This window comes from Eucalyptus grandis, chromosome 8 (genome assembly GCF_016545825.1).
Source record: "Eucalyptus grandis isolate ANBG69807.140 chromosome 8, ASM1654582v1, whole genome shotgun sequence".
Lineage (NCBI taxonomy): Eukaryota > Viridiplantae > Streptophyta > Magnoliopsida > Myrtales > Myrtaceae > Eucalyptus > Eucalyptus grandis.
Window position 1 is genome coordinate 541713 of NC_052619.1, and position 68144 is coordinate 609856.

Here is a 68144-nt window from a genome sequence, read left to right on the forward strand (position 1 = left end):
GAGCCTCGCCGGTGGCTAGGCGAGCTTGGCCTCGCCGGGACCGGCGACACTCCGGCAAGGTCGTTGGCCCTCGATGGCGTCGCCGGCCTTTGATGGCCGATCACCAATCATGGCTGAGGCCGGCGACCGGCCAAAAAAAAAAGAAGAAGAAAAGAAAAAGAAAAGAAAGAGAAGAAAAGAAAGAAGAGAGAGAGAATTTGTTTCTCCAAATTGTTTTAAACAAGAAATAAGTTTTTTTTTTTTTTTTTTTTTTTTGTTTTCTCCAAATTTGTTCTTAACAAAAAAATAGATTTAAAAAAACGCAAACAAACACCTTTTTTTTTCTTTTTTTGTTCGAGGAACAAAAAATAAAAAATTATGTTCATGAACAAAAAAATAAGAACACAAACAAACACTACCTAATTGACCAGGTCTGAGTCTGTGTGGGATTGGCATGTGCGCGTGCTTTTTATGTCTTGACAATTCAGGAATAGAAACGGGAAGAAGACCGGTCCACATGAAGGCCATGGACCACGTTACAAGTTTCGGGAACTGATTTAGTACATGCTATTTAGCTTGTGCACGTTTCTCAGACCAAGACCAATCAGTGGCATAATTGGTGGGATTCAAACGGTTGCCCTGTGGTTTTGATAGAAATCCTCCAACACACAGCCAACCACAATCATAAACATGACTAGATGATATGCCGGATAATCGATCATGAGGTGGCTATATACACAAACTCTGCCATGGTGTTGAAAGCATTTGGAGAGGTTTTGGAAAACCTTTTTTCTTCAATTTTTGTTACCATAAGTGGCCACCAAAATAGCGCCATTTTGGCCCCCATGGTGACACTAATGCTGCTATTTGGCTTGTCAACATCTCTATTCTTCTTATTTTTGAAATCTCTTAACTTTTGAAAGGGTTGGTGTTGCACAACAGTAACATCGGAGGCTGAATGAAGTACAAAGGACGTGAGAGGAGGAATGAACAATTATAGTTGACCCTCGAATGCCAGCTGATAGGTGTGGAGTTTCTCTCCCAAGTCGGAGTTATTCGAATAGTTGACACTCGAATGCCAGCTGATAGGTGTGAAATTGGAGTTACTCGACACAAATGTCATTTCTGGAGACTCTCAATGATTTGAAAGTTGAAGTCCCAAAATTCGAAAATACTAAAGTTGAGGAGTCCACTGTCTACAAGTAAAGAAGAGACAACGACCAGAAGTACCTTCAATAAATGAATTCATAGATATTTATGGTGAGAGATCTAAGATGGTTAGCAAACAATGAGTGTTGCAGCGTGTTAAGAGGGCTAGGACTAACAACAGATTATCGCGTGATACAAGTTGATGTCAAAAATGTTAGAAAAATGTTAGGGAACAAGATGAGTCATCCCTAACAAATGATGCTTCGAGGCCATCAAATCAAAACTCTCCAAGCCATCTTTTTTTTTTGGTCAATCTCCAAGCCATCTTAATTGGATGGAAATAACTTAGGATTTCACCACTAAGTACATAGAGCTTTGCTTTGTGAAGCAAGCCTAGAACAAATCCACAAGCAAGGTCATTTGTTAGTAAATCTAAGAAATTTTAACGAGCATCTAATTTCCATAAATATAAGACCAAATTACGCATCTACATACGATCTATTATTTCGCTCTCTTGATCTTCTTATTTAATTTATAGGAGAAAAATTATCCAACCCTTCATATGGGATAAAAGTATTTAGGTAACAAATAAGCAATATCTTATTCGGGCTAACATATGCTGCTTCGCAGTAGGACTCAATGGAGAGGAAGGAGGGAATTGACATGAATCTCCTTCTTTCGAGCAAATGACAATGCTGGACCATGCATCGATTGATGTGTATTTGAAAATTTTATCAAAAGGGGATAAAGAAAAGGAAAAGGAAAGATATGAGACATAACAAATGTAATGGATGCGACATCAAAGTTTATAAAATTTTGAAATAATCATGCGTATCACGTCATTTCTTAAAAAGGATATTAAACATGTTTAACCTTTTCCGTTAATCGATATATTTAATACTTTTTGGTCGCAATTGTGTCTAAGATGGCGTGGCCATCCTGCCTCTTTTCTTTGCTCTCTCGATCACCCTTTATTCAATTATTTGTAATCTTTTGGGTCAATTCAATCATTGCAATCGAATTGTGGAATAAAATAGAGAGTTCTTTTTGGGGTAGAAAAGTTTCCGAATGGGCTCATCCGACTTAAAGTATGGATACTATTGTCCGGTTCATATATGGGCTTATGTGGACAACGGACTCATCTTATTTAAGAGATGTGCTAAATATCGTAAAGGATAATTTATATCATATCTTATATTGTCATTGAGTAGTTATATTCGATTAATGAACACAGTCTCAAATTGTTTTTCTTTTCCTTAGCAAAGCCCTAGTTGTGCCCGGCCCTCAAAGTACTATCTATTATCCTTGCTAAACAATTGCAAGTACTAGTAGGTTGTGGCTTACTGCCTCAACTCAAGCACTAGAAAGGTCACGGCATTGAGCGAGAATTTGAATGCATGAGCGCACGACACATTAAAACCTCGGATAAATTAAGCTCCACTTGAGTTCCATCGAATCTATTAGGCTCATACAAGTCTCGCCGGTACAAGTTATAGGCCGTCGTAACGGAAGAGATTGCGAGGAGGAGGTGTGTACTGGGCAATCGAAAATTCTTTGCGAGAATTGACACTGAAAATTTTGTCGGATGACTATTCACTCGACTGATTTACTGGCTTCCCTTTCTCCCTTAGCTTGGCGATGGATTCTTTCATGGCTTCTTTCCTCTTTTTGCTGGCTAATACTTTCGCCTGAACCCCACTCACATTGGGGTCCTTTTTCTCCTCCGGTGGAGGTGCAGGCGGCCTTCTCGCGGCAGCGGTGGCACTTTGCTCGCCGAAGCCCAAGCTCAATGAACCAATCACTAACCCAAGCGCAACGCTCCTGTGGTTAAAATATTTTTTTGTTGAAGACGAAGCAAGAATGAAATGAAAATGTGCATTGGGATGATTTCAAGTGGCATTCCTAATTCTGGCAATAAAATGGCATTGTTAAGTCCTCACCACTGGGGGGGCAAAGAGTTATCATTCGTGATAGTGTAAGAAAATAAAATTTGAAAGGCTCTTTGCCAAGTCCCAAAGTCTCTAAAACACATTAAAGTGATGTATATAGTAAATCGTATAGCAGCAGTAGTTATATGCAGATATCTCTTCAGATTTAAGTCGAACATGCAAAAGCGAACATGAAAACAAACCTGCGGTGGATTCCGATTAGTTTGTCATCGAGGGACTTGCTGGCGTGCTCTATGGATTCCTGCAATTGATGGAGGCAATGTCTTCTGACTCGATTTGCTTGAGGTAGCGGCAGTGGCGGCGAGAGGCGAAGATGCTGGGTTCAACGAATGACTCATGGTTTGGAGGCTACTCAAAAAAAATTTCTCCTTTTTTGTTATCTTTTGGTCCAGAAGAGGGCGGCCGAGTCTTTTGAAGTTAAAAAAGGGTAATGTGGAGAGGAACTGATGAGCAATCGAAATGGATAGTGTTTTGAGCTTGGATGTCAACGAAAGCAAGAAATTCATTGGTTGAAACTAGATAGCTTTCTCACTTGTGGGTCCCCAAGACTGGCTATGTTCGTGCTGTCTCTTCGGGCTTTTACTTGGAATATGTTCTTTTGATTCTCTCGCATTTGATCCAGACCACCAATTTCTTGACCCCATCACTACACTAAATACAAGATACGATCACGTTTCAACTTCTAGTGCTTTCAACTCGTGCTATACTGGAGCTTCTTTGTGCTTTCTTGGGTAGATACACTAGTTTTCAACACTAGCATGAGTATGGACTCCCACAAACATCTCACTTTTATGCCATCTGAGACTCTGGACACAGAACCCATGAGTAAGCGTAAGCAAAACAAAGGAGGGCAACAATATGATCAGCAATTATTGGAAAACCTGAAGCCAAAATCAAAACTTCCACTCATTCTAAAGTTCAAATATGAGATCGTCAACAACAAACAAAATATTGGGCAAAACCAATAAGGGTTACAAAGTGCTAAAAGTATGAAGTTCTGAAATCAAAGTTACAAATATTTAATTTCACTCATCATCATCCTCCTCCTCGTCTTCTCCGGCAGCTGAGTTGAGGGCATTCAGGCGCTCTATCAACTTCTGTTTCCTTTCCTCATAGGTTAGCTTCTTCAAGTTAAACCTATTCAAAGATGAAAGGAAAGTGTCATGCGGCCAGTCAGAAACAAACAAATGACCCATTCAAATGTCCAATTCCCATGGGCGTGCAAATAATGCGGGGGAAAATCGGTCGTAGAATGCATTTCTAGGACATGGCAGACAAAACATCCAGGTTATCTCATTATAACCAATATCAGACAAATAAATAATACAGTAATAAAAATATGGCAGTCATAAGTAACATGCAGTTTCTAACCTCTTGTGTTCCTTGGGCACTGGCTTGTCAGACTTCTTCAATGTGGGGTCAGCACGAATGGCAGCATGAACTTTCTTGTATAAAGCTTCAAAATCATCTGGCTCTATTCCTTTCTTAATATATTCACTGAAGTGAGACTGATACTTTTCTGGCTCATCTTCCATCAGGGACTGAAAAAAGGAAGAGGCAAACTACTGATTCTGGTTTATAAGTGAGAACAGGAAAGTAAAAGAAATAGTAAACCAAGCCTTACCGACATATACGCAGAAACATGGCCACCATAGATATATTTGCGATGAACTTCAGCATCAAGCTGCTTGCTGTCCTTTGAGAAACCAGCGAATCGCTTTTCGCTGTGGGGAATATCAAGACCTCCATCCAATGCTCCCTGCCGAATAATTTAACACAAACGATATGTATCCTTAGTTCATGTAAACACTTTATCAAGCAAGTTATATGCGTAATCGCCAATAAGACAGACTTCTTTTGTGGAAAAATGGACTGAGGAAATACCACTCTAGAGGTCAATAAGAAATCTAATCAACAGATGTTCTTCTCAAAAGGATGTAGCTTGTGTCAAATTTAAATAACTCACAAGTCAATTCAAAAGTACCCATGATAATCACAGAAGACACAATGAAACGCCAATTAAAATTTTCTGCGGAAATACAGAATGCACAGGTTGGTGAAAAGTATTTCCCATTATATTGGTAAGAAAAACCTGCATTGCATTTTTCCGTCAACTTATGAGGAAACTCATCAAGAATTATTCAATCAATCCACTCAAGTTCCAGGTAAATTTGATGGATCATCATTTTTTGGTATAGAGGAATCTCATTCAAATATATTAGGATCTTAACATGGTTTTTTCTCGATATTTTACTGACACATATCTTGAAGTCCAATCCAGTGTTAATAACTGAAAACAAATAAGAAAAGGTAATAAATGCACAAAAAATACCTTAAGAGCACCAAACACACGGTTGCCAGTAGTTGTTCTCAAAAGGCCGACATCAAGGAGAGCACGGAAGGGCCTCCTGGTCTCAGCAGGTTCAATGGAGAAATCCTCCCCAGTAGCCTAGAACAAAAAATGTTTTCATTGGATCTTATGCACAAGAGCAGACATAGAAGAGGGTTCCACAAGATAGTCGGGCATCAGAAAAGCATACCTCCACATTTCCCTTGTATTCACTATCCATTTCAAGCGATTTCAAAACTCTGCGAGCCAACAAGAGGCCGGTGCAGTATGCTGAGAACAGACACAAGGTTAAAAGTATTATCAGAGGAGTGTAAACTAGGCCCATGCATGTTCAACCAAAATTTCCAGAAGGGAGGAAAAGAATAAGAAACAAACCAGCTGCATAATTAGTCAGACCAGCTTCCAGCCCATAGTGAGGCAGCTCATGAGAATACGCTGAAGCAAGCACCATATCACCAGTGATAGTAGCTGATATGATTTGGGCAGTGATATCTTTATTGGTCTAAAAACAAGGGTCAAGGTACAAAGACTGACCACTTTAAGATGAATAAAACTTAACATCTCATCAATTCACAAGTCCAAACCAAAGCCCTAATAGCCCAAATTCATGGAGAGGTACCTCGACAAAAAATCAAATAAGAGGTCTACTCCAATAGGTCATTAAGCTATTTCAATAATCCTTTCACAAAATAAAACGTACCATATCAAAGTAACATGAAAGCACCAAGAGTTCACCCCATTCTCTTTTTATCTCTTTCACCTCTCTAGTAACGACTAGAATAAAAGTACGAGTAATTTCTTCTGGTCCAAATGTAAAATATCAGAAATATGGAATAAAAAGATGACAAATTGGCAAATGTCATATGAAAAACACCATTTGGGACAGATAAAATTCAGGATACAAATCGGACCACGAAGCGATATTTTGGAGTGTTGTACTTGTTCTTGTCCTGATTAATCAGGCGAATCCTGGCCCGGTAGTCAGTCTTCCCCTCTGTTAATGAATTCCAGAGAACAGAGCGATGAGAAACTAAAAAATCGCAACGCAACATCAGCATATAACGTAACAGCGTGAAGCATCGCATACCTCTCCTTCTCTTATACTTGACCTGGAACCGCTTAGAATAGGCCCTCGACTTCTGTGCCTTGACGAACACCTGTTTCAAACCGGACACGAGAAAATACCTCAAACAAACAGACAAACCAACCCGGCATGAAAACACGAAATAGCAGGAACGCAAACATGCAAATGCAAGAACAGGCGAGCTCCAAAGTTCGGTATTCACAAAGCCCGGAAAAGCTGGAAACCATACGAGATATCTGAAGTTGCAGGGTAGAACAGAAAAGTACATAAAAGTCGAAACTTCGGCTTCATCTTACATCGTTATGCAAAATACACGAGACCACTCCATAGCTAGATGCATCTCCGATGTTGCCTAGACGCACTAGACTAACAGATCAACAACAACTAAGGCACGTTTCCCAAGACAAAGCGCACGGTGACAGTAAATCTCAAGAGCAAACGTCTGGCCCAAACTCACGAAACATCGACACCCACGAACTCCCAGAGAAAACAAGAAACAAACCCATCTCCATCCAAACGAATTATCACATCTACAAGGGTCAGAAGCTAAGCAGGAGGATCATTGCCGAGGGAGGCGAAAGCAGCGAGAGTTCTAACCATTGCGGGCGGCGGCGGAGGCTCTGAGAGAGAGAGAGAGAGAATGGAGGGTTCCTTCTCCAGCAGCAGCAGCAGAAGCAGGAGCGAGAAAAACCTAGTCGGCGCGGGTTTTCTAGCTGAAGCTGACGCGATTAAAATGGGGTGGGGGGATGTATTTGTAATTTGGACCGGTGGGAATGGGATGGTCTATTACTGAGTAAAGTCCACACGCACGACGGGCCCACAACATCAGCGACTGAAGTCTAGCCCATTTTCTTTTTTCGGGCCGGAGAAGTCGAGCCCATTTGCAATGTCACATATGTGATCATTCAAGACGCGAATAATAACCATTTTATTTATTTATTTGTCTATTTTTCTGTGCCTCGGAAAAAATTTGGAATAGAAATAACTGTTTGGTAACGTAATTTCATTTTTCTTATTTCTGTAACAGATTTTTACTCCATAAATTAGCTTTTCTATTTTTAGAACAAAAGTGAAAAATGAAAATTATTTTCATTGTATATTATTGTCATCATCTGCCACCTGTGGGACATTGAACGATCGCCGCCCACCTCCCGTCAGCCCCCACCACCAGCCTTTAGTCATCGGATGCCATCTGCCCACCTCTTATCGTCGGTCACCAAACGTCGGATGCCTCCCGCTATCACATGAGAGGAAGAATTTTGATCGTTATCAAACAAATTTATATTTTATTAACATAAATTATAAAAGCGTATTTTTGCTCAGAAACTTGTCTGGGGAATAGAAATTGATTTTTAAAACAGCATGGTTATCACTCGTACCCCTAGAGATTCGCTTTCCACTGTCAAGAAAACTTGTTCAAGTCATGATGTCGGTGTGGTGTTCTATTGAGATGAGGAAAATTCGCCCAAATACACTTTAGCACACATCGCAAGCATCTCTGGCACGTTGATGATGTGATGGTTGTTCAGATGTCATGTGTCCTAGATCATCCAGGTTTGGAAATTTGATTGCCCAATTCACCCTACCGATGATTAGATTCAACTCGATCATGCAAGGCTTGATACTTGACCCGACCTTGATTTTTCAAGCTCCAAATCGATACCAACTAAGATTTTCATTTAAGTTTTAGCAAGAGTCGAGCAGCTCAAGTATCAAATGGTAGTCTTTCCTCCAGGCACTCTGACTTGAAATTTGAGTATTTTAATGGAAAACAACTTTCGAGAAATCCATGGTGTGATGTGCTTCTGGGTAGGGACGAGCTACTCGAGCAAGCATTGACAAATTCGAGCTCCACTCAATTCAATGATCAAACCAAACTGAGCCACTCAAACTTGAAAAGGGAACTGATCCGAGTTCCGATAATCTTCTAGTGAAGATTCACTTAGAGTAGCATCTCATCTGCAGTCCTACACACAGATATCAGTCAAGCGAAGCATTGCCATTCTGAAATGGACTGGATTTCTCCTGTTCCTAAACACAAGTTGGTGATAGCAATCAAAGGCTGTTTGGTTTAAGGTGACCACTGATCGGACAGAAGATGCGCGGGGAAGGCAAGCTATCCCTTCAGCTAGAAGCAGTGTTGGGAGATAAGGGATCATCATACAGCTTGATGAAGTTCATTTTCGCCCTAGTGATTGACTCTACCTCAAAAAGCTGAGAGCTTTCCATCAAAACTGACCATGATTAGAGGGCAAGATCAATGCATTGGCCCTTCTGAAGATAAACTTTTTACAAACACCAACGAGGAAATTATTCTCGCATTTGCTCAAGTATTTGAATGTCCTGTCAACGAGCAAGTCGCTCCAAAGAAAGATGAAACTTCTAATTACAATTTACAACTCATCACTGCTTTCTGGAAAATCTAGAGTCTATCACAGAATAATACCTCGTGTACTATCCGTATTCTGATACTATCCACCATTCTTCAATCACAACAATTGGATTCCCATCGGTTATTCTGGACATCTATACAATCCTTCTCTCTACCAACCAACTGCTCATCAGAACAGTAAATATTCATTTCCTGTCCATCATGTCCATCTCTGAGGCCAAATTCCTCAGTTATGCAATGATTTCTGTCAACCGACTATAACATAACCCATAACATTCTTTTAAGCAGGTGTCTCTGTGCCCATTGCAATCATTTCGTGGGTGCCGACATGCTGTCCGGGAGATTCAGGCAGAGTCATTCTAGACAACACAGTATAGACTCTACCTTTGAGTATCCCATGCTGACATCTGTTATCACACATCAATAAGAGAGACATGATCAGTTTTGATGGCATAAGCATCACTTTAACAAAGTATATAGAGAATGATACGAGTACTTGCCTAGTTGAGAATTTTGCTTCTGATGAAAATATCTTCCGGCCTTACAATATGAACCTATCATTCTTTCTCAGTAATAACAACAAAAACATCTCTCAATGACCATGTCCGGCGCTCATCTTTTGCAGGGGGATTTATGACAGCTTTCTCTGCGTTGGCTAAACGATAGCCTATCATGATTTCCCTCCTCAGTCGGGTGCGTAAGAGTAGTTCATAGAAACTCAACTCTTCACCTTCACAAAGGTAGAGATCTGCCGGTCTAATGTGCAACTCATTTCCCTGGTAGTGGCCATTAAAACCCACCGTTTAGCTAACAATAATCTCCAGAACTATACACGCAAAACTGATATATGTACTAAAAGAACACTAAGTTTCTCAGCTGAAGATTAGCAAAGTCATGAAACATAAGAAACAAGCAAGAATGAAACCATATGACTCGACACAGTGCAGACTTCAAAGGGAATAATGACGATAGTAAATGAGTTCGAGTGAAATTTGTCTATAAAAATTCATATTTTGTACTACCTTTCTGAAGTGCATATTGCCTATAAAATTCACTTTTGTTAGATTTACATTGTACCTCCTCTGCGAAGAGCTCTTCCAAAACATCATTTATCTGGCAATCCTCAGCAACCATTGCCAAAGCCATGCTGACAAGCTCACTTGACAAAACGTAATCACCAATTTTGGACATAGTTAATAGATTTTTAGTCCTGGGATCCAGTATTTCAGATATGATTACTGATTTATCTGAAGCCTGCTGCATTTCCCCCATCCAAGAGCTTTGTGAAAAATTTCCTCTGCGAGATGGGGCCATGCCGAGAGGGAGGCGCTTTGCCTGACAAACAAAAGAGAGGAAAATGGATGTCAACAAGTGTAAGGAAATAGTTTTGACCAAGACAAGCATCAAGAATGGTAAGGGCAACTGAGATTTTCCCACTGCGCAAGACTGCTACGTAGAACCAACTATGCCCTTGGCTCTTTTATGACAACATCCTCGACAAATTCCTTTTAAGTGACGACAATGTGGTATTATCCATAGGGAACTAAGGTCAATGTGAGAGGCTTTTTCCCCCCTCTCAAGCTGAGTTAATGCTTATATTCAATTATCTGCATAATCATGTAAGAGTTATCGAAAGTTGAAAATCCTCAATCAAGCCAGGCTATTGGCAACCTTTCCCCATGGACCCAAAAACCACCCTATAAGAACCTCACAAGCATGACCATTGCAGTGAATATTACACAAAATTCAACCCCCCACCCTCCCTCCTTCCCAAAGAAAAAAGTCTGGCATGATGGAAGAGCAGTAGTATTTGTTCCAGTTAAGTGATGGTCAAATGCTCCTGTCGATTAGGGTGTTAAAAAATCCGACTTATAAAGAGTAATGAAAGCAAGACATCCCCCAATGAATTAAATGAAACTCGGACTTTAGAGTACCTGTATATCACGAATTAACAGCAACGTGGCAAGAGATCTTGAATCAGCTTGAACGGCTGATTCTTCCACTGATTCATCAGCAAGAATTAGTATCTGTAAAATCAGCATCCAATGAGAGCATTCCACAGGGTTATGGTATTAACATAAGAAACTGACAGGTCAAAGTTGTAACTGTCTTCTCAATTATCAAAATGATGACAGAAATTATCAGATCTTCTGGACATTAGACAAATTAAAGAAGAGTTCCACAAAATGTGCATATATTTTCAGAAAGTGAACTTCTTGACTGATTGCTGTAGCAGTAATAGAGAGTTTCATTCACTTACTGAATCAAAAGATTCCAGAGGGAGACTCTCCAGGTGACGCCGTATAACTGCATTTCCTTCTCGATTTTCTATTTTTATGTTTGCAAGCATACTAATTTCAAGACCACCATCAATAAGCTTCTTTTCCCTCTCCCTTTCTGGAACCTCATTGAACATCCAGAGCTCTGACTCAGGTGCTAGAGATGCATCCAATACCTAAACGACAGATGGGCAAACCATAATCAATAGATATGAATTGAGTCCTTTTTCATGGCACTAGAACCAATAAAGAGGTAAGAGTCCTGGCACGTGAGATCATATTTGTAAGCCCATATTAAATTATTGCCAAATTAACTGAGTAAACCAGAGTCCTTTCGCAGACTTCCAGAGAGATGCAAAGATGAAGAAATGGCAGAGCCAACTCTCTGGCAGGGGGATGGTGTGGATTTTCTCCTGTATTTTAACTAAACTAAGGAAGTTTCACTGTTACCTTCTCTGTATGGAAAACATGCAAAAATATTCTGACACATCACCTGCTAATTCTAGGTTTGCTTATAATTACCATAATCATATCTTCCATATCTCGCCGCCAACCACAAAAAAGTATCTTTTCTGGAGACTGGTCAATACTAAATTCTTTGGGTAGATGTCCCCTCCATACCTGCAGCATTAGGTGAAAAAAAAATTTCGGGCTTCATGGAAAGAACTTACCACAATCATATCATCAATGTCTCTCCTCCATCCACAAAGTAGAATCTTCTGTGGTTTTCTTGCTGGAAGGGGAATGTGTGTGAATGATGCTTCTTTGACCCAAATGATTAGATTAAGGGTTAATATCATGAAATTCCCAAATTGATACACTTCTGACAAATTTACCCTAAACTAATTTTTTGATCACCAACAACCCTAAACTAATATACCTTTCACAAATTTACCCAAAACCAGTACATTTGTGACAAATTTACCCACGTGTTGACTTCCGTTAAATTTTACTATCAAATTATTGAGTTAGATGACACATAATAGTTGACTGGTGTACCAATTTGAAATTTTACTTTTCACTTGTCACAGTTGTACCAGTTTTGTGGTTTTTTGTAGTATTAATCCAATTTAAGGAATCGTATATTTGTCATAAATATACCAATTTAGGGTGTTTGACGATCAAAAAATAAATTATGATAAATTTGTAAAAAATGTACTAGTTTTGGGTTTTTTGTGATCATTTGGGGTAAATATGTCATGATGTACCAATTTGGGATTTTTTTGTGGTAATAACCCTTAAATTAATTATTTTTTTATTAAAGTTTTAACTCTGGTATGCCACTCAGTTACTAGATTAAGTATCATTCTGATTGAATAAGAAACCAGCTAAGTTTCATGGCAAGAAGCAATACAGTCTATCTTTTCAGTTATTACACCGGTCATTGTCATACTTGTGCAATCTTTCCAAAATAAATAACCTCATCAACAAGGTGTTATGGTCACATCATGGTCTTCTCAAAGCATTGGTATAGAGCAGAAACAATGACAGTTGCTCCTGCTGGTGATTGCGTACCATAACACCCTTTCTTATTTTTCCTCCCAATGAGTGTGCTTGATATAGGTATCCTTAATTTTTTCTAATCCTATGCCGACATTTCTTGAGTCATTATGCTGAAAATCACAAACAAAAGCTCATCAAGACCATTTCTAGAAGAGAAAAAAGCACCATCGGTAATGCTGCTGGAGCGTATGTATCATCATCTTCTGCTATGACAAGAACTTCATCGCCCTCTTGTAGAACATAGGAGTCGTCAGGATTCAGGATAATCTTACCACCGCAAGATGCAACCTTGATTCCACAAGGTATTGCATCAGGAAAACTTATAAGCACATCCTCGAATTGCATGCCATCCAACTGGGGCCATCTTTTGATGTAAAACTCACAGTTTTCAAACCCAAGGATGTCTTCCCAAATCTGCCATGACATCACAAAGCCATCAGATGATTAGAAGAGGGCAAAAAATCAACTAAAGGAACAATTTGCTTCCTATTTTGTATGACAGGTAGGATAGTGCATCTGCGAGCCAGGGGATGAATAATTAACGGAATACTGGGACATAAACATCATGAAGAACAATGGCCAGTTTAGTTACAAAAGTTCAACACATTTCATGAAACTGACCTGTGCCAATCCAGGCTGCCGGGCACATTGAATCATCAAGCGACCAATCACATCATGCGCCACAAAAATTTTGACAAGGTCTCCGCCAACACTTTTAACGAGAATTTCATTGTTGAGATCGCTTAATTCAACCACAATGTGCCCTCTTAACCCTTCTTTAACTCCAGTTAAACTTAGGACCGTCTTGAATGCACGAGCATCACTCTACATCCAACAATGCAATTGAATCAGCTCCTAGCAACTACCAAAAAGGGATATAACTTATTTCTGATGATTAATCAAACCCGTTCAGCAAAACCATCTACAGCAAGGACGATTATTGCTCTGGCTTTGGAGACAGAGACCTGCATAAGAAAAGTAAAAGGTTAATGGATCCTGCACATTCAATACGAAGAATGAAAGGTAATGAAATTTTTAGCCAGAGATCAAGCACACAGTAGGGGTTCTTGAGTAAGAAAGTTGCGAGAAACAAGACAAGATGACAAAATTATTTACGAAAAAAAATAAGACGGAAAAGTTAAGCATAATGAGGGGTTTTGGGCTCGTGGTGGAGTTTATGGGGATTTAGAGAAATCTAAAAGATTGAAGCACCACGAGTCGGAGGGGGATTTCCATAAAGCAGGCATGTGCCGATATATGTGCATCAGATGAAGATCAACAATATGGACCTCACTTACGAAAGAAGTGTCGTCAAGAATAGGTCTGTTAACACATAAGGGCGCGACAGAACATATGTACACAAGGCAAGGGAACTGGATGATGCATGAACTAGCATTGTCTACATTTAAAATGTTTTTATCACCCGGTCCACCTGAAAGAAAAAGATGCGGTGTGCGCACGCGAGAGAGAGATAGAGAGAGAGAGAGAGAGAGAGAGAGAGAGTGTGTGTGTGTGTCTAGTGTCTCGTTGAAGAAGATCAGAATTGAAGAAAATGAGTTGTTCTCGGGGAAATATGTGGTTGTACATATCTCATTGGTCTATCAATTTGCATCAAGTGAGGTAACAACAAACAACAAACCGATCACTGAAAACAAAATACCAAGCGAACATCACTATATAAGTGGATCAAGAAGAGAGATTTTAATTAAAGATTTCGCCTCAGAACTTTCAAATGACTTCATTCTCAACACAGAGTAAAAAACTTAACAAAATAGATCATGTTATCTTCCCTAAACCTTCACACATTTCCTAATCACTAGTACAGTTGAGATCTGCAATGTATGTCAAAGCAACAATCAGAGAATTAAGTTGGCTAAATAATGAACTCCCTCCCCACATATTTGTATCAAAATCTGGACAGCCATTTCTGGTTAAATCAATCATTAATATTTCAAAATCATTACTTTCACCATTGACCATTAATGACCTTTTCAAGTCAGCCAAGATTAGAGGGCTGCCACTTCTGCATATAACAGATGTTCCCCTGAAATCAAACTCCATCTTAGCAATGTCAAGTTCCATTTCCTCTTTATCTCTTTCAGCCATCACCACAATGGTGCCTCCACCCAAACTCTCATTTGCTAGCGCCAGCTGATTCAACAACGATCCCTGCATTTGCCATGAATTATGTGTTATCACTAGGACAGACATAGCAAATAACAAGCACATATTTTTTTATGAAACTTTTACCAAAAAAGTATGTCAGTGAATATAACCCGGTGCTCAAGGCCAAAAAGAAAATAATAATAAAATTCAGCACAATTGATATTAAATAGAGTAGACATTCCCTTGATAGGGTAAATTGGATGGTACCAGCTACCAACAACCAGCAATTTTGCATAGTCTTTAGGGGAAATGAACCAAACTGTTGCAGTTTCATAAATGATTTCAGTATGGTGATCTTATTCATGTTAGGACAACCATTTCATGAACTAACTAATGTCTGGCTGTAATATAAGTGCAAGAAACACAAAAAGGTAAAGTAAAGAGGAGAAATTGAATAACCCAAAGTTTCTGATGTAAATTCTTAGTCTGTTTTGTTAAAGTGAAAGACATTGAGTCTTTTTCAAATATCTTAAATATTTTCTATCTTCTACGATGAGAATGGGAGGCACCCCCTTGGTGCTCTTCAATACACTTCTTATTACAAAAAAGAAGGTAAATTGTCAAAATCAAAAGTTTATGAAGTCAATCCTGCAAACCATAGCATGATTATCTCGCAATAAACACATTTTCCTTTTCTTCTTCTTTGTTTTTTTGTAAGAGGGGGGTGGGTGTCCACAGGAGTTAGATTTAAAAACAGGAGAATCGGGATATTACCAATTTATCACTCCACCCAAGAATTAAGGTGTGATTCTGCTCAACTACTTCACTTCTGCCTTTCCTCAAGGAGTCAAACTTCTCGGAGATTGCATCAGAAACAAGTCCAAGCAGCATTGCGAATATAAGCATTCCTCCAAAGCTAATCAAAAGTGAAACCAACCTTGGACCAAAACCTTCTGAATCTGCATGATTGCCTGCACTAGCGACATATGTCCATGATAACCAAAGACAATCTGCCACGCCATCATCTGTGACACCAAAAAGTGCAAGTCCTCCCAGAAAGATGAGGAGTAATGTTGCAACCAACAATGCCAATGGCTTAGCATATGGATGAACCGAGAAAAATACATCTAGTCGATATGCTAGCTGCTTGTTCAAAGATACTTCTTCCAAAATACAGTCTGATGATCTTAACCTTGGGACTTTGTCAATGCACTTGAACAAGAGAATAGGAATACATAATATGGAGAGCGAACTCATCAGAGCAATGTTCTTAAATCTTTTATTTGGTCCATCTTGATTCTGCTCATCTACAGAACCTTCAAATTCTGCTAAATCCAATAAACTGCAGGCTTGCAGTGTAATCCTAAGTTGAGAAATTTGCCCCTGAAATTTAAACCAAACTCCTTTAAAGAGGCAATTCGATGGTAATTACTACAGATAACAAAACTAGTACTTATAAAATCATTATCCTAAGATAAAAAAAAAAAATTTGGATGAGAAGTTAGCTAAAATTTGCTTCCTTACATAAGATGCCAAGCTGGGGAGGTTTATATACAAGTAGCCATATTATGCTGCAGCCTCTGGTAACAAAAGAACTGCACGTTCAGTTTGCAGTGTGCTAGCTATTTCATTCCCAATTTAATCCTCACGAAGACAGTTATTCCTTTGTTTGGTCCTAAAAGTAAATCAATAATAGGTATTCATTACCTCAAAATCAGGATTAGTTACTCCTTGAGAGAGAGAGAGAGAGGGAGAGAGAGAGAGAGAGAGAGAGAGAGGGAGGGGGAGGAATGACTTTCATGCAGACAAAAATAACTTTTTTTTTTTATATTTCTAACACAACCTTGCATTTTTCAATATATAATCATATTTGTAATAAATTTGTATTAATCATATTTAAATTATAGACCACGATTTAGTATTTAATCTAAATGAATCGATAAATTGTAGGGAATATGAATGCAATCAATAATACAGAAATTAATTTATCATCTATTTTATCTATAGCCTAGCTTTACTCATAATTAAAGCTTAATTCATAGTTATTAGTCTGATTTACATATCATCCCAGCAAATGGTATTTGATAATGACAATTTAAAATTAAATTAGAGTAATGGTTTGTGTTTATTATTTATTGAGAAGATGATAATAAGTTATCTTATATAACCAATTAAATATTTAACTAGATACAACATTTCCTTGCAATAACTATATATTCCAACTTATAGTTATAAATTATTGTCTACAGCCAATTGTTTATTTGAGATAATCATATATTCTGAGTACAATTATGTAATTTAAAAAAATCTAACGATCATTTAGTTTTTTTTTTTTTTTTTTTTTTTGTCGATACGATCACTTAGTTTAGAAAGTATGTACAATATCTACTGTTGTATAATAATTCTCTTATGAATATTCATATCTCATCAAAGGGTATTAGGGGTAAGTTTTCATTCTTAACTTATACCCCATATGAAAATAGTCTATAAAATAAAAACTAGGAATAACGATTCAATCTTGCAAACAAACTAGAAAGTAGCTATTGCATTCCTATTGCTGCTCTATCCCCCATCATGGAATTAGGTATCCAATTCTGCAAAGCAAAATTTGCGCCACTATGAAGATTCATTCTTCACCGGTTTAACCAGCTCGAGTCCTAGAGTAAAAAAAGTTCATTTACCCAAGAGAGTAAGCCTACTGTGCATGATTCTTTTTTTTCCCCTGAAACTGCAAGAGTGAGGTAACTAGACCACAGATTGCTAGCTAGACCGGTAGAGTTCTCGAATCCCTTGAGAATAACATTTTTCAACTCCATTGATATAACCAGAATTGCTCAATAATCTCATTCCATGAATTACGGAAGATTACGTGGAGTTGCAGATTCTTGGATGAACAGTATCCATCCCTCAAACCTGAATACTTTCCTAGTCAACTGTTTGGTCAGAAGAAAAGCCGGCAGGCAAAAATATAAAAATGGAATCTTTCGCATCATCAAGCGGAACTAGCCGGCAAGAACAGGGACCGCGATTTGACTAATTCTCTAGGATTAGGAGCCGCGAGATCCATCTTCGAACTTCAGAACCAACCATGGACTATACGTGAAATGCAAAGGATTGGTTGTTTCAGAGATTTTACCTGCAAATCCTCGACCTGGCTACGTAAACTGAAGTTCTTGTGCACCACCGAACTGAAAGCCGTCAACACAACCTGCAACACCACATCGTCCTTCGATTAAAACGGAGAGAACCAGAGAAAGCTAAACTACTCCGCATCATCAGAGGAGACGCACCGCCACTAGAAACGCCATCCGCCACCGAAGCCCGAGCCTCCTCCGCAAATCCCCGACACCTTCGCATCGCGACGGGACCTTCTCCGCGAGCGCCTCCGGCTTCCGATCGGCGCCGCCACCGCTCGAGACGGCCTTCTTCTCGCCGGCCGCCGGCGGCCTCTCCGATCGGTGCGAGGGGCCGAGCCTCCGGCGGGGTCCGGCATACCTGGCCTCGCGGTACGGAGGAGGAGGGCTGACCGGAGGTGCGGAGCGGAAAGACAGCGGGCGGGGAGGCTTGGGGTCGAGGGAGGCGGCGGCGGAGGAGGAGGAGGAGAAGGGCCTCGGGTTGGTGGAGAAGCGGTGGGGGTACTTCGGGGTCTTGGCGGCGGCGGAGGAGTGGGCGCAGTCCGGGGAAGGGGAAGGGAAGAACCAGTCCCGGCTGAAGGAAGGGGACGACGGCGGCGAGGAGTCGGCGTCGACGTGGGACATTTTCGGGATTTCGAGGATTTCGGAGGGGCTTTTTCGGGAGCAAAACTGAAATTGAATCGAAGATTAAAACGGGAGAGCGTTTTGATAGTGCGCTCGTTAGAGATGGGGGAGGGGGAATTTGAATTAAAAGGGAGCAGGAGAGAAGTGAATAGCATAATCAGCAAATTAAATTAATCAGGTTTTGATGGAGACATTGTTAGTTGACCTTGGCCTTCTCAAAGGATCGAAAAACATCGTATGTACTACTACCCATCGTGTATATTGCCTACCGAGATTAACAAATGAATTGAATGTCCGTATTCCAAATTCATCTCAAACAATGAATTTAGTATTTCGATTATGGAAACAACTCGTCGCTCTATTTGGAATCGTAAATACATTTGATCCACCCAATAATGAGTTACTAAGGAAAGAAAATTGCTTTGAAAATGAGGTTTTTGTGTTTCTTCGTAAGCGAGTACGTAAATACACCCAAACTAGTCAATATATGTTGGTTAAACATTTGCTAGTAAATTTTTCATCTTTGTATTCGAAATTGGTAACCGATTACTTTTTTTTACCTCTACCTTATATCATGAACAACAATTGAAGAACTTCAAACATTTGAGTTCATAATTCTATTGTTCCATATCAAAATATACACTTATCTTTTTCTGTGTCGGTTAATTTTAATAAAATTTACTGTGTTGACCAACAACTTTTTCTTCCTTTCAAAATTTGTTGGTAGCTTAGCAGGACTATACAATTATTAACCTTAGGTGAAGTTTGCAAATTACAAATTCTTATACTAACTAACCGATTTTTATTTATGTAACTTACTAACCTTTTGAATTATTAGCTCTTATATGAAATCACCAATCTATATTAGAATAGCTTAAATATTTTTGTTTGATTATATTACCAACTGAAATTTTAATTATATACCAACTCTCGTCTCATATGTTTACATGCGTTTATGATATCTTTTATTTTACCAAATTTTCTTAGAGTTCTTGACTTTTATTTGCCTTAAGTAGCAACCCCTCAAATTTATTAATTTCTTTTTTAGAGATTACCAACCCAAATTATCGTGACTCATCAACTTTTCTTCCATTAAACTACCACCTAGTATTGGATTACTGACTCCCCCAGACCTTTCATTTCCCCGAACCACGCCCGCGTGTTTCAGCGAGGAAGGCTTCACGGGGATCCGGGCTGGTTCCCCTACTCCCTGTAAGGGGGGTGTGGACGGGAGAACCAATGGGGCCGGTATATTTTTATCGAGATCCCGGACCCGGGCCTCCATCCAGACTTTTCTAGTGGTCAGAGCCTTTTAGGACTGTTCGGGTAAGTTAGCAATAATATATCAGGAAAAGATGTCACCACCAACATATTTCACTAATAATATTTTGACACTTACCAACAATTTTAGAAGTCTACCAACACGAAAGAAAAATCCTCTTCTATGGAGAACGTAATGGTAGAGTCATCTTAGTTTAAAAGTATCCCAATCCTACAATTTCTTGGTGACTTCCGCTGAGCCACCAAAAAAAAAAATAATAATAATAATAATAATAATAATCATAATAATCATAATAATCATTGTCTTGATGCAAGCACTATGGCATAACGAAGACGACTAGAAAAAGAGGGCGAAAAATAGTTATTTATAGAGGAGTTAGTTAGCTCTTGTCAGCTTGTTTGTGCTTCTGTACAAAGAAGATGATTTAAGCAATTCCATTATTCGCTCTGTGTTGACTCCGACCATGCAAACCATAATCCCTGTTTAGTCTTAAAGATATATATTTTTTTTTTGGGTAAAAAAAAAAAGCAATATCGAAAGCGTTACTTTCAGTTTCAGGTCTTCGACTGACTTCATCTACCTCCAAATTTCCATCGAGGAATTATTTATCTAAGAAAAAGAAGGAGAAGATGATATTATTAATTAGATAAGCCGGTAAAAGGGTCATCTGCTTGTGGGTACTCATTAGGTATAGTTTGTCAATGGGTTGAATAAAAAATTTCCACATGCATTCCGAACGCTGGACAATGTAGCTTGTCATTATTGGCTGTATATGCATCTATACTCTGATTTGTGATAGTTTTTGAGAATCTTATGAATTTCACAAGCCTAACATTGTAAGTCGATTCGACTAAGTTATTGGATAGTAGACAAAGTTTGAGCCATGTCATTTACACATCAGATCTAGCTAGCTACGTAAAACTTTTTGAACCTTGTGAAAGATTCAATCCAATTCCCATGTACCAATCATATGTCCCCAGAAAAATGATCGTGGCCCAATCACATTTTACATATCGTGATGGGGATGATGTAAAATATATTGTCTAATGAATTAGGGTTTTTGGATCGCATGTTAATTATTAAAATCATGCAAGGCTGATTGATTGAATCAATAATCATTTAGATCTTATAACTACGGGATTTTTGAAAACTTGGGTCTAAGCAAAAGGACTTTAGGATATATATGTGTGTGTTGGTAGTGGAATTGATATGTATGTAATGAGAAACAAAAATAGAATTTAGTGGGGAGTCTTTGAAGTCTTTCATTGACCCCTCCTTTTGGTCATGGTACGCCTACCTTTTCCTTTATGAATTTTAATAAACAACATGTAATTATTTTGAGATATCTAGGGTCTATGCCTAGAGCTAGTGAGTACAAATTAAGAATAGTGGCTATGTTCACACTGATCCACTATTATCTAATGGAGCAATAATGGACAGTGTGACGACCCTAGCACGTTACAACTATTGTGACGTTCTATTATTATTATTATTATTATTATTATTATGCGGAAACGTATAATGACAACTCAATTATAACTTAAATTGTTGCACATGAAAATATAGAACTAGGCACTTTTATTTATTTATAAATTGTGAACAACCTAGGTCGGTACATTAAGGCCAAAAGTCCCTTTTTTTTTTGGCTATATTCAAAATACTACCCTGATCATTCTACTGCCTATTTACACGGCCATCTGCGTAACATGCCCTAGTCTCGCCAAATATGCCACCCTTGTCCCCCAGGCCCTCCTTCTATTCGACCTTCTATTCGACCTTGTTGTCGCCATCGTCATCATCGTCTAGAAGTGGGAGTGGTCCCACCGTACACCCATTGACCCAGGCGTAAAGTGCGACAAACCCCATTAGTACGGGGCCTGATGGAAGACCAGCGTCCACAATCAAGATCATAGTGATCCGAATGAATGTAACCTCAGGAAAATCGGGGTCGACTTGCTCCACTTGGTCCCGTGTGAGATCAATGAGGACGTCGTAGAGCATCATGGAGGACGCGGGTTGCAGAGGCATACTTACAAGTCTAAAAAAAAGTAATCCACAAGGAGTGAGTACAACTACTCAACAAGTAAAAGCCTATTAGACTATATTACATAAGTCTACCACTACTCATCCGATGGAGTCATAAACATACAATATACGAGATTGAAACAGCTCAATTTGCAATGACTCTAAAGGAATTTCATGGAAACGATACACCGGGGAGTAAATAGACATTTGGGGAATTTCAATCATCGTATCTAGTTTGGGTCCAACTACCACCATCTTTTGAAGGGAACTGTGTCGCACCCTTCCAGGCATCTCGCACCCTCATGAGGACCTTTGGGATCCTTATTTCATTCCCCGGGCATCCGGAGGGCATTAAGTTACACCCCTTCAGGCATCTCGCATCCGAACTGGCATTGCGAGGACCTCGGGGGCCCAAATATATCCCCCTTCAAGCATCTAGAGGGCACTATGTCACACCCCTCCAAGCTTCCCGACACCCGGAGCATCGTCGCCATAGTGGACCGATGGTATCCATCAACTCAAACCATGGAGCAGCAATTTAAGGATTCTATTTGAAGTCATCAAAACATAACTAGACCGACCATCCACTCCTGAGGAAATTAGTGATCTCACCTTGTCTCGACTCCGCTGAGCGTAAGCCTATGGCCATCAACCTATCCAAACCCGTACTATTCTGAAATTGACTTAGTTTTATTGATTCGTCTAAGGAGTTCTAACACACGAAACACTAGACAACATGTGGAGTGGTCCTAGTACAACGGTACGCGTCTAATACAACTTGAACCTTGCGTGGCCGCATAGCTCACTAAATTGACCATAGCCTCGACTAATCCCGTGCCACATCAATGCTAATCTCCTCGGGTCCGGAAAGGCTCCGCACCTAGGCCGGACCGACCCACAACATCACAACCTATTGAAGATTGATGCTAGCTTCTCCGACGGTCGACGCGGTTTACAACCTCACAAACTAAAACCAACGTTGACCGTGCTGCGGTCGGCGCGGTACACGACTATACGAGTCAAGACTGAACTTAGCTTAATCGACAAGGAGTACACCACGATACAACGGCAATTGATGCATTTGAGTCCAAGTTCGTTGATTCCTACAGTGGAAACCCAAGTAATGGCAGCACCACATAATATAGAAGAATAAGACTTCCACTTGCCTTGAATCCTTGGTGGTGCAGGCTGGTGGTGGAGCAGCGAGATGACGTGAGCAGAACGACGGCGAAGCTGTGAGGTTTCTGGTCAGCAGCGAGAATAAAGCGAGATGGTGGTGCGAAGAGGTGGTGCAAACGGCCGGCGTCAAGTAACGAGGCAAGAACGAGGCTGTGAGGGTATTGATGAAGATGACTCTTCGCTGAAGACGCTGATGAACGAAGGAAATTTTGAGGTGAGGGAAAATGAGAGACGGTCTTCCCTGATGCTTCGGCTTCTCCGCCTGCTTTGACTATCTTGGTCAAATTCTTCAGTTTTGTGGCAGCCCAATGGAGAGACGGATGGAGTGAACGTGGCCCTTATTGGAAATCTTCATTGCCACTTTGAGAACACCACAGAAACGAGGCTGAATTCTATGGTCAAAGTCTTCGTTGGTGGCAAGCTGAGGAGGAGGCGGATGGGGGTTGACGTGGGTGATGGTGGGGGTTCTCCGCTCCTCCCTTTGACAAGCTGCACGTATGCATGGAGATGAAGGGGAATTTGCGTGGGAGAGCCAGCTTGGCAGTGTGATGAAGAAAGTAAACATTGGTGGGACAGGAGACATGGCCGATCTTGAATTAATTCTTTTTGAACATCTTATGATCGTGGTCTATTTTTGAGGTCACATTAATCTCGCTTGTGGCATTTCATGAAGAAGAAAATTTAGTGAGGTAGTGGACTAGGTGGCGGTTAAGATGTCACGGTACGGCGAGGACGTGGCGATGGGGTGGTGTCGTGGGGATGTGATGAGGCACGATGGTTCGGTGAGGTGACGGTGGTGGCTATACGGTGGCCGTGGGTGGCGCCAACAACATAGTCTGATGACGTGTTTGTCGACATGACATGGACTGTTAAGTATTCGGGCTCGAGTGAAGTCCGGATATCACAGATAGACACAATAGAAAACTGACCAATCTAAAAGATCATTCATTTGTTCCACGAACAATCCAACCTAATGACCATTTGGTTACACCAAATGAAAATGAACACTTCAAGCACATGTGGAGCGGTTTCTCTGTCAAACTGTGCATGATTTCAAGATTCTATAATGAAATGACCTATGTATTACTTCAGAGTTGAGAAGCTACGATGAAAATTAAAAAGCAAAATAGACCATTATTGAAAAACTGACACATGGCAATTGTGTTTATGTTCGTAGCATCACCACCGTCAACAGTGGCGAGCCAACACCATCTCACCATTAGCCACTAAAGCCGCCACTATCATCTCTATCTTCTCTCTTAATAATATCTCTTTTTATCTTTGACTCGAAACCTACTTTGCACACCCTAAAATTTAAAACCTATCCTATCATAGGTTCCAAGATCTACCCCATCCCACTTATATTATTATATGAACGATTTCAATTTACTAATCATAACTTAGATTTAAATACACAACAAATATGAACATTAATAAAATAAAAATCTTAGCTATAAAATGGAAACTGAGACTAGTGCTTTCAGATTATACACTCATTGAAACATATTCCTTATTTATTGAAACCTTGAACCTACTCTGCATATCTTGGAATCTGGAACCTACAAGTTCCTACTGGTCCGGTTCTCAGGTTCCAGGTTCTACCCTAGAACCATGATCACCTCTAATAGGGACGAGCTACTCGAGCAAGTATTGACGAAATTCGAGCTCCACTCAATTCAATGATCAAACCAAACTGAGCCACTCAAACTCGAAAAGGGAGCCGACCCGAGTTTAGATAATCTTCTAGTGAAGATTCACTTAAGAGTAGCATCTCATCTGCAGTCCTAAACACAGATTGGTGATAGCAATCAAAGGCTGTTTGGTTTAAGGTGACCACTGATCGGACAGAAGATGCGTGGGGAAGGCAAGCTATCCCTTGAGCTCGAAGCAGTGTCGGGAGATAAGGGGTCATCATACAGCTTGATGAAGTTCATTTTCGCCCTAGTGATTGACTACCTCAAAAAGCTATGAGAGCTTTCCATCAAAACCGACCATGATTAGAGGGCAAGATCAATGCATTAGCCCTTCTGAAGATAAACTTTTACAAACACCAACGAGGAAATTATTCTCGCATTTGCTCAAGTATTTGAATGTCCTGTCAACGAGCAAGTCGCTCCAAAGAAAGATGAAACTTCTAATTACAATTTACAACTCATCACTGCTTTCTGGAAAATCTATAACAGCAGTCTATCACAGAATTCTACCTCGTGTACCATCCGTATTCTGATACTATCCACCATTCTTCAATCACAACAATTGGATTCCCACCGGTTATTCTGGACATCTACACAATCCGTCTCTCTACCAACCAACTGCTCATCAAAACAGTAAATATTAATTTCCTGTCCATCACGTCCATCTCTGAGGCCAAATTCCTCAGTTATGCAATGATTTCTGTCAACCGACTATAACATAACCCATAACATTCTTTTTAGCAGGTGTCTCTGTGCCCATTGCAATCATTTCGTGGGTGCCGACATGCTGTCCGAGAGATTCAGGCAGAGTCATTCTAGACAACACAGTATAGACTCTACCTTTGGGTATCCCATGCTGACATCTGTTATCACACATCAATAAGAGAGACATTATCAGTTTTGATGGCATAAGCATCACTTTCACAAAGTATAGAGAATGATACGAGTACTTGCCTAGTTGAGAATTTTGCTTCTGATGAAAATATCTTCCGGCCTTGCAATATGAACCTATCATTCTTTATCAGTAATAACAACAAAAACATCTCTCACCGACCATGTCCGGCGCTCATCTTTTGCGGGGGGATTTATGACAGCTTTCTCTGCGTTTGCTAAACGATAGCCTATCATGATTTCCCTCCTCAGTCGGGTGCGTAAGAGTAGTTCATAGAAACTCAACTCTTCACCTTCACAAAGGTAGAGATCTGCCGGTCTAATGTGCAACTCATTTCCCTGGTAGTGGCCATAAAACCCACCATTTAGCGAACGATAATCTCCAGAACTATACACGCAAAACTAATATATGTACTAAAAGAACACTAAATTTCTCAGCTGAAGATTAGCAAAGTCATGAAACATAAGAAACAAGCAAGAATGAAACCATATGACTTGACACAGTGCAGACTTCAGGGAATAGTGATGATAGTAAATGAGTTCGAGTGAAATTTGTCTATAAAAATTCATATTTTGTACTACCTTTCCGAAGTGCATATTGCCTATAAAATTCATTTTTGTTAGATGTACATTATACCTCCTCTGCGAAGAGCTCTTCCAAAACATCATTTATCTGGCGATCCTCAGCAACCATTGCCAAAGCCATGCTGACAAGCTCATTTGACAAAACGTAATCACTGATTTTGGACATTGATAATAGATTTTTAGTCCTGGGATCCAGTATTTCAGATATGATTACTGATTTATCAGAAGCCTGCTGCATTTCCCCCATCCAAGAGCTTTGTGAAAAATTTCCTCTGCGAGATGGGGCCATGCTGAGAGGGAGGCGCTTTGCCTGACAAACAAAAGAGAGGAAAATGGATGTCAACAGGTGTAAGGAAATAGTTTTGACCAAGACGAGCATCAAGAACGGTAAGGGCAACTGAGAATCTCCCACTGCACAAGACTGCTAGGTAGAACCAACTATGCCCTTGGCTCTTTTATGACAACTTCCTCAACAAATTCCTTTTAAGTGACGACAATGTGGTATATCCATAGGGAATTAAGGTCAATGTGAGAGGCTTTTTCGCCCCTCTTAAGCTGAGTTAATGCTTAAATTCAATTATCTGCATAATCATGTAAGAGCTATCGAAAGTTAAAAATCCTCAATCAAGCCAGGCTATTGGCAACCTTTCCCCATGGACCCAACAACCACCCCCATAAGAACCTCACAAGCATGACCATTGCAGTGAATATTACACAAAATTCAACCCCCCACCCTCCCTCCTTCTTCTCAAAGAAAAAGTCTGGCATAATGGAAGAGCAGAAGTATTTATTCCAATTAAGTGATGGTCAAATGCTCCTGTCGAGTAGGGTGTTAAAAATCCAACTTAAAAAGAGTAATGAAAGCAAGACATCCCCCAATGAATTAAATGAAACTCGGACTTTGGAGTACCTGTATATCACGAATTAACAGCAACGTGGCAAGAGATCTTGAATCAGCTTGAATGGCTGAATCTTCCACTGATTCATCAGCAAGAATTAGTATCTGTAAAATCAGCATCCAATGAGAGCATTCCACAGGGTTATGGTATTAACATAAGAAACTGACAGGTCAAAGTTGTAACTGTCTTATCAATTATCAAAATGATGACACAAATTATCAGATCTTCTGGACATTAGACAAATTTAAGAAGAGTTCCGCAAAATGTGCATTTATTTTCAGAAAGTGAACTTCTTGACTAATTGCTGTAGCAGAGCTAGTGCCTAATGAAAGCAAAAGATTCAATAGAGAGTTTCATTCACTTACTGAATCAAAAGATTCCAGAGGGAGACTCTCCAGGTGACGCCGTATAACTGCATTTCCTTCTCGATTTTCTATTTTTATGTTTGCAAGCCTACTAATTTCAAGACCGCCATCAATAAGCTTCTGTTCCCTCTCCTCTTCTGGAACCTCATTGAACATCCAGAGCTCTGACTCAGGTGCTAGAGACGCATCCAATACCTAAATGACAGATGGGCAAACCATAATCAACAGATATGAACTGAGTCCTTTTTCATGGCACTATAACCAATAAAGAGGTAAGAGTCCTGGCATGTGAGATCATATTTGTAAGCCCATATTAAATTATTGCCAAATTAACTGAGTAAACCAGAGTCCTTTTGCAGACTTCCAGAGAGATGCAAAGATGAAGAAATGGCAGAGCCAACTCTCTGGCAGGGGGATGGTGTGGATTTTCTCCTGTATTTTAACTAAACTAAGGGAGTTTCACTGTTACCTTCTCTGTATGGAAAACATGCAAAAATATTCTGACACATCACCTGCTAATTCTAGGTTTGCTTATAATTACCATAATCATATCTTCCATATCTCGCCGCCAACCACAAAAAAGTATCTTTTCTGAAGACTGGTCAATACTAAATTCTTTGGGTAGATGTCCCCTCCATACCTGCAGCATTAGGTGAAAAAAAAATTAGGGGCTTCATGGAAAGAACTTACCACAATCATATCATCAATGTCTCTCCTCCATCCACAAAGTAGAATCTTCTGTGGTTTTCTTGCTGGAAGGGGAATGTGTGTGAATGATGCTTCTTTGACCTGAATGATTAAATTAAGGGTTAATACCATAAAAAACCTAAACTAATACACCTGTGACAAATTTACCCCAAAGTAGTTTTTTGACCACCAAAATCTCTGAATTGGTATATCTTTGACAAAAATTTATCCAAAACCGGAACATTTGTGACAAATTTACCTCTGTTGATTTCCGTTAAATTTTATTATCAAATTGTTGAATTAAATGATACATGATAGTTGACTGGTGTACCAATTTGGGATTTTACTTTTCACTTGTCACAGTTGTACTAGTTTTGTGGTTTTTTGTAGTATTAATCCAATTTAAGAAATAGTATACTTGTCACAAATGTACCGGTTTGGAGTGTTTGACGATCAAAAAATTAATTTATGGTAAATTTGTCAAAAGTGTACTAGTTTGGGGTTTTTTGTGATCATTTGGAGTAAATTTGTCACAGGTATACCAATTTGGGATTTTTTGTGGTAATAACCCTTAAATTAATTATTTTTTTATTAAAGTTTAACTCTGGTGTGCCACTCAGTTACTAGATTAAGTATCAATCTGAATGAATAAGAAACCAGCTAAGTTTCATGGCAAGAAGCAAACAGTCTATCTTTTCAGTTATTACACCAGTCATATTGTCATACTTGTGCAATCTTTCCAAAATAAATAACCTAATCAACAAGGTGTTATGGTGACATCATGGTCTTTTCAAAGAATTGGTATAGAGCAGAAACAATGACAGTTGCTCCTGCTGGTGATTGCCTACCATAACACCCTTTCTTATTTTTCCTCCCAATGAGTGTGCTTGATATAGGTATCCTTAATTTTTTCTAATTCTATGCCAACATTTCTTGAGTCATTATGCTGAAATCACAAACAAAAGCTCATCAAGACCAATTCTAGAAGAGAAAAAAGCACCATCGGTAATGCTGTTGGAGCGTATGTATCATCATCTTCTGCTATGACAAGAACTTCATCGCCCTCTTGTAGAACATAGGAATCGTCAGGATTCAGGATAATCTTACCACCACAAGATGCAACCTTTATTCCACAAGGTATTGCATCAGGAAAACTTATAAGCACATCCTCAAATTGCATGCCATCCAACTGGGGCCACCTTTTGATGTAAAACTCACAGTTTTCAAACCCAAGGATGTCTTCCCAAATCTGCCATGACATCACAAAGCCATCAGATGATTAGAAGAGGGTGAAAAATCAACTTAAAGGACCAATTTGCTTCATATTTTGTTTGACAGGTAGGATAGTGCATCTGCGAGCCAGGGGATGAATAATTAACAGAATACTGGGACATAATCATCTTGAAGAACAATGGCCAGTTTAGTTACAAAAGTTCAACACATTTCATGAAACTGACCTGTGCCAATCCAGGCTGCCGAGCACATTGAATCATCAAGCGACCAATCACATCATGTGCCACAACAGTTTCGACAAGGTCTCCGCCAACAAGTTTAACGAGAATTTCATTGTCAAGATCGCTTAATTCAACCACAATGTGCCCTCTTAACCCTTCTTTAACTCCAGTTAAACTTAGGACCGTCCTTAATGCACGAGCATCACTCTACATCCAATAATACAATTGAATCAGCTCCTAGCAACTACCAAAAAGGGATATAACTTATTTGTGATGATTAATCAAACCTGGTCAGCATTACCATCTACAGCAAGGACGATTATTGCTCTGGCTTTGGAGACAGAGACCTGCATAAGAAAAGTAAAAGGTTAATGGATCCTGCATATGCAATACAAACAACAAAAGGTAACGAAATTTTTTGCCAAAGACCAAGTACACAGTAGGGGTTCTTGAGTAAGAAAGTTGCAAGAAACAAGACAAGATGATTTTACGAAAAATAATAAGACAGAAAAGTTAAGCATAACAAGGGGTTTTGGGCTCGTGGAGTTTATGGGAGTTTAGAGAAATCTAAAAGATTGAAGCATCGTGAGTAGGAGGGGGATTTCCATAAAGCAGGCATGTGCCAATATATGTGCATCAGATGAAGATCAACAATATGGACCTCACTTACGAAAGAAGTGTCGTCAAGAATAGGTCTGTTAACACATAAGGGCGAGACAGAACATATATATACAAGGCAAGGGAGCTGGGTGATGCATGAACTAGCATTGTCTACGTTTAGAATGTTTTTATCACCCGGTCCACCTAAAGAAAAAGATGTGGCGTGCATGCGCACAAAGAGAGAAAGAGAGAGAGAGAGAGAGTGTCTAGCGTCTCAATGAAGAAGATCAGAATTGAAGAAAATAAGTTGTTCTCAGGGAAATATGTGGTTGTACATATCTGATTGGTCTATCAATTTGCATCAAGTGAGGTAACAACAAACGACAAACCGATCACTGAAAACAAAATACCAAGCGAACATCACCATATAAGTGGATCGAGAAGAGAGATTTTAATTAAAGATTTCGCCTCAGAACTTTCAAATGACTTCATTCTCAACACAGAGTAAAAAACATTACAGAATAGATCATGTTATCTTCCCTAAACCTTCACATATTTCCTAATGACTAGTACAGTTGAGATCTGCAATGTATGTCAAAACAACAATCAGAGAATTAAAGTTGGCTAAGTAATGAACTCCCTCCCCACATATTTGTATCAAAATCTGGACAGCCATTTCTGGTTAAATCAATCATTAATATTTCAAAATCATTACTTTCACCATTGACCATTAATGACCTTTTTCAAGTCAGCCAAGATTAGAGGGCTGCCACTTCTGCATATAACAGATGTTCCACTGAAATCAAACTCCATCTTAGCAATGTCAAGTTCCATTTCCTCTTTATCTCTTTCAGCCATCACCACAATGGTGCCTCCACCCAAACTCTCATTTGCTAGCGCCAGCTGATTCAACAATGATCCCTGCATTTGCCATGAATTATGTGTTATCACTAGGACAGACATAGCAAATAACAAGCACATATTTTTTTATGAAACTTTTACCAAAAAAGTATGTCAGTGAATATAACCTGGTGCTCAAGACCAAAAAGAAAATAATAATAAAATTCAGTGCAACTGATATTAAATAGAGTAGACATTCCATTGATAGGGTAAATTGGATGGTACCAGCTACCAACAACCAGCAATTTTGCATAGTCTTTGGGGGAAATGAACCAAACTGTTGCAGTTTCATAAATGATTTCAGTATGGTGATCTTATTCACATTAGGACAACCATTTCACGAACTAATTAACGTCTGGCTGTAATATAAGTGCAAGAAACACAAAAAGGTGAAGTAAAGAGGAGAAACTGAATAACCCGAAGTTTCTGATGTAAATTCTGAGTCTGTTTTGTTAAAGTGAAAGACATTGAGTCTTTTTCAAATATCTTAAATATTTTCTATCTTCTAAGATGAGAATGGGAGGCACCCCCTTTGTGCTCTTCAATACACTTCTTATTACAAAAAAGAAGGTCAATTGTCAAAATCAAAAGTTTATGAAGTAAATCCTGCAAACCATAGCATGATTATCTTGCAATCAACACTTTTTCCTTCTCTTCTTCTTTCTTCTTTTGTAAGAGGGGGAGCGGAGGTGTCCACAGGAGTTAGATTAAAAAACAGGATAATCAGGATATTACCAATTTATCACTCCACCCAAGAATTAAGGTGTGGTTTTGCTCAACTACTTCACTTCTGCCTTTCCTCAAGGAGTCAAACTTCTCGGAGATAGCATCAGAAACAAGTCCAAGCATCATTGCGAATATAAGCATTCCTCCAAAGCTAATCAAAAGTGAAACCAACCTTGGACCAAAACCTTCTGAATCTGCATGATTGCCTGCACTAGCGACATATGTCCATGATAACCAAAGACAATCTGCCATGTCATCATCTGTGACACCAAAAAGTGCTAGTCCTCCCAGAAAGATGAGAAGTAATGTTGCGACCAACAATGCCAATGGCTTAGCATATGGATGAACCGAGAAAAATACATCCAGTCGATATGCTAGCTGCTTTTTCAAAGATACTTCTTCCAAAATACAGTCTGATGATCTTAACCTTGGGACTTTGTCAATGCACTTGAACAAGAGAATAGGAATACATAATATGGAGAGCGAGCTTATCAGAGCAATGTTCTTAAATCTTTTATTTGGTCCATCTTGATTCTGCTTGTCTATAGAACCTTCAAATTCTGCTAAATCCAATAAACTGCAGGCTTGCAGGGTAATCCTAAGTTGAGAAATTTGCCCCTGAAATTTAAACCAAACTCCATTAAAGAGGCAATTCAATGATAATTACTGCAGATAATAAAACTAGTACTTATAAAATCATTATCCTTAATAAAGATAAAAAAAAAAATTTGGATAAGAAGTTAACTAAAATTTGCTTCCTTACATAAGATGCCAAGCTGGGGATTTTTATATACAAATACAATTAGCCATATTATGCTGCAGCCTCTGGTAACAAAGAACTGCACGTTCAGTTTGCAGCGTACTAGCTATTTCATTCTCAATTTAATCCTCACGAAGACAGTTATTCCTTTGTTTGGTCCTAAAAGTAAATCGATAATAGCTATTCATTACCTCAAAATCAGGATTAGTTACTCTGAGAGAGAGAGAGAGAGAGAGAGAGAGAGAGAGAGAGAGAGGAGGGGGAGGAATGAGTTTCATGCAAACAAAAATAGCTCAACTTTTTATATTTCTAACATAACCTTGCATTTTTCAATATATAATCATATTTGTAATAAATTTGTATTAATCATATTTAAAATATAGACCACGATTTAGTATTTAATCTAAATGAATTGATGAATTTGTAGGGAATATGAATGCAATCAATAATACAGAAACTAATTTATCATCTATTTTATTTATAGCCTAGCTTTACTCATAATTAAAGCTTAATTCATAGTTATTAGTCTGATTTACATATCATCCCAGTAAATGGTACTTGATAATGACAATGTAAAATTAAATTAGAGTAATGGTCCGTGTTTATTATTTATTGAGAAGATGATAATAAGTTATCTTATATTACCAATTAAATATTTAACTAGATACAACATTTCATTGCAATAACTATATATTCCAACTTATAGTTATAAATTGTTGTCTATAGCCAATTGTTTATTTGAGATAATCTTATATTCTGAGTACAGTTAGAATTATAATTAAGAAACAATGTAATTTAAAAAAAAAAAAAAATCTAACAATCATTTAGTTTACAAAGTATGTACATAATTCACTGTTGCATGATAATTCTCTTACAAATATTCATATCTCATCAAAGGGTATTAGGGGTAAGTTTTCATTCTTAACTTATACCCCATACGAAAATAGTCTACAAAATAAAAACTTGGAATAACGATTCAATCTTGCAAACAAACTAGAAAGTAGCTATTGCATTCCTATTGCTGCTCTATCCCCCATCATGGAATTAGGTATCCAATTCTGCAAAGCAAAATTCGCGCCACTATGAAGATTCATTCTTCACCGGTTTCATTTGAACCAGCTCGAGTCCTAGAGTTAAAAAAGTTCATTTACCCAAGAGAGTAAGCCTACTGTGCATGATTCTTTTTTTTTTTTTTCTTTTTTCTGAGACTGCAAGAGTGAGGTAACTAGACCACAGATTGCTAGTTAGACCAGTAGAGTTCTCGAATCCCTTGAGAATAACATTTTTCAACTCCATTAATATAACCAGAATTGCTCAACCATCTCATTCCATGAATTACGGCAGATTACATGGAGATGCAGATTCTTGGATGAACAGTATCCATCCCTCAAACCTGAATACTTTCCTAGTCAATTGTTTGGTCAGAAGAAAAGCCGGCAGGGAAAAATATAAAAATGAAAACTTTCGCATCATCAAGCGGAACTAGCCGGCAAGAACAGGGACCGCGATTTGACTAATTCTCTAGGATTAGGAACCGCGAGATCCATCCTCGAACTTCAGAACCAACCATGGACTATACATGAAATGCAAAGGATTGGTTGTTTCAGAGATTTTACCTGCAAATCCTCGACCTGGCTACGTAAACTGAAGTTCTTGTGCACCACCGAACTGAAAGCCGTCAACACAATCTGCGACACCACATCGTCCTTCGATTAAAACGGAGAGAACAAGAGAAAGCTAAACTACTTGAGCGCGCGCGCGCGCGTAGAGGAGACGCACCGCCACTAGAAACGCCATCCGCCACCGAAGCCCGAGCCTCCTCCGCAAATCCCCGACCCCTTCGCATCGCGACGGGACCTTCTCCGCAGGCGCCTCCGGCTTTCGATCGGCGCCGGCGCTCGGAGCCGCGCCGCCACCGCTCGAGACGGCCTTCTTCTCGCCGCCCGCCCGCGGCCTCTCCGATCGGAGCGAGGGGCCGAGCCTCCGGCGGGGTCCGGCATACCTGGCCTCGCGGTACGGAAGAGGAGGGCTCACCGGAGGGGCGGAGCGGAAGGAGGGCGGGCGGGGAGGCTTGGGGTCGAGGGAGGCGGCGGAGGAGGAGGAGGGCCTCGGGTTGGTGGAGAAGCGGCGGGGGTACTTCGGGGTCTTGGCGGCGGCGGCGGCGGCGGCGGCGGCGGCGGAGTGGGCGCAGTACGGGGAAGGGGAAGGGAAGAACCAGTCCCGGCTGAAGGAAGGGAACGACGCCGGCGGCGAGGAGTCGGCGTCGACGTGGGACATTTTCGGGATTTCGAGGATTTCGGAGGGGCTTTTTCGGGAGCAAAACTGAAATTGAATCGAAGATTAAAACGGGAGAACGTTTTGATAGTGCGCTCGTTAGAGATGGGGAGGGGGAATTTGAATTAAGAGGGGGCAGGAGAGAAGTGAATAGCATAATCTGCAAATTAAATTAATCAGGTTTTGATGGAGACATTGTTAGTTGACCTTGGCCTTCTCAAAGGATCGAAAACATTGTATACACTGCCTGCCGAGATTAACAAATGAATTGAATATGCATATTTTAAATTCATCTCGAACAATGAATTTAATATTCGATTATGGAAAGAACTAGTCATTGTGTTTGAAATTGTGAATACATATAATCCACCCCATAATGAGTTAGTGGGGAAAGAAGGTTGTGTTGAATATGGGGTTTTTGTGTTTCTTCGTAAGCAAGTGCATAAATTCATTGAAATTGGTCAATATATGTCGAAGTCCACTCCCTTGATCTTGGGATATTTTCAAGTTGCAGCAAAGTTTATATGATGTGGAGAAGTTATGATTATGCTAGACAAAAACTGGGCACCACTGAGTCGATAAGATAGTTAAATACTTGAATCAAGAAAGATCCTCATTTAAATATAGCAGCAATTCCAACTTCATGAATAAACAAAGGATTGAGGAGCACATCAGATCTTCAAATAGCAAAGGCTTCAACTAATGGGACCGGAATCCAAGATAACAAAGAGAAGGACACCAGAGGCCCAAAAAGGCCCAACGACAACTCATCGTAAGCCCATGATGTAGCCCTTCAGCGACAAAGGCCCACAAGAGCCCAAAATCACTAGTTTTCCATTCACAACGTATATATATTTAGAGCAAGCTGATCATCTTTGACTCGTTTAAAATCCAAATTTTGGATTTTGGGGACTTGGAGTTTTATTTAAGGGTTCCCCCATGCTTCCTTGTCTTTAGATCTCTGTCATGGCGTTTCATCATGGGATCGAGTATACCGAGACTAACTTTCCTGTTTGAAAGAAAGAGAGCAACTCTACATGTTCCAATAAGCTCATCAAAAGATGGACATGTCGATGTTTGTATAGTTGGCTTTAATTTTCGAGATTCCAATCCAAGCGTTTGATTACACCCACCTCAGTTGGCGAGGCAGTGTCAATCATCTCTTCATCCAAGATTGAGTTGGTTAAACATCTGCTGGTAAAGTTTTCATCTTCGTATTCGAAATTGGTAACCGATTACTTTTATTACTTTTACCTCTACCTTATATCATGAACAACAAATGAAGAACTTCAAACATTAGAGTTCATAATTCTATTGTTCCGTGTCAAAAAATACACATCTCTTTTTCTGCGTCGGTTAATTTTAATAAAAGTTACTATGTCAACCAACAACTTTTTTCTTCCTTTCAAAATTTGTTGGTAGCTTAGGAGCACTATAAAATTATTAACCTTAGGTAAAGTTTGCAAATTACAAATTCTTATACTAACAGACCGATTTTTATTTGTGTAACTTTTCGAATTACTAGCTCTTATATGAAATCACCAATCTAAATTAGAATAACTTAAATATTTTTCTTTAATTATATTACCAACTGATTTTGAATTATTAGAAAGAAGAAGCCTCGAGTCAAATGGGCATCCTTGATTTGGAACAATGCTATATCTCTAAGATATCAGTTCAATCTCTAGCTTGTTACCAAGAATCGTCTCCCCACTCAGGCATTGCTTTTATCTTATGGCAGGATTAGGAATGCGGTGTGTGCTTTTTGCAAGTTTACGCCGGATTCTATTGATCATATATTTTTTGGATGTAGCATTACTGCTAGTTTTGCCTTCCTTTGGGCTGTCATATGCAACCTTCCTTGGCGCAACAGGACTTGGGCCGACAACCTTCGCTAGGCTTTGAAGTTCCTTTCTGATAAGGACTACTATCACCCCAACACCCAATTTTCCTTTGGAGCTCTCTGCCACCTTATTTGGAAAAACAGGAATGAGATTTTGTTTAGAAACCATACATTCACAACTTCTGCCATAAAAAATCACCTCATTAAAGTGGTTAAGGATAAGGCATTGACATTCACAAATGTAGAGGACAATTCGAGAAACAAGAGGCTTCAACGTAGCTGGGGGATTGACCCTTGCATTTTCTATTCCAATCCAGTGGCTGCTTAGTATTCTTGCTGGTGTCTCTGCTAGATGGGCCATTGCTGTCACGTGGTCACTTTTGGTTGGGTTTTGGGCTGGGTTGCCACTGTTTGGCTGGCTGGTCGCCTTCTTTTGTTTTTGGTCATGCTCTGGATGTGGCCGCCATTGTGCTGACTGTGCCTTCTAGCTTCTTTGCCTTATAGGCTTTTGTGTTCTTCTTTCGGCACCTTTCCACTCATTATGCCTTGTTTATTATGAGTGTAAGTTTTGGAGCCGTTTGCTTGTATATGTTGGTTAAAGCTTAATACATTAACCGTTCACCAAAAAAAAAAAAAAGATTTTGAATTATGTACCAACTCTCGTTTAAATTGTTTACATGCATTTATGATATCTTTTATTTTACCAAATTTTCTTAAGAGTTACCAACTTTTATTTGCCTTAAAACTAGCAACCCCTTAAATTTATTAATTTCTTTTTAGAGACTATCAACCCAAATTATCGTGACACATCAACTTTTCTTCCATTAAACTACCACCTAGTATCGAGTTATGGACTCTCATTTGAATTACTTATTGACATTTATTTGATTTATTTAATGGGCTTTTGTACAGTACACAACAAGTCTTCACACAAGCAAACTTGAGCAACACCTACATTTCCTAACTTGCCAACAAATCTTATTATTTACAGACTTGTTATTTGTCTATCTTAGCAACACATATGTTTACCAACTATTTTCAAAAATTAACAACCTTAATTCGAGTGCCTTAGAAGCACCTATGTTTACCAACTCTTTCAAGAAAAAACCAACTATAAATAGAGTGACTTATCAACTTTTTTTTTTCAAAGTTACCAACTTATTTTAATTATCAACTCTCATTTGAGATATTTACCGAGTTTGATTTTTTTTTAATCATCAATTTTTTCAATTTTATTATCAATTTTTATTTACCTTTCTCAACTATGCCTTAAATTTACTAATTTTTATATGAAATTACTAACTTTAGTTTAAGTGAATTATCAACTTTTTCTCAGTAAGTTATAAACTAGTCACACATTACCAACTATCACTTGAGTTAGTTACTAATTTTTATTTGTTTTGTCTTAGTTTACCAACTTTTTAATTCGGTTACTTAACCAAGAAAAGAGTTGGTAAGTCACTTAAATAAATTGGTAATTTTACATTAATAGTTGGTAAATATAAGGTGTTTGTGACAAAATAAATATAGCTGGTAAAAGAGAAGTTGGTAATCTACTGCACTAGATAAACTTAGGCACCTAACTCAAATAAGAACTAATAAAGCAAAACTAGTTAGTAACTTAATCTTAGAAATGGCTTAGTAAGAAAAATATATAAAAGTGGTAACTCCAAACTAAAGTTGGTAGATTAAATAAAAAACCAAATAAACTTCATCAAGTAGTTTTGAAGAGAGTCGGCGACCCAAAACTAATTAATATCTCAATGGAAGAAAAGTTGATAAGTTAGTCAAAAGAGGATAGTAATGCCATATAATAGTTGGTAAGTTTAAGGGGTTGGTAAGAAAGGTCAGTAAAATATGGTAAAGATGAAAATGTTATATGTAAGAAATGAAGAGAAGTTGTAAATGTGGGAAATTAATAAAATAATGTTGGCGACTAACTCAAATAAAGGTAGGTAATGCAGAATAAAAATGATAATTTAAGCAGAGAAAAAGTTGATAAATCACTTAATTGAAGGCCGTAAATTTTTAAAAATGGAAAATTAAAAACATTGGTATGTAAGGCAAACAAAAGTTGTTATATTAAAATAACTAGAAAATGTTTGTAAATAATTCAAATGCGAGTAGCTAACCAAAGTTAGTTGGTAACATGATTAAAGAAAAGGTAAACCACTCAAATAAAAGCTTAGTAATTTTCTAAAATATTTGGTAATGTTAAGGCATTAGTATGTAAAACAAATAAAAGTTGGTAAAAGATAAGATAAGCATTTCTTTAATGAGTGATAAGAGAAGTTGGAAATTTGAAAAAAAAAAAACAAATGATTAACATTGGTGACTTACTCAACTAAGATTTGATTATGCAAAAATAATTAGTAATTTCATTAGATAAAGTTAATTTTCACTCTAATTAAGGTTAGTAAAAATATATGAAGAGCAGGTAAATTTGTAAAGTTGAAAAGTAAGGAAAATAAGAATTGTAAACTATAAGAAAAATTGGTAAATGAGGAAAAAAACTCACATGAATGTTAGGAAGTAACTCAATCAGGTAACGAAGCTAGTTGGTAACTTATTCAAAAAAAAAGTTAGTGACTCACTCAAATAAAGATTTGTAAGCTCGTATGATATTTGGTTAATTTAAAAAGTCGGTAATAAATGTATATAAACGTTAGTAAAAGATAAAAAGAGTTCCTTTTTTGTTAGAGATAAGAAAATTTGTTTTCGTCAAAGATAACAAAAATTGGTAACTAACTTAACTAAGAGCTGGTAAAGCAAAACTAAAAACTGAATCGGTGAAAAGTTGGTAATTACCTTGAATAACATTAGAAATTTCTAATAATAGCTGGCATATTTAATGATTGGTAAGCGAGGCAAATGAAAATCGGTATTTGGAATTTGATAAATTTACAAGAAACATGGTAAGTTGCTTAAAGAAGACTCCAAACCAAAACTAGAGGTAAGCTAGTGGAAGAAAAGTCGGTAAGTCACACAAATAAAGTTGGCAAATTTAAGGGGTATGTAAAATTGACAGATTTTTTTTTTTAAATTAGTAAGAAAATTTAATAAATTTATAACAAATAAAGATAATTAACTCACTTGAGAAATAGTAACTCAAAACTAGTCAATAATTTAATAGGAGAAAATTGGTAAGTTGCTCAAATAACCAATTGGTGAGTTTATATAAAAAGTTCGTAAATTTAAAATGTTAATAAAAAGAAAGGCATATGAGATGGTAAAAGATTAACAAACAAAAAAGAAAAAAAAAAGAGAGTTACTAATGGACAAACTATCAACAAAAGTCAGTAATTTCATAACAGCAGTAAGTTACCAAAAATATATTAGGAAAAGATGTTGTTACCAACATATTTCACTAAAAATATTTTGGCACTTACCAACAATTTTAGAAGTACACCAACGCGAAAGAAAAATCCTCTTCTTTGGAGAACGGAATGGTAGAGTTGTCTTAGTTTAAGTGAATCCCAATCCTACAATTTCTTGGTGACTTCCACCGAGCCACCAATAAAATAGAATAATAATAATAATAATAAGCGGACCAATCTAAAGCAACATTGTCTTGATGCAAGCACTATGGCATAACGAAGACGACTAGAAAAAGAGGGCGAAAATAGTTTATGGAGGAGTTAGTTAGCCCTTGTCAGCTTGTCCATGCTTCTGTACAAAGAAGATGTAAACAATTCCATTATTCCTTCTGTGTGGACTCCAACCATGCAAACCATAATCCCTGTTTAGTCTTAAAGTTCATCTTTCTTAATATGAAAAAGCAATATCGAAAGCGTTACTTTCAGTTTCAGGTCTTTGACTGACTTCATCTACCTCCAAATTTCCATCAAGGAATTATTCATCTAAGAAAAAGGAGGAGAAGATGATATTATTAATTAGATAAGCCGGTAAAAAGGTCATCTGCTTGTGGGTACTCATTAGGTATAGTCTGTCAATGGGTTGAATAAAAAATTTCCACATGCATTGCGAACGCTGGACAATGTAGCTTGTCATTATTGGCTGCGTATGCATCTATATTCTGATTTGTGATAGCTTCTGAGAATCTTTTGAATTCCACAAGCCTAACATTGTAAGTTGATTTGACTATGTTATTGGATAGTAGACAAAGTTTGAGCCATGTCATATACGCATCAAATCTAGCTAGCTACATAAAACGTTTTTAACCTTGTGAAAGATTCAATCCAATTCCCATGTACCAATCATATGTCCCCAGAAAAATCATCGTAGCCCAATCACATTTTACATATCGTGATGGGGATGACGTAAAATATCTTATTTGATGAATTAGGGTTTTTGGCTTGCATGGTAGTCATTAAAATAACGCAGGGCCGATTGATTGAATCAATAGCCATTTAGATCTTATAACTACGGGATTTTTGAAAACCTGGGTCTAAGCAAAAGGACTTTAGGATATATATGTGTGTTGGTAGCGGAATTGATATGTATGTAATGAGAAACAAAAATAGAATTTAGTGGGGAGTCTTTGAAGTCTTTCATTGACCCCTCCTTTTGGTCATGGTGCGCCTACCTTTTGCTTTATGAATTTTAATAAACAACATGAAATTATTTTGAGATATCTAGGGTCTATGCCTAGAGCTAGTGAGTATAAATTAAGAATCGTGGCTATGTTCACACTGTTCCACTATTATCTAATGGAGCAGTGATGGACAGACACAATAGAAAATCAACCAATGTAAAAGATCACTCATTTGTTCCATGAACAATCCAACCTAATGACCATTTGGCCTAACCAAATGAAAAAAGAACTCTTCAAGCACATGTGGAGCGGTTTCTATATCAAACTATACATAATTTCAAGATTCTATCATGAAATGACGTATATATTACTTAAGAGTTGAGAAACTATGACGAAAATTAAAAAGCAAATAGACCCTTTATTGAAAAATCAACACATGGCAATTGTGTTTATGTTCGTAGCATCACCACCATCGACAGTGGTGAGCCACTACCATCTCACCATTTAGCCACTAAAGTCGCCGATATTATCTCTATATTTTCTCTCAATAACATCTCTTTTTATCTTTGATATGATAACGAATAAATATGAGATCATTGAAAACTATCTAATAAATATGGACCTTTGTTATCAGTTGTGGGCCTCAAATTTGAGGCCAACAACTTTTGATCTAAGATCCCGAGTTTGAGAGAGAGAGAGGACTTTTGCGTTTCAATTTCACTAGGAAATTGACGCATATGGGTGTATTCTTCGCTTCATAATAGAAATCAATTGCCAGGTACAGCATCCTAAGTTTTTTGCCGGGACATGGTCCTTCGCATGTCAGGGGTAGCCAGCGCACATGGTACAGTTATTCCAAATTGACTAAGACATCCACTAACCCCCATGTCAACCCTCTCCCTCACTCTGTGCCAGAGCAAGGACTGTCCTTGCCCATTGCCATGGACCCCACGCACCCCCGGCTAAGAAAGAAAAACTCATCATGCCCTATCCATCTTCATGCCTCTCTGCAGCACCATGCTCCCCTCGCTTTCCATCCTATTAAACCCCGTCTCACGCGGAATGCATCCATGTAAAGGGGGTCTGCGATGGACCGTCCGCCATTCGTCTCTGATGATATACTTCTTATTCAGGTTGTCCAATATATGCAAGTCTTATGTGAAGATCAATTCCTGATAACAATAGTTCAAATTAATTCTTCACTAAATATAAATATAGATGGCATCGTGAAACGAACCGAATATCGTCGATGTGAATATATAATTAGACTCTTTAATAAGTTATCATGTTAGGCATGTTATTCTTTTTCTTTAGTTTTCAAGGTTCAGATTAGTTGTTTAATGTAAGGCTATTCTTGTAAATCTAGCGAGACTCTTCCACTAATGTACCCAAGTCTAATTGGTGACCCATGTTCCTCCATTGAAATTCTTGGCCAAGAACGACGGGATCCATCGTGCTAGCAACAACAATTTCAAATTAGTAATTGGAAGAAATGGATTAATTAGTCGAGGTATGCAGGCAACGTGGGGTCTAGGCATGTCCTAATTACGTATACTTAAATGAACCATTGTCCTAGCACCGTCCATTGAAAGGGGCCAAGTCCTCAAAAGTCCTAAAGGCACGTTTCACTGGGTCATTTATTAACTCGAAAGCAAGGCTACCTCATGACACTTGCCAATGTTTTTTTTCCCCTCCTGGAGCTTATTCACATCTTCTCTCTCTATAAATCGGTGGTGGGCGACGAGCGAATGCACTGTGGCGTGCATGGCCATGTTCACTCGTTCTCAAACCCAGATGGAATCGAGGGAACAAGAGCCACCCTCTCTCTCTCCTGCTCTCTCCATCAGGTATCTGCTGCCCTTCTAAAGCACCTCTCTATTTCTCTAACTTGATTCATCTTTGCTCGGGCTTCACGTGAAATACCATTTTGATCATCTGGGAAGAGCTGAACCCTAGCTAGCTCAGCACTTCCAATCCAATCAAGACCCTTTGCATCATAACGGCCTTAGTTATATACATATGGATGACCGTTTAAATCATGTGTTGCCTTATCTTTTTCGCTCGTCTTTTTCCTTCCCTGTACTTCGCACATACGCAAGTGTTATATATCATGGTCATGTCATGTGAAAAGAAATGACCTCTCTCTCCCCCTCCCTCTCTCTCTCTCTCTCTCTCTCTCTCTCTCCCCCCACCCACCCCCCCTTCCTCTCTCGCCTTTTTGTGTGTGGTCGATAGCTCAAGAAAGAATGGTGCAATTGAGCAGGTGGTGGTCCAAAGAGACAGTGGCAGTAGTGACCGGAGCGAACAAAGGGATTGGGTTCGCGCTGGTCAAGAAGCTGGCTCATCTCGGCCTCACTGTCGTCCTCACAGCCAGAGACGACGAGAGAGGAGGCCAAGCGGCCGAGTCCCTCCGAGCTCAGGGCCTCGTCGACGTCCACTTCTCTGTCCTCGATGTCTCCGACCCTGTCTCCATCGACGCCTTCGTCTCATGGTTCAGGAACCACTTCACAGCCCTAGACATTCTCGTGAGTCTGCTTTTGTCTTTTCCTTCTCTTTTTTCAATTATGTGCAGTGCAATTACGGTCATATAACAACTTATATTATAGATAACATGCATATACGTGCAATATAAATAATCGCGTGAGTTAGATAACGTGTCCAACACTGCGTTCGCTGGAGAGAGGCTGGACTGGCCTCCCCATCTCTCTCTCTCTCTCTCTCTCTCGGATAAATTATGATAAACTATAGTCCTTTTTTTTGCTTGGGGCGTTGGCTGATCCAAAGAAAGATGGTGAATAAAACAATGATTTTGACCGTCTTATTGTGCTGAAAGTAGAATAATGTGATGCATGCGATGCACATATTTACTCGAGTCAAAAGAAGGTTTCATTAAGCAGAATAGCACGCGCTGCTGATGCTTCTCTTAATTTTTTCAAATTGCGTCATAGGGATCTTTTACATATCACAGTTAACCAGGAAGAGCTCCATTCCCTAGATCGTTCGCACTGACCAAAGTTTTTCTTTATTGGAGAAACAAAAGTTCCCCGAAACTTGTGTTGCTTTATGATGATGCTGGAAATCCTTAAGAGTGAAATTTGCAAGAGGTTACTGTGCATTCTGATGAAGCAAAATCTTGTTGGCTTTTAAATCAAACCAACCCTGGCATATGGAGAAAGCGTCTATCTTTTTATATGGTGGATACGTAACTAACATGGCATATGGAGAAAGCGTCTATCTTTTTATATGGCGGATACGTAACTGATTTAGAGACTGTTTGGTACATCTTTTTCGTAATAATTTGAAGAGTAAAAGGGGGTGGTGGAGCTTGTAAAAGTGTTTTGACAAACATCTCAACTAATATAACGTCCTCTAGAATTACAACAACTTATTAAATTTTGAAATGTTAAAATCTTAAAACATGTTATCGTTTTACAGCACAGTTATAACATATAAGGATTATGGATCAATTGCAATTACACCAAAGAGCTCTTAATGACTTTTTGAGCATGACAATCAGCTGATGAATTTTTCTATACCAATGGCTCTTCATCTTTGAAGAAACTAAAAAGAGTAGACTTCTTTCCTTAAGATTTTCCACGGGTAAGTCAATAGTGGGTATACTTTTGATTAATATTTAGTGTTACCAAAATTAAATATTTGACCAATGGTAGGTACGGGAAAGCTTAGTCTTCCTGTATATTCCAATGTAAATTATTTCTCAACTTGGAATTATTTGGTTACCATGCCTCCTATTTCGCAATTGGGAGCACCATAATTACAACAGTAGCTTTTATATGGGACTTTTTTTTTCTTGGGTAAAAAGTTCCAAAATACTTCTTTCAGCTTTTGAGATGCCAAAAAATTTGAAAAATTTGGCAGAGCCAAAGTAGAGGGGTATATATGCCAGTAACTTTTCTCTCCAAAATTAGGCCCTAAGAGAAATTATGCATTTAATGTAGTCCGCCACTTTCAATAAGGCCACCATCTCAAGAGAAAATATTGGGTGGTCCGGGACCGCCACATCAGCGTGGTCCCGGACCACTCACGCGGTGTCATGTGTATGGGGAGGGGATAAAAGAGAGAAAGAGGAGAGAGAGCGTCAGAGAAGTGGGCCCAGTTTCGGTCCTTTGTCTTCCTGACCACCCAAAATATTGGGTGGTCCGGGACCCCCATGCACGTGGCGTCGCGTGAGTGGTCGGGGACCACGCTGACGTGGTGGTCCCGGACCACCCAATATTTTCTCACCATCTCAAGGGCTAGAATCTCCGCCGCCATCGACGGGATTGGCCTTGCTTTTCTCCATGCTAGGGCTAGAGTCTTGGTCACCGCTACCGTTCAACCATCTAGCTGTCCACATTCCCGCCCTCGGTTGGAGGGTCTTCTTCTATTTTATCTCGGTCGGTATCCTCTTCTCTGAGTTATCTCCCCCGCCATCGCCGTTGCCGCCGCTCGTCCCGCTTCACCATAGAAAATAAGTGAAGATAGAAGGAATCGTGCCGGCCGGATTGGCCTTGCCTTTCTCCTTGGTGGCTACCCTTCTCTCTCCATTCCCCCGTTGCAGACATTTCTTCATTATTGTTCTATCTCCTGTCAGCGTCTGGCGAGGGATTTCTGAGTCTTTTCCGCCGACGCCGCCACGTTTTCGATTTATAAGTATATATTCGTCGGTGTAACATAGACGCCATAAAATACAAAAATTTCGTTTGACTTAAATAAGTTTTCGAAATAGTACGATCCAACCATATTGTAATAGATCCATTTTCAAACCCGCGCAGCGCACGAGATTTCAACTTGTAAAGATACTTTGTCGATGCCCTTTTCCTAATTCCTCGTACTAATGTCCTGACAATTGATTTCTTGACGTATCTCCTCATTCAGGTTAATAATGCTGCTGTATCCTTCAACGACATACATGAAAATTCAGTGGATAATGCCGAACTTGTGGTCAAGACCAATTTTTACGGCTCGAAGTTGCTAACTGAAGCTCTCTTGCCCATGTTTCGCCGTTCGCCATCTATCGGTCGGATACTAAATGTTAGCTCTCGACTCGGTTCAGTCAATGTAAGTGATGGAGCATAAAGTACTCTAACATCAACTTAATTTGTATTAAATTGTTTATATTAGTTAGAGAAGGTCTCGATTTGACAATACAATTATTAGCGCAGAAATACGTAGTCGAATATCTTCCTTTATGGATTCTTTTGTGCTCTGGACTTGGAGAAAGAGCAGTAGTTAGTAATACAGTCAACGTTTCCGTGCATGCAGAAAGTGAGAAACCCTAACATGGGAAGGATGTTACAAGGAGAGGACCTGACGGAGGAGCACATAGAGGCCATGGTTGGGTCCTTCCTAGAAGATGTGAGGAAAGGGACATGGAAGAGCCAAGGTTGGCCCGAAGTATGGACGGACTACGCGGTCTCCAAGCTCGCATTGAATGCATACACAAAAGTCTTGGCAACCCGCTACGACGGATGTGGTCTGAGCGCAAACTGCTTTTGTCCTGGCTTCACGCAGACTTCGATGACCGGTGGTAAGGGAACTCGAACCGCCGATGAGGCTGCGGAGGTTGGTGCCACGATAGCGTTACTACCGCCCGAAAACCTGCCAACTGGGAAGTTTTTCATGGGATGTAACCCGGTCATAAATTCCAAGTTATAGAATGAACGAGCTCTCATTTCAACTCAAGATTAGATCGTCAATTTTAATCGACCAAAAGTCATCGATATAGAGCGAAGCTCGAATTATTATTATTATTATTATTATTTTTTGGGGGGGAAGCTCTTCGAACGAGTAGATGTGGCTCCCTTGTCTTTGACAGAGCCAAGACTAGCTACGTGCTAGACACAGCAACGAGAGACAATGGTAACCGTTGAAGCAAAGAAAGAATGGATAGAGAAGGTTTAGGGATCGGGTTGACAAAATATACCCGTTCTAAGTAGAATCTCCATGTAGATATTTTGGCCAACACATGAATGAGCCGCGTAGTTTGAGAACGACTCGACTCAAAAAGATATCAACATGCAACCAACTGGCCATGCGAAGAATGACAATTGCCTCTACTATACTACTGGCCGCACAAAAGCCACAGCTCTCAGGACATGTTTCCTCCTCTTTTAAACAACAAAAAAACACAAACATCTCAAAGTTTATAGAAATGGGGGAAAAATGGCAGGTCTGATTCTTAAATCTTTTCAGACCTTTAAGAACATCATGTTGTCAGCTAATTATGGAATGAGGCAAAACATACACCATTTTGAAAGGTTACTCAATTCAGTCGGTGATGGCAAGCGAAGACTTCAGTCTCGTCACTAGATGTGGCAGTGTGTTGATGCTATCGTTGATCGATTGCTCGACACAAGCTTCCAAATCTTTCATGGCGCCAGTCCTATTCTGTTGGAGCTTGGCTGCCTCAAACTTATCCTGGCACACCATTAAGGACCTATTCAACCTTTCCTGCATCACAAATAAAGACACGATACTTTCAAATACTAAAAGGAAAACACTCATCCAAATGCATGTAGAAGAGACCTCACAATATGTGAGATACCCTTCTCTTTTCGCAGGACATGCAAGGTACAAATTACAAAGCAATGTCTTTGGAAAAGGTAAACTAGTGCAATTACAATGCAATGTCTATGGAACAAAACAGATTATTTGGTGATAATTCTTTTTTCCAAAGGCAAGGTCCAATGCCGCCATGAAGTTGTAAATTCAAAATTCTTGAGACAAGGAGCGAAGTAACACTAGATATTTGGTGATTTAAGTCATCCACAAGATGAGGATTCATATTATAAGGGTGAAAACCGAAAGTCAGCAAACTCAGCCACTAGATCTGAGTCAGGCCCCGTAATTTCCCCTGCTCCCACCCAAACAGAGGCCATAAAAGTCCAGTCCATTCCCTCTCAAACTTTTGGAATTGAGATTAAATCTTGAGCATATTGTCCACAGTTCTCGAACTTCAAATGTTCTATTGCTCCTCTCTAACTAACTGTAGGCCAGATTGACATGACAGAAACCACAATATGCATCGCGCAGGTCAGTTTTTTATCGGTGTAAAGCAGCTCTCTCTGTCCTTTCATCATGTAAATCTGTCTTGCTAGGATACATGAAAATGCAACAAGAAGCAACACGGCACGAGTTCATAAGCTTTGATGAATGCAGAAAGTGATTCATTTTGCATATGTTATCACTTGATCTGGACATCATCCAAAACTAATGCTTAGAAACTTCTGAGACAAAAAAAAAAAAAAAAAAAAACAATTTTCAAGTCTCCTTGCCCAACAATCCAAAAGACATGAAGCTTTTAAGGCAATTAATCCGAAAATTAATGTTTCTTCAATCGCACAGGAAATCCTAAAGATCTTTTTTCATCTTGAGTACTCATATAAGAGGCACGCCATAATCAATTCCAGTTGCACCAAAGTGACCACTTTCGGAAGGCAGGAATCGCAATGCTTCAGTTATAATACCTCCAGCTCTAAAATAAATCATCTCAGCCACAACATTAAGCTGCTCTTAAGTCATACAAGGAAAAACACCAAAATGAAATAACATCATAAGAGCGAAAAAAAGAAACGGAAGGAAAAAAGGGAAAAAGCAACTGACTTGAAACTTGCCCATCTCATTCTCGACCCGTTGCTGAGCACTGACAACCGGAACGCTACAATTCTCCACGCAGCCGCTAATCTCTTCCTGCCTCCTCCTCCTGTCGAAGCACTCGTGAGCGCACTTGAAATACGCTTGCTGCACCCAATTGCGACCCAAAATTCATCAAACGATAACAAGAATCACCGCCCCCAGCAACATCGAATTCTCTGGAAACAGCGACCCGCGGCTCAAGAAAGGTCGATCCCAGAAAATGGAATCGAAGAAACGTGTGAAAAAACAGAGGACGGACGCACGCACGCACCCACCTGGAGAGTGAAATTGACGTGGTCCTGAATGCCGGAGAGATGGGCTTGAGCGGCGGCGTTGACTTCGCTGAGCTTGCGCCGGAGCCGGTCGGAAACGAGCTGCTCCTCCGCTGCTGCGATATGATCCATGTTTTGGGGTGGGGGTTTTCGAGGGGTTTTTGGGGTGGCTTACTTCAGCTTCAGCAGCAAGAAAGCGTTCTGCTTGAGACGTGAGATATCCGGCTAGGACCTTATATATATTATATATAAAAAAAGCCCTAGAGTCCATATGGGCTCTTTCGAGCCCATCGCGAGCTTTACCCACGATATATATATATAACATTCACCGTCACCGACTACGGCTGAAGCGCCAATAAGGCATCCGGCCTAGTGACTGGGACGGGAAGGTGTGGTCGGTTTGCTCAAGTCCAGGATTCAAGCCCCGGCAGAAGCAAAATGAAAGAAACAGCCACGGCTGAAGCGGCTGCCAGAGTTCGGACGTGCCCGATTGTGGTAGACCATGGATAGCAACTCCCCAGTCCATAGCTGATGATGACTTGTGCGATTCGGCAGCTTCCGAGGCGGCTCCTCTACCGTCTTTCTTGATTTAAACTTGATCCCCTAAATGTTAAGACTCAAAGCTCAATTAGAGTCCAGCAGCTTTAGTCTCGCTGGCAGGAGTTTTGGACCTTTGATGCGCAGAACCCAAGTTATGAATTTACGGAATTGGGTGGGCTTTTGGGCCCTAGAGGGATGAGAGAGAGAGAGAGAGAGAGAGAGAGAGAGAGAGAGAGAGAGAGGGGGGTGGGAGGGGGAATGTGTTTTTATTGACAAGGCACGCAACAAAAATTTCCAGTTGATTTTGCTTAGGAGAATGGAGTTGAACAACATTTGACAAAGATGTTGGCCATATTTAACTGTCTTAAATTCCTTCTCAAACAAGTTGTATCGGAAGTACCATTTGTTAAAGTTCTTGCATTCATATGGAGTCTTTTGCAAGCTTCCGTCATCTCATGCAAGCCTCCATCAAAGGTACTTCATGGCATTTGCATTTTCTCAGTTAGATGCATCTTTCTCAGATGTCCTGCATATTGCGTTACACATTCTTTTGCAGACAAGATTACCGTGTGGTGTGAAGGCTCTTATTTAATAAGGCCACAGACTTTTTAATTCTATACTAATCATATTGCTTTTGGGAATGCAGACTTTGATAAACATCCTCGCTAAAATTTCGCAAACTGGGAAGCAAAGGCATAGTCCATACAGATATACAAGTCGACATTCTTTCTGCAGGAATCTCTCGGTGGTAATGCAAGCTAGCAATCCCTTGCGCGCTATATCTCTTGCACAAAAGGTAATCAATTCCCCAGAGCACTTCAATAAACACAAGAGAAGTATCTCCTGGTTTCAGAATATGGATCCTTACTCGGACAAATTTACAGCTGTAGGAGCAAGACAGTTAGTACCTTGAGATTTGCAAAGCGTGCAAATTCTGTAAACAATAAAGCAGTCCTGAAGGAAGTAATGCAGGAGAAGGTGAAATTTCTGCGGCGTTTTTAATGTATGTGATCCTTAATTTCTCTTCCAGCTTGTGTAACCAAGCAGGAAATGTTATTAGAGAATCTTACCCTTCGATAATCGGCAGAACGAGCCACTTCAAATTAAGGCAAATTGAAGTAACCCAAGTGACTCCAAACATTACTTAACAGGAAAGGACGTTAGGAGAATTTGAATCTTCTGAAATTGAGTCTCTACCACACAATGACATTACCTCATGCAGATGATGATGGTGATAATTAGATGAAAATAGATGGAGAGGCAGTTGAGAGGCTGTCGTCAAGTGGGCTTGCAGTTATCTGGTTGTGGAGATGGAAAAAAGAGTATCCGAACAACCTGATGTGGAAAATCTTGGAGATCCTATTGTAGAAACCTCAGATAGCCCCTCCTCCAAACTTCTTACTCAAAGAAGAACAGTTGAACTCCTCGGATGTCAAAAATGGATATGATGGAGAAGCACCGCTGAGCAGTTGAATTAATTCTCTCCCTGTCTGACCTTAATGTCACTGTTAGTCAGACATCCCTCTTAACTCTCCAACCCCAGATGTTTCCCGTAGAATAGGCTCAAAACGTCTCAGGATTTTGTCCATATTCCCCAACCGGAGAAGTCGCTTTTGGAGGGGAAAACTATTGTTTTTGGGATCTGCGTGCTCCCCGCTGTTGACTGCATCACAGGAAAAATTGGAAGATGACACTTCCATATAGCAAGGAGGTCTTATACATTTCTTCTCCACAATCATTAAAGAAGACCTCATCACATCACCTGCCTTCACAGAAAAGTGGTAGCTACCTTCTACCTACTGAACACTAGGCAGCAAGCCTCCACTGTGGTCTTGAAATAATTTAAGGCACGTTACAGTTCCGAGAAGGTTGTCATTCAAATTATCATATAATCCTGCAGAATCTAAGTCACTTACTCCTGTTATTGAAGTTTGACACAAGAAAGCAGGTTTCATTGGAAAACTAACCAATGGTTGTCAAAGCTCCAGAAGATTACTTTTGCAGTAACTGCGGAACCAACCAGAATACTGAAATATTGAAGATGTCTATGAGGACAACCTGCAGATGTTGCTTGTGGGTGGGTCAGACTCCAATGAGAAATCAAAGAAGCAAGTTCCTAAAGTAAGCCTGAAGACTGCATATTGGAACTATCTCCCCATACCTGACTAATCTTTACCGCAGAAGTCGTGGTGACATCAATCTCTCATTGTCATACAGGCAGTGGAATAAGTTTTGGCAGGATCTTTTAGGAGGGGAAATGGCACTAGAAGAATTTTGTGCGAAACAAGCGACACCAATAATGCAGTTTAACCATTTGGTACTTGCTAAATCTGCCTTTCAGAGACTTCAATTGGTAAGATCTTAAAGTTTGAGCACTTTGGGAAATCTTTTACAGGTGCAAGAGTGCAACACAATAATAGCACAGACAAGAGAAGGATGAATACTTCATCTCAAGAGCCTCATGGATGGTCTTATGCCAACTGAAGAGTTTATGGGGAAACATTTTGCCTCTCTGAAACCTGAGTACAAGGTACTGTTTTCCTCTGAAGTAGTTACACATATCATGGCGTCGATGTGATATAATAGTGTTGCAGTTTTCCTTTGTTTCAGCTTCTGAAGGAGAAATATGAAAATCATCCTGAAGTTTTACTGTCAAGAATCGAGTTAAAGGACCCCAAAATGAACTGGAACAAAATCAAAACTCCTTTGATATGGGGGAGAAGGAAGCACTGCTGGAAGAGATTCAAGATTTAAGAAGCCAGCTTCCAATTTTTTATGGATGCTTCCACTTCACTGGGTATGAAAAGCAGTCTGACACTGCTATTGGATTATCCAGGTGGACCCAGTTTGGCTCCATCATAAAGCACAGTCCCAGAGTCCATTGAAGAAAGAGGTGAAGAGAAATTTAAGAGAAAAACCGTTGACTGAAGCAGAAAACAAATAGATCTATCTTGCTAAAGAGTTCAGAACGAAGCTTGAAGCAAGCAGGTTGCCAGTTAAGGTTCTCAGAGAATTTTTTTTTGGTTTATATGCAACTGCTGTCTGGGGGAGGCCAATAAACCAATAGTATCTTTTTCTATTGATTGTAGTATAAAAATAATCCGATGTTGGATTTTAACATGCTGCAGAAATGACCTATAGAGACAGAGCTAGAAACTCAGAATGCTATCCAGGAGATGAATAAGTTTGAAAAAAGACACCAAACTGAGATACAAACTGTTAACCGCCTCCTAGCAGAATCTAGATTGCCTAACGAGGCACTGCCTCCTAGCAGAGTCTAGATTGCCTAATGAGGCATGTGGAGCTGATTTCACCATGGCCAAATACAGCACAGTGAGCCCCAAAATGCCAATAACCAGCAGTGGAAGGAAGAGTTCAAAGAGTTCTACAATGGTGAACACGGTGAGTTCTCTAGACTTGTGGAGCCTAAATCATGGTTTATGGTATACGATAGTTGCAATATATAGGGAAAAAAATCACTTTTTTCCTCCATCTCCTTATTGTACTAACCATTTTCCCCCAACCTTCCTTCTCCCCAAGCACCTCGGAAAAAAAAAAGAAAAAAAGAAAACATCAGATAGGACTCACTTAGCTCATATCTTATTTTATCAAGTGAGCGACTCCCACAAGCAAAGCGAGGGAATAAGGTTCTTCCATAACATAAGCCTTACGTCCAGCAAATTCTCATCTCTTGGAACAGAAGAATGTGATGTTAAACCTTTATCTACAGGGACACACAATGCTTCGCCAATATTTTTGAGGGCATAATAGGAGAATAATTTGCTTTAAATTCACAAAAGAAGTGAAAAACTATGACATGGTACAAGATGAAATTTTCTGGGTAAGTAGTACTTGAATGCTGCAAAATTTACAGCACTTACTGTAATATAGTCAAATTACTGATACATCTGTCAAGCTATTAGCTGGAAGTATAATACAAAGAATACAACATGAGCATCTAGACCAGTCAAACAGGAATGGATACAATGAAGGTTACCTACTACAATGAATGTCACATTTGCCGAGAAGCTCCCACTTGCCAACCTAAAAAACAAGGCTCCCAACCAACATAGAAGTTAAGGGAACTGTGAGATTGTCATCAAGCTCAGAGCTCAGAGGATGCGATTCCACCAGTGCAGAAGCAAGAGAGACCATCAAGAAACCAGAAACCATCTCCCAACTTCCTTGGATATAACCAAATGAAGAAAAATAGGACATGAACCTGTAGACAAAGTAAATCGTACCACTCAGGCCACCACTCAAGCAGTTTTTCATTTGCGGTTAATACAGAATCATATTATATTCAACTGAAGATTACCCGAGAGATGCTAGAAACCCAGCAGAGGCCATCGCAATGCTACCAGCGAAAGATTTATTGCTGTTGTAAGGAAGTTTATGATGGCCAAACCGCCTTCCAATAATGTCTGCAAAACCTGAAAACAAGCAAAACAAGTGCCTGACCTTAAGCCTACCCTTTTTATTTACGGATGTTGGGTCGAATTATGTAGATCTTCAAAATGACTACCACATCTCCCGTCCAGGAAATGCAGTCAGGAAGAAGGAGGCCAACCAACACCGTGCCACACACTTGATATCTCTCTATTATTCTAAGCCTTGAACAAGGATGATATCTTCCATTGAATGATGGAGATATCTTCACACAACTATCATTTTTTTACATTAACCACTCTAAAAGTATTTCTCAAGACTTGGGCAGGGCTACAGGGGGCACATCCCATGACATTTGAAGAAGTCCTCAGTACATCCTCCCTTAATAATTGCAGTTACTTTATCGAATATGCCGATATAACAAGCAAGAAAATATGGGAGTTCAGATTACTTTACCATCTCCTGCACAGAGGTTGCATATAGCTGCAATCGCAATTGGCGAAGTCTTCCAATAATAAGCACAAGCGAATGTAATAGTAGAAGCATAGTATAGTGGGCCTTTAAGAAGTTCCCTGAAAGAGAGATCAAGATGATTTCAGTTTCAGAAGTTAAACAAGGTTTCCTGGAGACAAAATAGAAGAGGAAAGCAATACAGGACCAGGAATGAAAATCTGAAGAAACTGATGCCACCACTAGATTGAATTGCTTGACAGAGAAGATCACTTATCAAATAACTAATTGCAAAAATCACTGTTGCGATTATGGTGATATAGGCAACGTAATGCTATCACATGAAGTTCACTTCTCTTTAGGCAGATAATAAATGACTCGAGTTATGAACCTGTGGTCCCCAAATCTGCTCATAGACTTCACTATTGCCTCATCTTTCCAAATGCCAGATCCCACAAGAAGCACGCGTATGATGTTAAGCCCTGGAACTGTAGCAGCTAACAGTGCACTTCGATGCCCAGAACTGTAATGAATTAGCAATAGCCACTTCACCAAACAAAATAAGCCAGTATAATTCTGAAATAGGTCAGTTAGTCTAGAGAATACCTGAACAATGGCCAGCAAAGCATGAAAATTATTCCGATGCTTACATGCACAAGCTTCCTATTAAGTTTCTAAATGAGGGAAAAAGGCAAAGATAATTTAGATGTAATTAACAGCATGAAAACAGCAATCACTCTAGAAGTTGTTTTTTTACAGGGACTGCTTTCAGATATGAATAAAATTGGTCTCATTAGTGAAACAAAACATCCAAGCATCCTGACACAGCATCATCAGCAGGAAAATCACTGAACACCCTTCCTTTTTGTTCAAAGGCAAGATATTCCCATAGGAGGCAATACACAAATCAATTGCCTTCCTCAAAAAGTACATACATATACGCAAGCACATACATCTGTTATGATTAATCAGGTCGTCAAATTTTCTTAAAATCTTACAATGCGAAAAGTTTATTATAGGAGTTCGTGAGGACATACCAAAGTTTCATTCATCGTCTTATGAATGAGGGGGTTAATCTGTTTCTCTCTTACTAGTTCAAGTAATCCTTTCCGCAGAAACAGTAAACTTAACGAAAGTCCCGACTTTTTTCCTCCCTTGAAAAGTGGAACTTACCTTTTACTTCATGAGATCATTCATTGGAATGCGACAATCCTCATCAGTAATATCCTTACAGTTATTTGCAACTGCAACGGATAATAAATTAAAATGGTATCTTTCACAATTCCAATCCAAATTTTGGTTGCTTCAACTGTGCAATACATAGGCCGACTCCCGAACAAGAAACACGCACAAAATGAAGTTCTAAATGGGGGAAGAAGAATTGAGACTTGGCTTTAATACCACGTCACAACGTTGAATCCAAAACTTAAGCAACAGGGTGGGTCGAAAGATGCTACACGGATGTAAGGCACAAGCAGACGAGAGATGCGGTGTACTGCCGCAGATTTCATCCACAGCAATTCGATGGAAGTCGGGCGACAACAGATAAGGCAAACTATTGAAGCTGGAATCGCTATATAAAAAGGAGAGCCGCCGAACACGGTCCGATAAAGGGCTATAATCTCTCCAATTTCCTCTTTTTGGCATTGGACAGTACTCTTTAATTGCGCATCCGATTTGATTCCACGGACCAGACGTAATTCGTCATCTCGGCAAAGCTTGAAAGAATACTAGTGTCAAATGCTGGCCCGTTGACTTATCTGGAAACGAATTTCAATTGCAAAACGCGGCTCTGTCCAACCCACATTGCACATAATTTCCGTTGACTTAGACGGCACGCGCACGTAAAAGAAGCGAACGAACGACCAATCGGAGATAAGAGGGAGAGAAATCCCGCCCCAACCTGGTCAAAGAGGCCCCGCTTCGCCGTTTCCTCGAACAACCGGAGGCTCGAGAGGGCGATGCCGCCGGTCACGGCGGCGGCGAGGGCATCGGAGAGGACCGGGTTCTCGTGCAGCATGGCGGCGGCGGCGGCGCTCCGGCGGGGCGGCGGCGGCGGTACCTCGGGGGCGGTCGAGGATCCGAAGCCGCGGCGGGCGGCGGAGCGGAGGTCGGTCGGCGGGGAGGAGGAGGAGAGGTTGGGAGGGCGGAGGTGAGGGATCGGGGCGGAGATGGGGAGGAGATGGAGGCGAGATCGCAGAGGTGGGGGAGTAATGGCGGCAGTAAAAAATTCGAGGGGAGCAGCAGCCGTCATTTTCCTGCTTTTTTGCCAATTCCGGAATGGATGACGGACGGAGGCGGGGGTCGTTGCGTTTGGCGCACGATGACTTTTTGACTTCGGCTTTTTTACCGCGCGCCTCTCTCTCTCTCTCTGTCGCTTCTCGACTGCTTTTTACTGCCCCCGCGAGCTTAGCGCATCAAACGTGTCATCATTGCGATCGCCAGGTCAAAACCTTTACCATTGATCGAGGCCCGCCTCGTGTCGGTCCATTATTGGCTTCTGACACTTTTCATTACGAGCGATGGGATTTCAACCTTCAAAGTAGGTGGATTCCAATAATGTATGATCGATTTCCAATTTGTGAAATCGAAAATCGACTCATCTTGATTTTGGAATTGGTCCGGCTCTAAGATAGGTCTAGGAACATTGATTTTTTATTTTTGAGTTTCCCAACATTAAAAGAAAATTTTTATTAATTAGGATTTGTTTGAAAATAAAAAAGTAAAACCATAAGAAATTTCAGCCAATCCATTGGTCCAATTCGATCTCTTATGTGAAACCGAGAATGGGACTGTTTATTCTCGATTCTATATTTTTTAATCCGAGACCACCCATAACTGACCAATTCGGTATAATTCCTAGGGTAGATCAAGACCAATGCACCTCTCTACCTCCTATTATGTACATTGATTATATCATTTATTGTGGGTCCCATTCTTAATTTAAGATTATTCCCTACCTTTCTTTTTTTTCCTTTCTTTTGTTTCATTTACACTAGAGACAAACTATCCATACTCTATTAGACAAGGTTAAACGCAAGGCTTACTTTTGAATTTAAGATTATTTCTTGTCTTTTTCTCTTCCTTTTTGATTTTTTCCTTTTCTTTCTCTATTTGGATAAAAATTGATGTCTAGCTTTTATTTTTTTAAAAAAATAGTTTATTTGGTAGATATATATATATATATATATATATATATATATATATATATATATATATCTCTCTCTCTCTCTCTCTCTCTCTCTCTCTCTCTCTCTCTCTCTCTCGTGCGCGCGCGCACACACTAGGAAACTATTATTTACAAAATAACCTAATCACAAGTAAGAGTGAAAAGAATCATCTACTGATTTTAGTACACGTTTTGTTTGCTTATAACTTTAATATGTGTCATTATATTGTAATCCATGTATTTTAACTATTTGCCCTTCATTTTTTTCGATGAATCTAATGGTCAAATTTTAATTTATTTTTCATGCCATCATTGAATTATTTTAAAAAAAATTTCAAAAAAAATTTAAAAATATGACAAATTTAGGTGCATAAAAAAATTCTAAACATCCATAGTTATCATACAAATGCACATTATTACATAGAAATGGTATAATTAGCTGTTTACAAGCAATTACGACTATAGTAATTGCAACATATGACAACCCATTCAAACCATTTGCAAAAAGATATTTTGTCATTTGTAAATGCATAAGAATTTTTTTATAGAATCATCTTTGTAACTTAACAAAAGATATTGTTTGTTCAGATGCTTAGCTCCCCTACAAAAGGTTACTCTCTTGATAAGAAATTACTTGAAAAGATTTTAATTATATTCATAAGAAAGTCATAATTTACTTAAAATACACAAATACATTCATACATAGGAATAATTTTCAATGTTATAGTGCGAGAAGCTCCAGCCTTAGTATACATCTTTAAAGTTGAATTGTTGGATGCTTTAGTCCCCTATGCTTACTACATTTCACCCCTATGAATTTCAATGATCTTAGAGGCTTGTTTGTTTTGCATAAAAATGATTGATTTAGAAATTTTCTTTTTAAATATGATCATTTAAATTGCTTGAAACAATTAATCAAAAAATAAGTCTTCCTTGTCGATAACATTTATGTCTAATTATTTGTGTAGACAATAAAAATATTATTAATTCATTCAATTTTATAAGCGATACAAGCCATCCTTTTTAGGAAAATGTTTTTAGAATCATTCATTTTTCGTAAAACAAACATAGCCTAAATATGAGTTTGCTCTAAGATTTGATGGAAATATTTTTAATTCATTCATTTATATAAGTAGTCCATGCAATTTTTTTTTAGAAAAATGTTTTCTAAAATCATTGATCTTCCGTAAAACAAACAAAGTCTAAATATGAGTTTCATCTGAGATTTTTGCCTTTTGATTTACATGTCTAACTATTATGGCCATAGACTTGATGGTACCACATTTCCTTCTCTTTTCAACAATCTCAAATGCAAAAGGATCACGAGTGTAAAAGTTGCTTTTGTTTTAATTTTTGACCTGAAAAGGTGGCCTTCATGAGATTTAGCTAGGGGCTCATATAATAAAGGATCACTTGCCCGTACAAATTGCTAATTTGCTTTCGAACAACTTTCTTTTTGGAAATTGGCCACTTCTGATATCTGTTGGTAAAATATGTCTTCGAAATGGGTTGAACAATGAAATCGGATCGAGTAAAAACAACTCGGACTTTGAGGCGTGATATCACTTTCTTTAAGGATTTATTTGCCCCACAACGTTGCTAATGGTCACTGGCAAAAATCCTCAAGGATACAACAAAGTCTCGGATGAGAATACTAAATAGCAATTCTAGTATTTCTCCAGGGTCTCTCTAAGAAACAATCGAAAATTGGCTGCAGTTTTTCAGAAAGAAGACTCGAAAATGACCACACTTTTCTTTCCGAAAAATGACAAGTATTTATATGAAACAGTCTTGCAACTCTTCGTGAAAATTGCGAACAAACACGTCTTTAGAAAATTGTTCGGATAAACAAATGCGACTCTTCGGAAGAAGTCGAAAAAACAAACAATTGCAATCCTTCGGAAAAATTAAAACCGAATAAGTAATTTTCCAAAGGTTGTCTTGAAAAGACACAAATAAAATTCGGAATAATTATTATTATTTTTAAATAGAACTTCGAATTTCATTTATATTTCATTTCCGAAATTCTCAAATTAAAAGGCAACATTTGAACTAAAATATAAAATAAATAAATAAATAAATAAATAAAAACAAGGGATTAATGCAAATTAAACCGCGGGCGCACAGGCGTGCTAAGTGCACCAAATAATCGCGCAATTATCCGCGCACCCGCACGCGGGTATGGTGGGGTCTAGCCCCACCTAATCACTCCTTTAACTACAAAAGGGAAATTCCTCATTAATAAACTAATCCTCCTGCTCCCACCTTTTCTATGTGGGACAAAGTAAAAGGCACTCATTTTGTTTTAACAAACAAAATCCCAACAATATCTCCTTTCCAACTCATGAAGTAGTTGCCGAAATATCTTCTTCATTATTTTGGGTGATGTCACAATCCAAAAGGGACCTTATATGAAGCCTACATGGTTAATAAATTATATCTAGCAGTAAATCATTTGAAAACCTCTATCTTATTGCATGAGCACATGGAAAGCCCATGGATTACATAAAATGTCTAGTACAAACAGGTAGCTTAGCTCTACTTTTAGCAACCTCATGTTTAGCAACCTCATATTGCTTGTAGAGCTTATCTAAAGCAAATACCAATACTTAAGTAATCAAGTTCCTAAAAAAAGAATATGAAGACGATGAAGAACCCCACCTTTTCACCTGACAATTTGATTTTAATTTCTTGAAACTGATTCTCAATTGTAAGGCATATTTTTTTTTTCACCTCGACTAAATTCCTATTGAATGTTATAGATATGTTTTCAAAGTCAAATGTGCCCCTCCAGCTCTTGAAGTAACACATTCCCAAAATGCATGTGTAAGTCTGTTAAAGCAAGCACAGGAAGCTTTCTAAAAGGAAGTCATGTATCTTTAACGTAATTAAGGACTAATAGCTTTTCCTAATAGCGATATTCAAATTGCTATTTTGATCATATTCCACTTCACTCTTGGAGTTCAAAACCTTGGACAATCGAACATGAAATAGTCTTGCTACATTCTTTCTTCAAACTAAAACTTACATTTCACCACAATATTTTTCTAAATCTGCCAAACATACAATAAGTTCGCACTTCTAGGGATAATGAATTGAACTGTGTTCATCAATACTGACTCTTTATCGGTGACAATAGCCGAGTTGACAATTAACACCCAATATGTTGCTAAATATCTTCAAAGTCCAAACATAATCTTTTTCTTCTTCTTTTCTCAAAAATTTGAAACATGAGTAGAAAGAGATATTAAAGCTGGAAACTCCAATACTATCCAACATAGACATTGTGTATCTATTAGTCTTATAAGTACAATCCATTACAAAGATACTTAAGAAGCTCTTCATTAGTGCAATGGATGAGAGAAAAATTAATACATCAAATGACCCTTGGCATCATGTTTAAAACTATATATGAATCTACCTGCTCGAAGCTCATCCTATAAAAAGCTTGGACCATTGTGCCGGGAAGAAAGAATCTGGAGAGGAGGTATGCCAGTTTTAGACATCTCTTTTACATGCAAATGTCACGGGCCGAGAGTTTCCTTGGCTTCGGAATGACTCGTGGGCGCCTAGCAAGTGGAATTTGCTAGGCCAGCCCTTTCTTTAACTGTTCCACGAATAATACGGTGAATGATTTTTCGTACGAGATCCTACCACACCCAGCTTCGCTCGGGCGTTTAGTCCATCGAGTAAGGCAGGAGTTCTCTTTAGGCACAACAATTGGTTTCGGCTTGCCATGGCCTCGTCAGGAGAGCGGCATCAGCTCTCGACCAGTTTGTGCACAGGAGGCCTACCCCGTCTTCAGAGCTCCTAAGTGATTATCCTAGAACTCCTAGCACCAACCGTCTTGACGCCACTCCCACGGACCAGTTGTGTTCTACCCTTTTGCCTGACACTCTTCACCAGATAACCCCAAGTGCCACTCACAAGTGTCACGAGTACGGGAGAATTCACGGACCGTGACATTCTCCCCCACTCAATTGGCAACGCCCTCGTTGCGATCTGCTCTGTTGCTTCCTTACGTAAATTAACCATTCATGTGCCACTTTTGGGAATTTACATCAAATGGTCACGCTCGCCCAACAAAACAGGTTTTGCTCCATTGGTGGCCTCTTTTGATCTCAGCCGCTCGGCCCTTCTTAGTCACCTGCGCTTTCTGGCAAGTGTGGCATTTTTCGCCAACCGCATATTTTGGCAGCACCCTTTCAGCCTAACCAGCATCTTGACCCCAGCAAATCAATGGAGGTTCTTTTCTTGTTGAAAACGTGATAGTAGACCTCTTCTTCGAATTCACCGATCGATCCAGGAACGTTATCCCCATTCAGCAAGGGTTCGGTTCTTCTCTAACTCGCATTTCGCTCGGCGAGAAGCCGACTCGTCCTAACACCCATCCACTAGGACTTATCTGCTTGACCCGCACTTGAGCGAGGAGTCAAATTCTTCGACTTGCTCACATGCTTACTGGAGGAATTCCTGCTCTGATACCACTTGTCATGGGCTGAGAGTTTCCTTGGCCTCGGAACGACCCGCGGGCTCCTAGCGAGCGGAATTCGCCAGGCCAGCCCTTTCTTTAGCTGTTCCACGAATAATACGGTGAATAATTCTTCGTACGAGATCCTACCATGCCCAGCTTCACTCGGGCGTTTAGTCCATCGAGTAAGGCAGGAGTTCTCTTTAGGCACAACAATTGGTTTCGGCTTGCCATAGCCTCATCAGGAGAGCGACATCAGCTCCCGACCAGTTTGTGCACGGGAGGCCTACCCCGTCTTCAGAGCTCCTAAGTGATTATTTAGAACTCCTAGCACCAACCGTCCTGACGCCACTCCCACGGACTAGTTGTGTTCTACCCTTCTGCCTCACACTCTTCACCAGATAACCCCAAGCACCACTCACAAGTGTCACGAGTACGGGAGGATTCACGGACCATGACACAAAGCTTTACCTTTAGAAAAACAATGACAAGTAGGATGTTCAGACAAATCATACAAAGGATCATGATGCTTTCAATATTTTTGGGTGATCATGATCCGTTCTTCTTTTTATAGCAACAAACTTTAAAAGTACAAACAATCAAATGAAATCCAATCTTTTTTCTATGAAGTGCAATATAAATATTATGTCGATCGTTTCACCCAAAAAAAAAAAATGATGTCGATCATGATATTACCTCCCCTATCGTGCAAGAACAACATATTTGTCTCTCTTTAATCTTTTTACAATGCAAACATAACCTTGAGCTAGAAGATGCGTTGGCACACTACTCAAAAGATCCTCTTGCGTTAGAAAATTACCTAGTAATTTTTCAAATGAACTCATTGACATGATTGATTAATGTTCCCTATTTGCAGTTTCATCGTCACTATACATACATACATATACATATACATATACATACATATATATATATATATATATATATACACATATACATACATATATATAAGCAATTCTACCCTTTATATATATATATATTGTTCTAGCCCTTTTCGGTATTGTCTTTCATAGTGACTGCACTACAAATAATGAAAGATGAGTAAATCGTGTATAATGCTACATCAACCTCAACATTCAATCTTTTAGAAATTTGTGTTGAAACTCAAAGTTGAGAAATTCAGGATCATGAGAATAACTTAGGGAAATAAAGTAAATAATTTGTAGATAAAACTATCATTTCTTTACTCTAATATATGATTAGTGCTTGCTTAGATTACAAGTCATGACAATGGAGAATAAGTTCATAAGAAGACTCACGTGAAGGAAAGTTGAAATGTAACGGGTGTGAATGAGGCGGTTATAGCCAAAAAAATAAATAAATAAGTTTTTGAAAGAGACGTGGGTAGTTTTGTCTTTTAGTAAATTAGTACAAAAGAAAAAAATGTAAGAAATAATTTAAATCAAGAGTGGGACTTGTAAAGGATAAAGTAATCTATTTAATGTGATAGGGGATGTTAGAAGCTAATTAAGGGTGAAAATACTGTGATCCTTTTTTAAAATTAAAATGAGTCTAGTAATTTCTATAGAAAAGTGATGGGATTACTCTTTAATGAGGGAAAAAGGGACAAATCAAATCGCTCTCATTCTTTGTTATTTCAGTAGTGCGGTCGCCTACAATATGTTGGCATGGTCATAAAAGGGTCATTTATTATTAATGAGATGACGAATTTGATTCATGTTGTGAGCGAAGATTTCTTGGTGCATATTACCTCTATTATTAATAAGTAATTAACGAGATCTCAAGTTTGATTCACATTGCATTTAAAGATTTCTTAATTGATAGATCTTCGTGGGTTGTAGTGATGGGTTTGCCTATATCATATCTTTATGATAAGTCATAAGACTAGGGGCCTTATCACACTTCCATCGGAAAAGAAAAGAAAAGAATTCACTACTTCGATGAATAGTAATAACCACTATTTTTTTTTTTGGAAAAGAAATGGATAGATTCACTAAAAGTCTTAAAATTTGGAATGAAAGTGCTTTCAAAATGTGTAATAAATTCTAAAATTTGTTAAGAAAGTATAATCAAGTCATAAAATTTTCAAAATATGTAGTTAAATTCTAAATCTTACAATGAAAATGAAAATGTAATCGAGTATTAAAATATTTAAAAATATAATTAATAAAATAATTTGATTAAATAAATATAAAAATATTTAGGACTTAATTGCAAAGGTGAATTTTAGTTCTTTCAATGTGATTGTCTCTCATAGACGACAAGAAAAGAATAACTTCCCCCTCTGCGAAGACTCTTGGAATGCGGAAGTTGCAGAGAGAGGGGGAAATTAGAGCAGAGCCACCAACCAGCGTCGGCTCCTTCTCCTTCTCCTTTAAAAGGTACCAACTTTACCACAAAGCCGAAGACGAAAGAGACGATGGCGAATGACCCGAAGGAATCGCCATCGCATTCGCGTGCGCAGTCCGCACGCATCTGCGATCGGGTCCCGCAACTCCTCTCCTCCTTCGTCGACACCTTCGTTGACTTCTCCGTCAGCGGCGGCCTCTTCTTGCCGCCGCAGGACCCTAGCCACCAGCCGCCGCCGCCGCTGCAGACGCTCCACTCCGCTCCCGACCGCGTCGTCGCCATCGGCGACCTCCACGGCGACCTCCCCAAGTCCAAGCAGGCCCTCGCCCTCGCCGGCCTCATCGACGCCGAGGGTAGATGGACCGGCGGCTCCTCCACCGTCGTCCAGGTCGGCGACGTCCTCGACCGCGGCGGCGACGAGCTCAAGATCCTGTACTTCCTCGAGAAATTGAAGCGGGAAGCGGCCAGGTCTGGAGGTAAGGTTATCACTATGAATGGCAATCATGAGATTATGAATGTGGACTGCGACTTTAGGTATGTGACCGAGCAGGGATTAGAGGAATTTAGGGCTTGGGCTGATTGGTTTAGGACTGGGATTGCTATGAAGGGGCTGTGTAAGGCGTTGGAGAAGGAGAAGGATCCTCTCGATGGGATTCCAGTAGCCTTTCCTGGCATCAAGCAGGAATTTCTCGATGGTTTTAGAGCTAGAATCGCTGCACTGCAGCCGAACGGGCCGATTTCAAGTCGTTTCTTGTCACAAAATTTGACCGTGGTGGTTGTTGGTGAATCTGTTTTCGTTCATGGAGGGATCTTGGCGGAGCATGCGAGTTACGGATTGCAGAGGGTCAACGACGAGGTGAGGGATTGGATTAATGGCCTAAAGGGGAGATTATCGCCACATTACATGAGAGGGCGGAATTCTTTAGTTTGGTTGAGGAAATTCTCGGATGAGAATGCAAAGAATTGTGATTGTTCTGCCCTTGAGCATGCTTTAGCCACGATTCCCGGTGCGAAGAGGATGATCATGGGGCATACTATCCAGGAGTCTGGGATCAATGGGGCTTGTAACGACAGGGCGATTAGGATTGATGTTGGCCTGTCGAAAGGATGTGGTAATGGTTTGCCTGAAGTTTTGGAGATAACTGGGAATTCGGAGTTGAGGATCTTGACATCCAACCCTCTTTACCAGAATAAGCACAGGTCTCACTTAGGTGATGATAGGAAGAGTGGGCTGGGATTGTTGCTCCAAGAAGGGGGACCGAGGCAAGTGGATGTGAAGTCCTAAATGTCCCAAAGGCCAGTCTCTCTGAATTGACTAGTTTTATTGGATTTGTTTCAGAGGTGATCTCTTGACGATGTTGGGTCATATGGTACAGTATTCAATTTTAGACGGTCATTCACCTTGTATACCATTAAGAATAATTGAACTTATTGGTGAGAGCTTTCCACATGATGTTCAGATTGTAGCTGGAAAGAGTAGACTAATTACTTTTAGATGCAGACTTTGAAATCTGTAAACCATTGATTATGAATAGGGTACAATCAAGTATACAGGCATTCTCAGGACGTCAAAATTTTACTTTGTGCTGTGAAGTTGATTTTTCCCTTTCCCCTTATCTTCTCTTTATTTCATGTCAAATGTTGCTGCGGAACTGCAGAAAGTTGCAGCCCAGATTCAAACATGCGTGCTTGTATTTCATGGAAGTTGATTGGCATATGTCAGTTGTCTTGAGTTGATCAGTATTCGACTTTTTCATTGTTGCAAAAATTTAGCCTCCAGCACTGGTGGTCTAAGAGACCATCTGTCTTAGTTCCATTAGGAGAGTAAATACACCCTTTCTGCTATATGTGTTAGGGAGCATAAAATGTTCTCATAAGATTTGAGAAATCTGGCGTAGTCAGATGCTTTCATGTAAATGAAATGGGTTGTTTGTTGGGTTGGATTGTGGGAGTTGATTTAATTAGCTGGATCTGTATACTAACCCAAGAGCGGAGATTGTTCAACAGGCTGTAGAGTTGCCGCATAACATACTTCATCAGATCGAAGGATGTCAACACTTGTAGGGAAGCTCATATGCAAGAAATATAGCGATCTTGGTCCATTATTCTCTATTCAAAAGTCAAGTATCATAAACCTCATAAGTTCATCAAGTACATATTTCTAAGGCATTTCTTCTGGTACAATCTGCAGAAAATATATGGCCTCAATGCGTGGGAAATCTTTTTCATAAGTAATTAGAAGTGCCATCATTTTCTTATGATGCTCATTCGAGTGTCAAATTTTTTTTTTTTCGCTTGCTTTGAGTGTCGCATTAGGTGTAAAATCATCCACTTGAGTGCCTATTCTAACAATTTATTCTACGTGGCTTTTTAAATTATGTATTGAATTCAAAGTGACTTTTTAAATGATATTGAAATCCAATGTGGAATTTTTTTCTTCCGATGTGGTAAGATTTAACAAAATGACAACTTTTTTTGGGAACACACACTCTCTCTCTCCCCTTGAAGCGTAGCCCAGCAACTTCGACGCGGCTTGGAAGCATAGCCTGGCAACTTTGACGGGAACGCTCCTCTTCCCGTTGTCCATTGTCCTTCTGGCTTTTCTATCCATACGCTAGCTTTGAGTTCCAAGATCCGTTGATGGAGGAAATAAAGAAATAATAATGGCAACTCCCGAGGGATTGCGAGAGAGAATCTCTTTTTGAGAGAAGAATAATACTAGAAGTGCTGCAAGTTATGTACAACGCTCAATTTAGTGTTAATTTTTTTTTTTTTGGATCACTTAAGTGTCAATTTTTTTGAAAAATGATATTTTTAGTGTCAATTTCGATTAATTTGGCCAAAAATCTAAAGTGACCCTTTTTTATTTATTAATATCTTAAGATATGGTTTGCCGAAAGTCTAAAATAGCATCGATGTTGTTTAACCAGTTTCATCTGCCTGACAGCCCAAACCAACGCCGTTCACAAGAAAAACGTGGTGAAATTTCTTGTTGAATGACATCATGCATCCCTCCCTCCCTCCCTCCCTCTCTCCCTCCCTCCTCCATTTCTTCATTTAAGCTCTACAACATCACACGAAGATGAGGGAAGGATTGGGCTTGGAGGCGGTGTCGGAGGTGGAAGATTGGCGGTGGGATTCGGCCTCAAGCTCGCGCTTCTCTTACTCGCGAGGCTTCTAGATTTGCTTTTGCATGCTTCGGCCACCGGTTTCTTCGGCAAGAGTTTGGCGCTTCTTGATTAGTTCTTGCATGGGGATGTCCGTTCTAGGGTTTCGTACGCAAATCATGACAGAATGAGATGGATTCATGACAAAATAGAGATGACTTAAAACTCTACGTACTATGTTTAGGCTGAGAAATACATTGAAATCAAGTCCAAAGCTTACGTTTTGAAACGTTTAGCATGTGTTCGACTATTTGCCCGAAAGAGCTGATAAAGTTGTTTTCATCAAATCGATGTTCGGAGTTAGGATTGATTCACGATTTCTTCCATGATAGCTAAAACTATGTCTAAATCTGTGATTCCCTGTACCTGCCCATTTTCCAGTGATGTCCCTGCGTCAAGGCCGTCATCGCTAGATCCCTATTAGCCGGCGAAGATGGTGACTGGTGTAATGTTTTGGTGGCGGCAAATTAGTGAAGGTTGTTGGCGTATAGGGTTGGTCGTGACAAGAA

The 68144-nt window shown here is 39.4% G+C and overlaps 8 protein-coding genes across 11 annotated transcripts; 2 read left to right on the plus strand and 6 right to left on the minus strand.

The window, feature by feature from the left end:
• Positions 1-2539: 2539 nt before the first annotated feature.
• LOC104456191 lies at positions 2540-3399 on the minus strand (the record flags this gene model as incomplete). Its single annotated transcript, XM_010070932.3, has 2 exons — positions 2540-2949; positions 3260-3399. Coding segments are annotated over 2 exons (372 nt in total), but the record flags the coding sequence as incomplete, so codon positions are not given.
• Positions 3400-3946: 547 nt separating this feature from the next.
• LOC104456192 (60S ribosomal protein L5) lies at positions 3947-7251 on the minus strand. The gene is made up of 9 exons (XM_010070933.3): positions 7109-7251; positions 6515-6584; positions 6330-6421; positions 5803-5929; positions 5618-5697; positions 5410-5526; positions 4702-4836; positions 4449-4618; positions 3947-4214 (listed from the first exon to the last, which is right to left on the minus strand). Exons 1-9 carry the CDS (start codon positions 7109-7111, stop codon positions 4103-4105), a joined length of 906 nt encoding a protein of 301 aa, XP_010069235.2. The 5' UTR covers positions 7112-7251; the 3' UTR covers positions 3947-4102.
• Positions 7252-8755: 1504 nt separating this feature from the next.
• On the minus strand, positions 8756-18627 carry LOC120287655 (ion channel CASTOR-like). The gene is made up of 14 exons (XM_039300758.1): positions 18082-18627; positions 17928-17999; positions 15566-16174; positions 14663-14854; positions 13591-13650; positions 13307-13510; positions 12851-13099; positions 11854-11952; positions 11705-11803; positions 11164-11358; positions 10838-10930; positions 9981-10238; positions 9404-9679; positions 8756-9310 (listed from the first exon to the last, which is right to left on the minus strand). Exons 1-13 carry the CDS (start codon positions 18547-18549, stop codon positions 9461-9463), a joined length of 2817 nt encoding a protein of 938 aa, XP_039156692.1. The 5' UTR covers positions 18550-18627; the 3' UTR covers positions 8756-9310; positions 9404-9460.
• Positions 18628-25050: 6423 nt separating this feature from the next.
• On the minus strand, positions 25051-34994 carry LOC104456193 (ion channel CASTOR). Of its 2 annotated transcripts, none has more exons than XM_018862019.2 (13): positions 34376-34994; positions 34213-34284; positions 31846-32454; positions 30949-31131; positions 29898-29957; positions 29614-29817; positions 29157-29405; positions 28011-28109; positions 27470-27664; positions 27116-27208; positions 26258-26515; positions 25684-25959; positions 25051-25592 (listed from the first exon to the last, which is right to left on the minus strand). In XM_018862019.2, the coding sequence occupies exons 1-12, from the start codon at positions 34871-34873 to the stop codon at positions 25741-25743; spliced, it is 2739 nt and encodes a 912-aa protein (XP_018717564.2). In that variant the 5' UTR covers positions 34874-34994; the 3' UTR covers positions 25051-25592; positions 25684-25740. The 2 variants fall into 2 exon arrangements, with proteins under 2 accessions (XP_018717564.2, XP_010069236.3); XM_010070934.3 differs by lacking the exon at positions 28011-28109 and adding an exon at positions 28160-28258.
• A 7922-nt stretch (positions 34995-42916) lies between these two features.
• LOC104416142 ((+)-neomenthol dehydrogenase) lies at positions 42917-46935 on the plus strand. Its single transcript, XM_039299728.1, has 4 exons — positions 42917-43055; positions 43472-43733; positions 46087-46269; positions 46474-46935. Exons 1-4 carry the CDS (start codon positions 42973-42975, stop codon positions 46864-46866), a joined length of 921 nt encoding a protein of 306 aa, XP_039155662.1. The 5' UTR covers positions 42917-42972; the 3' UTR covers positions 46867-46935.
• A 196-nt stretch (positions 46936-47131) lies between these two features.
• LOC104456194 (protein FAM136A) lies at positions 47132-49347 on the minus strand. Its single transcript, XM_010070935.3, has 3 exons — positions 49122-49347; positions 48814-48951; positions 47132-47661 (listed from the first exon to the last, which is right to left on the minus strand). Exons 1-3 carry the CDS (start codon positions 49248-49250, stop codon positions 47479-47481), a joined length of 450 nt encoding a protein of 149 aa, XP_010069237.2. The 5' UTR covers positions 49251-49347; the 3' UTR covers positions 47132-47478.
• A 783-nt stretch (positions 49348-50130) lies between these two features.
• Positions 50131-56811, minus strand: LOC104456195 (probable phytol kinase 2, chloroplastic). Of its 3 annotated transcripts, none has more exons than XM_018861912.2 (7): positions 56401-56811; positions 55104-55171; positions 54889-55020; positions 54504-54619; positions 53977-54091; positions 53656-53880; positions 50131-51321 (listed from the first exon to the last, which is right to left on the minus strand). In XM_018861912.2, the coding sequence occupies exons 1-6, from the start codon at positions 56749-56751 to the stop codon at positions 53703-53705; spliced, it is 960 nt and encodes a 319-aa protein (XP_018717457.2). In that variant the 5' UTR covers positions 56752-56811; the 3' UTR covers positions 50131-51321; positions 53656-53702. The 3 variants fall into 3 exon arrangements, with proteins under 3 accessions (XP_018717457.2, XP_018717456.2, XP_010069238.2); XM_018861911.2 differs by lacking the exon at positions 50131-51321 and adding an exon at positions 52147-52530; XM_010070936.3 differs by lacking the exon at positions 50131-51321 and having other exon boundaries at positions 53451-53880.
• A 7621-nt stretch (positions 56812-64432) lies between these two features.
• Positions 64433-66211, plus strand: LOC104456198 (shewanella-like protein phosphatase 2). The gene has a single exon (XM_018862110.2). The coding sequence runs from the start codon at positions 64539-64541 to the stop codon at positions 65751-65753; it is 1215 nt and encodes a 404-aa protein (XP_018717655.2). The 5' UTR covers positions 64433-64538; the 3' UTR covers positions 65754-66211.
• The last annotated feature ends 1933 nt before the right edge of the window (positions 66212-68144 follow it).

Bases quoted from the DNA above. Each gene is read 5' to 3' on its own strand.
- LOC104456192 (XM_010070933.3), bottom strand. The intron at 5,698-5,802 runs GTTTGTTTCTTA...GTCTGTTCTCAG, and splicing joins TCTGACTAATTATGCAGCTG to CATACTGCACCGGCCTCTTG. The intron at 4,619-4,701 runs GTAAGGCTTGGT...TCCTTTTTTCAG, and splicing joins ATGTTTCTGCGTATATGTCG to TCCCTGATGGAAGATGAGCC.
- LOC120287655 (XM_039300758.1), bottom strand. From the start codon at position 18,549: ATGTCCCACGTCGACGCCGACTCCTCGCCGCCGTCGTCCCCTTCCTTC. The intron at 18,000-18,081 runs GTGCGTCTCCTC...GTGGTGTTGCAG, and splicing joins GGATGGCGTTTCTAGTGGCG to GTTGTGTTGACGGCTTTCAG. The intron at 16,175-17,927 runs GTAAAATCTCTG...TTTAAATTTCAG, and splicing joins GCCAGGTCGAGGATTTGCAG to GGGCAAATTTCTCAACTTAG.
- LOC104456193 (XM_018862019.2), bottom strand. From the start codon at position 34,873: ATGTCCCACGTCGACGCCGACTCCTCGCCGCCGGCGTCGTTCCCTTCC. The intron at 31,132-31,845 runs GTAATATCCTGA...TGGCAAATGCAG, and splicing joins TTGGGTGGAGTGATAAATTG to GGATCATTGTTGAATCAGCT. The intron at 26,516-27,115 runs GTACTCCAAAGT...TTTGTTTGTCAG, and splicing joins TGTTAATTCGTGATATACAG to GCAAAGCGCCTCCCTCTCAG.
- LOC104416142 (XM_039299728.1), top strand. From the start codon at position 42,973: ATGGCCATGTTCACTCGTTCTCAAACCCAGATGGAATCGAGGGAACAA. The intron at 43,056-43,471 runs GTATCTGCTGCC...GCAATTGAGCAG, and splicing joins TCTCCTGCTCTCTCCATCAG to GTGGTGGTCCAAAGAGACAG. The intron at 46,270-46,473 runs GTAAGTGATGGA...CCGTGCATGCAG, and splicing joins CTCGACTCGGTTCAGTCAAT to AAAGTGAGAAACCCTAACAT.
- LOC104456194 (XM_010070935.3), bottom strand. From the start codon at position 49,250: ATGGATCATATCGCAGCAGCGGAGGAGCAGCTCGTTTCCGACCGGCTC. The intron at 48,952-49,121 runs GTGGGTGCGTGC...AATTGGGTGCAG, and splicing joins ACGTCAATTTCACTCTCCAG to CAAGCGTATTTCAAGTGCGC. The intron at 47,662-48,813 runs GTCAGTTGCTTT...TTTGTGATGCAG, and splicing joins ATGAGATGGGCAAGTTTCAA to GAAAGGTTGAATAGGTCCTT.
- LOC104456195 (XM_018861912.2), bottom strand. From the start codon at position 56,751: ATGACGGCTGCTGCTCCCCTCGAATTTTTTACTGCCGCCATTACTCCC. The intron at 55,172-56,400 runs GTTGGGGCGGGA...TCCCTCATTTAG, and splicing joins AGCGGGGCCTCTTTGACCAG to AAACTTAATAGGAAGCTTGT. The intron at 54,620-54,888 runs GTTCATAACTCG...TCTCTCTTTCAG, and splicing joins AGCAGATTTGGGGACCACAG to GGAACTTCTTAAAGGCCCAC.
- LOC104456198 (XM_018862110.2), top strand. From the start codon at position 64,539: ATGGCGAATGACCCGAAGGAATCGCCATCGCATTCGCGTGCGCAGTCC.